The 53,617-nt window shown below is 45.1% G+C and overlaps 1 long non-coding RNA gene across 3 annotated transcripts; it reads left to right on the forward strand.

Moving 5' to 3' along the window:
• The first annotated feature begins 10,487 nt into the window (after window positions 1-10,487).
• LOC121014651 (uncharacterized) lies at window positions 10,488-42,285 on the forward strand. 3 transcript variants are annotated; one of them, XR_005783331.1, is made up of 4 exons: window positions 10,488-10,706; window positions 40,014-40,295; window positions 41,775-41,972; window positions 42,240-42,285. It is a non-coding gene; the product is annotated as an uncharacterized LOC121014651 (long non-coding RNA). The 3 variants fall into 3 exon arrangements; XR_005783332.1 differs by having other exon boundaries at window positions 40,014-40,092; XR_005783333.1 differs by lacking the exons at window positions 10,488-10,706; window positions 40,014-40,295 and adding an exon at window positions 40,981-41,025.
• Window positions 42,286-53,617: the final 11,332 nt, after the last annotated feature.

A 53,617-nucleotide genomic window follows, 5' to 3' on the forward strand; every position in this document is an offset into this window, starting at 1 on the left:
TGTGTGTGTGTGTGTGTGTGTGTGTGTGTGTGTGTGTGTGTTTAAACTGACTAGCACCATTCAGAGAGTCCTTAGGAGGATTTCTGCTCTGAGCTCTGGCTCTCCAGGCAGCACAGCCCCACCACCACATCCTGCCTCTCCACTTCCTCCTCCCCTTTCCCAGCTCCAGAAGCCAAGATGGGAAGTCTCTCACGACCCTGTGGCTTGGCCAGGAGGAAGCCTGAACTTGATACAGCTGGCTTTCCTGGGGCCTGGTAAGAGCATTTATCCCTGAGTCTGTGCTTCTTTGCTCACCTATTTTTAGCCCTGGGCTGCAGAGCTTCCTGAGGCCTCCGCCATCAGTCTCTGTCGTGGCCGGGCCATGCCAGGGATGGGACCCAGGTGCTGCCAGGACTGCCGCGCACCTGAACAGGGACCCGGGCAGCAGTTAAATGTGGTTTGCTTTAACGTCAAAAGGAAGAGAAATAAACACCCTAAACCAACTCCCTCCCTGTCTCCCAAGAACAACGGTCGGAGTTTTCTATTTTAGCAGTAAGCCATGAGGGTGGCTGGACACATGTGAACTGGAAATCTGGTCCCATTAATCTGGCAGGCAGAATGGCAAGAATGTCCTGATCAGGACCAGCCCAAAGCACTCCTCTCCAGCTGCCCTCTTACCGCTTACTCCCTGTCGTGGGGGCATACCCTCTCCAGACCACACCATTCCCCGGTCCCTTGGCACCTGTTGCCTCTGCAGAACTGTCCTTGATGACCGGCTCTGTGTCCTTCAAGACCCGGGCCAAATGCTACTAAAGCCTTCATCACCTTGGGACAATTGATGCATAGCTGTCACCCTCACCTGACTGAGCAACGCCATGGACAGAGACTGTGTCTGTTTGCTTACACGTCGAGTGTGCAAGACGGCGGGTGTGAGCGGTGGGGTGGGGGACATGACAGGGATGCATGGGAGATGGAACAGGAGGTGTAGTTTGGGGCCAGGTGGTCCCACATTAACAGGGCTTTGCTAAAAGCTGAATGAACAAACACATGATACACAACAAAAAGTTAAAGTCAAGATATAGTAAAGAGCCACAACTAGGAAAAATAAAACTAGCAAATTCATGTTCTTGGTTTTGTCGGTACTTACAAAGCTCATTAGTTTAAGTGAGGAGTTATGAATTGACTCTATTTATCAGTTCAAGAGATTTAGGGAGCCTGAACCAGGGTGGGTTGGGCCAAATGTTCCACGTGCAAAATTTAAACGTAATTACAGTGCATGGAATATACTGTCTCCGACTTGTCCCCAATGTCAGCCCCACAAGGCAGAATGTCATATCCATATCAGATCAGACATGACAACAGAGATTAAGACAAACCAGAATTCACCAGCTGGCAATGGCCTTTGCCTGATAAACTCTATTGCCCATCACTCAAAGACAGTATTTTTGTGATGTCTGTGGCTGTCTATGGGTCACCAGAGCTTAGTCCTGCTTAGTCCTGGATAGGCAGAGCGGGAGGGGCCTGGGCTGGGAGCAGGGGGAAGAAGGCAGCCGGGGAGGAGAGGAAGCCTCTCCTCTGCAGTGGCAGGTGGGGCTGTGTCCTTTCTGAGGCCTGCTTTCCGGTCAGGCCTCTATCTGTCCTCTCACACCCCTCCCACACCTGTGGGCACTTGATAAAAAGAACGTGTCCCCTCCCACCCCACCCACATTCGAGCTCTGCCTGTTGCCAGAGCCCACTTTTTCTTGGGGGGTGTCATGCTGAGTTCTTCCTCCCTGTCTAGCCTCTGTGTGGCTGAGTCCTCCTGCCCAACTGCCCCTTTGGGATTTAACACTTTCCTGAGGGCTTCTTTTCTGACTGCTTGGTCAGCTCCATACACCTCAGCCCCCAGGAAAGCAATTGCTCAGTCCAGGTGCCCAAGAGTCTGCCCTCCGTGGCCTGGGTGCCCTGGGTCTCCATTTGACTAATGAGGGAAATTGGACAGGCATGAGAGGTGTAACTGCAAAGTCAGCACCAGAAGACAGGATTTTACAGCCAAGTATAGAGGTCGGGTGCCCAGGAAAGTTCAGCACAGGGGGCCCAAAACAGCCCAGGATCAAGTACAGCAGAGAGGCGTATGGCCAGAGTTGGTTGGGGGCCAGAGTAGGCCTGCCCCTGTGACTGGAAACAACCCTTCAGGAATGGGCAGATTCTCACAGCCACGGGCATGATTTTCTTGTGGTCCAAGTCAGGCACTGGCCGCCTTTGGATAACTCTCTGGTTTGGGTGAAGAACACAAAAGGAGGGGAGTTCTATCGGATTCTGGGGAGATCACTGGAGCCATGCTTCATAATCCAAGGGTGTAATCAGAATTACCCTAGAAGTTTTGTCAAACTCCGCATGCCAGGACCTCACTCAGGACCTAGCAAATCAGAATCTCAGATGCGTCTCGGGTGGGGTGGGCAGGCGCAGACGACAATAGACTCAGATACAACCTGCCACTGCTCACCCCAAGGTGGGCACCACCTCAGTTGTCCAATCTTGGGGCCAGAGACCTTATCCTCTTACTTTGTACTTAGCACAGCTCCCTCCCTCATAATAGACCTAAAATAGTATGTGTTGACTGATCGAATGAATGAATATGGGAAGAAATGAACACACACTTCTGGTTACCGAAAGAATTGTTGATTCTGTCAACAAAGACAGAGAAAGAACGGAGTTTCCCATAATGGATTTTAACTCCAGTTGTAAGTAAGCCTTCCAGTTACCTATTCTTAAGAACAGCTAAATATGACAACACTAATGTGTATTTTATCGACTAGCATGGCTCAGGCATATATGGTCTTACTGAACAAAACAAGGATTTGTATTAACATCATAGATGAGAGTCTAAAATGAAAGTAGGCACTCCACCTAACTTACGATTAATTATATAATCTGAGGCTTAATTCTGGCTTTGGAAACAATGGGAACCGTAATTACATGTCTAAAGCCCAAAATGGAATCCCACAAGTGTTTGACAAGCAGAACATAAGGATGATGGAGTGGTTTACCCATGAGCTTGACCACAGGGCAACCCTGGTGAGTCACGATTTCAGGCTGTGGTAGGATTTCTCATTACCCTCCATTCTTCTATGGTGACTATATTGAGCTCTGGGCCACTTGATGGATGTGACTCTGTTTGTGAATTCAGGCTGGCCTGCTGTCTTTGCGGATCTGACCCGTATATAGAATAGCCATGCAAATTAGCATGGGCCTCTGGCCAGAAAAAATTAATCCAGGCCTAAAAGCAATCAAGTAAAAGGTGTCAAAGGGCACACAAAGAGGGGAAAATGACTGGGAACACTGGCATCCTACTTTTTAGGTTTCCCTAGCTCACTACCTTGTGATTTTTTTTTTTTTTTCCTTTCGTCACTAGAATACTCGCAAATGGAAGAGCTGGTAGAAATCTTTCCAAATACTTCTGGGATGAGAAAATAAGTTCATGCTGAAAGTTGCGTTAGGGATTCAGAGAGGCCTTCCCTGAGTCAGGTCCGCAGGGACCTCCACACCAGCCCTTAGCATTGATCTCAGTGCCCTGTTGTGCCTGGACAGCACCTGCCACACTGGGTGGTTCTAGTCACTTGTTTTATAGTCTGTCCCCCACATTGGACTGGAAGTTCCTCGAGGATAAGAATCATGTCCGTTTTGCCCACCTGATTCCCAGCATGTGGCACAGGCATTGGACAAACAGTCCTCAAATGAATGAATGGGCACTGGAGGATGATCTTGCCCCCACCTTCCTGTAACAAGAGAAGGCTGTACGGTGGCCAGGGCTCCCTGGCCCATGGTTGACAGCCTGCTTGTCCTTCCCAGAATGCCCCGCTGGCCTCGCAGCTCTCATCTTCCCTCCTGCTCTGCTCCAGGACGCTTAGAGCCTCACTAGGCTTTCTTTTGTCCACATTGGCAGGTTGCCTGGTAAAACACCACCCTGAGAAATGGGGACAGAATGTGAAGGGCACAGGCAAACCTGAGAAGGAAAGGCAGGGGCTGAGGTGGAGGGTAGGCTGGATCCAGAGAGTGGACAGTGAAGAGAGAGCCAGGTAAGGAGTCCCAGGCCCAGAGCACAGAGGGTCTAGAGGTGAGCAAAGGCCAAGGGTATGAAGAAGGAGACTGGACGTGGAGGTACCTTGTTTCACAGAAGATGCCATGTACCTGCCTTCCATAGAGACACCGCTGACAGTAATAGCAGTGATAATAACTAATGTTTCCTGAGCCCTAACTATGTGTACCGTGCAGAGTATCCTCCTCATGGGAGTGATTGACCCATACAAGGGACCGGTAATTGTCAGGGGTTAGAGGTCAGAAAGGTGAAGCTTTGATGACCAAGGTCATATTGTCGCTGGAGAACTAGGAATGCCCCCAGGTCTCTGTCAGCCTCTCCTCGTCCCACGAGGTGGGTGTGTAATGACACACAAGGGGTAAGTGTGTAACAGCACACGAGGAACAGTGACAGAATGGCAATCAAAATACCACTTGATGGTTATCTCCCAACTGCCCCCAGCAGAGTGCTCACTGGTTAAGCAGGATCTGTGGTTTAGACTTCAGGCCAAACAGACCTCTTAACCACCCCAATCCCCACCAAAAAAATGAATCGCGGGACTAGCAAATTAAGAATGTCTGTAGAGCACACCCTGACCTAACTGATGACGCCAGCAGTGAGGTCAAGCGGAAGAGAGACGGCCTGAGTGCGCATCTTCAGATGATGGCGGCCTGAGTTCTATTAGCAGCTCTTGTGAAGATGAGAAGGATGTCTCGCGAGGAAGGAGCGAGGCCAGGATTCAGGTGGATAGGGAGAAGCATGAAGGCGTGGAGTGAAAGTATCCCTCCCCTGTAGTAGTAGTAGTAGTAGTAGTAGCAATAATAATAATGGTAATAAATACGTAGAGGCTATCACTTCTAGAGTGCATTGAAGTGTATTGCTCAAGCTTTCTACCTATCATGTTAGGTAACTAGCGTTAGCCTTGGAATAAACAAACCATTTAGGGGATTTCTCTAAGACCACAGACCTAGGAAGTGGCAGAGATAGGACTCAACAGCAAGAGGGCAAAGCCCACCAGCTTTCTGTCTGCCACACGGGTAAGTAAGTTAATCTAGCTGGGGAACATGAGTGGGATGTAAGGGCAGACCCTGGCTGTGTGCCAAGCATCCCAGCCAAGCCTTTTCCTTCCTATCACTGGTTCTTCTAAGTGTCTGCTGAGAGCACACTCTCTCTTCCTTGCTGACTCCCAGCAGAGGAAATTCTCTATCAGACTGTACCATTCCAATTCATATTTATACATAATTTAAAATTTTTCCAGTAATGGATTAATTCCCAAACATAGAGGTTGGTCCCTAATCTAGGATTCATGGCAATAGGTACCGTCTAAATATACTGGTAACTTACTGTAAATAAAAAAGCGTGGTCTGTGAAACAGGCAGAGCAATGAAACAGATCTAAGACTATGGTTATTTGTTACAACAGAAAGAAGTCATTTGAAATTACTGAGAGAAAACATGGATTATGTAATAAATGATGATAAAATAACTGATGAGTTAAATAACAATTTTGCCGGATCTTTATCTTGCCTCTTGCCATCAACACATGGATGCAGCAAATATCTAAGTATAAAAAACGAAGCCACAAATGTATGGCATAAAAACACGGATGGATATTTTTATATCCTTGGACTGAGGAAGGGTTTTTTTTTCACCCCAAGATGATATTGATTCAGCATATAATTTTAAATTTCACGTACCAAAAATTCACAAATAACATTTACAGAGAAAGAGTAAACTGGGAAAAATTAATTGCAAACTGTATAACAGACTAAGAGTTATTATCTTTACTGTACAGGAACTCCTATAAATCAAAGGAAACAGCCCAGTAAAAATGAGAAAGGATACACATAGGCTTTTCACAAAAGAAGAAATACCAAATTTATGAAAATATACTAAACCCTTAATAATAAGTATGGTTACACAAATAAAACACTAATAAAGTGTGTGTGTGTGTGTGTGTGTGTGTGTGTGTGTGTGTGTTTACTCATCAAATACAAAGAATAAAAAGAAAACAGCATTGGTCGTGTGCTGAGAAATGACTATTCTTAAGCACTAGTGGTCGGAATGGAAATTGGCATAATTTCTGGAGAGGAGTTTAGTAATACATACCCCAGTTTAAAATATATACACTAATGTGGTGCCTGGGTGGCTCAGTCGGTTAAGCGTCCGACTTAAGCTCAGGTAATGATCTCACAGCTGTGGGTTAGAGCCCAATGTCGGGCTCTATGCTGACAGCTCTGAGCCTGGAGCCTGCTTCAGATTCTGTGTCTCCCTCTTTCTCTGCCCCTTCCTTGTTCGTGCTCTCTCTCTCTCTCAAAAATAAACATTAAAAACTTATAAAATATATATACTCACTCTTAGCCCAAGATTTCCAATTCAAAGAATCTATTTTTATTGTGTTAAAAGATATGCATTCTAGGGGCGCCTGGGTGGTTCAGTCGGTTGAGTTTCTGACTTCGGCTCAGGTCATGATCTCATGGTTCATGAGTTCAAGCCTGGCGTCGGACTCTGTACTGACAGCTCAGAGCCTGGAGCGTGCTTCAGATTCTGTGTCCCCGTCTCTCTCTGTCCCACCCCTGCTTGTGCTCTCTCTCTTTCAAAAATGAATAAACATAAAAAAAATTTTTTTAAAGATATGCATTCTAATATTTATGATTTTAACCATTTCTAAGTGCACAGTTCAGTGGCATTAAGTACATTCACATTGTTGTACATCCTCTGCAAATTTTTTTGTCTTCCCCAATTGAAACTCTGTATCCATTAAACACTAACTCTCCATTCTCCCTGCCCCTGCCCTTGGCAACTATGATCTACTTTCTGTCGGTAGGAATTTGACTACTCCAAGGATTTAAGAAAAGAATTGTACAAGAAACTACACACACACACACACACACACACACACACACACACACAATGTATTTATTTAAAAAAAATTAAAAAAAATTTTTTTTAACGTTTATTTATTTTTGAGACAGAGAGAGACAGAGCATGAACAGGGGAGGGGCAGAGAGAGAGGGAGACACAGAATCTGAAATAGGCTTCAGGCTCTGAGCTGTCAGCACAGAGCCCGACGCGGGGCTTGAACTCATGGACCGTGAGATCATGACCTGAGCCAAAGTCGGACGCTTAACCGATCAAGCCACCCAGGCGCCCCTAAAAAATTTTTTTAATATTTACTTATTTTTGAGAGAGAGACAGACAGATGGTGAGTGGGGGAGGGGTAGAGAGAGAAGAAAACAAAACCTGAAGCAGGCTCCAGGCTCTCAGCCCAGAGCCCGATGCGGGGCTCGAACTCATGAATGGCGAGATCATGACCTGAGCCAAAGTCGGATGCCTAACGGACGGAGCCACCCAGGCACCCCGAAGACGTATTTATTCAAAAAAATATATGCTTGGTAATAAACAAGACAGACGAAGGTACTTGTCTTATGCACAGTGTGATCTAGATAAGGTAGAACAGTAACAAACATGTAAGCAAGAACAGCATTAGATTGCTGTAAATACTATGAGGAAAAGACACAGATTCATGTGACAGTGATGGTGGAGCGTCCTTCAGATGAGGCAGTAAGGAAAAGGTGTCTCAAGCACTATTTATAATCAAAAACAAATTAGAAACATCTAAACGGCTAAGCAACATGTCTGCTAAGGCTCAGAGTCCACCTGGCCGGATGTCGGCACACGACAGTTCACTGCAGACTGTAAGAGCCTTCCTTAGAAATAACTCCGTTAATTCAGTGAGCCTTCTGTAGAGTATTTTCCCGGAGAGAAAGCATTTCCGAAATTTGGGGGTAGAAAATAATTCGGCAGTGTACAGGCTAATGCTGCTTTATTCTGAGAAGGAATGTGTAGATGACAGTTTCAAGTGCTTGATGTTCAACCCCTCCTAAAACTGTAAAAGAGCAGCAGGGCGATCAGATCAAGAGGCTGATCTACATCTTCTCTCTGTGGTTTTACTTTTGTTCTGGCAGGCTGTGCCACCCTGGAAAAAAATTACAGTGTGTGCACGGGAAACATATTCTTCCCTCTTTCTTGACTAACTGACATGCTGGAGAGCAGGCGTGAGTAAGGGGCAATGGCATTGGTTGTGCTATAGTCCAAATACAGGGAACAATTTAGCCAAGGGCTTGGCCTACTCTTAGCCTAAGGCAGGAAATTCAAGAGTAATATAACACTTTGCCGTTAAGTAATACCGCTGGAATAAAAGCATGTTTGGGATGACTTTGGGCATTACCTTGGAATTTCTGTTTCATTTGCTTCCAGAAAGAACCTTTTTTTCCCGCCTAAAGTTCTTGTATTTCAGAATTTTTTGTAGCTGTATAAAGATGATGCATACAAACTGGCCTTGACTTAAAGCTGTATGTCATAAGAGCAGCTGAAGAAAACACGCAGGATCTCAGTTTTGACCACAAGACCCTAGGGCAGCAGCTTTGTCTACAAGTCACAGGTCAGAGACCTCACTCTACTATTTATTAGCTGTGTGATCTTGGGCGGATTATTTCAGCCCTGATTCTGTAAAAGAGGAGTGATGGTAGTACTTACTCAGAGTGTGTTCGTGAAGGTAAGATGCAGAACGTGTAGGGCCCAGTGCTGGCACACAATACGGCTTTCTCCTTTGTGCCTCGGCTTCATCACGGAGTCTGGCATTACTGACACACAGTCAAAAAAGACTAACATGGAAAACCAAAATTTATTTTTGTTGGAACAACTTGGGACACGGTCGGACCGATTCTCCCTGTTGGGTTTTGAGCCATACTCCTCCCATGCGCCGACTTGCAGCATGAATTGAAGCCCTATCTTCAGCTTCAAAGGGACTTAGATTAACCGGAGCATCACTAGATAACTTGAAACAGACAGTGCAGGAGACTCAGACCCACAGGGGAAACTACGAAAGGATCTGGAGATGTTTTCTCTGGGAGAAGATTGAGGGGACATGAGCCTTGCCTCCAAATATTTGAAGGGTAGCATCATGCGGAAGAGAGACTAGATTTATTCTGCATGACTCTGTTAGTCTCCACGAAGACAGACTCCCGTTTTATATATGGGAAAAGTTTATTAAAAAAAAAAGTTGTCAAGGAAAGATGCTATATTCTTTTTTTTTTTTTTTAATGTTTTTAATCTTTATTTATTTTTGAGAGACAAGAGAGACAGAGCGCAAGCAGGGGGGAGCAGACAGAGAGGGAGACACAGAATCCGAAGCAGGCTCCAGGCTCCGAGTTGTCCGCACGGAGCCTGATGCCGGGCTCAAACTCACGAACAGTGAGATCATGACCTGAGCCTAAGACGCCCAACCGACTGAGCCACCCAGGCGCCCCCGAGAGATGCTATCTTCTAAGGAAGGGAGTTCTACAGAGATTCTATCACAAAATAGCTAATCACTCCCTGGGAATTGTGCACGGAATTCTGTAACAGGCAAGAGCTAGGTGAGGTGCCCTCTAGGGTTCTTTCCCAGGTCAGGGAGGCTGTAATTCAAATAGTTACCTAAGTGCAGCATTTTGCACAGCAACATCAAGAACAGCCATGGCGACGTGTAAGGCACATACAGGCGCACACAGATTGTGCCTATGTGTGAACTGTAACCTTCTGAAACAAAAGAATTTCATGCCACATTGAAAAAAAGGCTTTTTTGAGGGCTAGAAATGAAAATGTTCATCCTTTAGACTAGCGTATCATATTTTATAGGTTCATGCTGTAGACACAGGGGCCAAATGAAATGAACCAAGATCGTAGGCATTAAGTTACACTTTAATTTTATCTTTTTTTCTCCTGTGATTTTGACACGAGTGATTTAAAATGAACCTGGACCTTTGACCTACTCCTTTGGGGTTTCTTCCCCCCGCCCCCCCCCATTCACCTGCAAACCTTTGCTGATCTTTGCATAGAGCTTTGGTCAACTGCTTTTAACAGCTAAACATTAAAGCCACTGAGAGCATAAACAGGAAGCTGGTGTTTAGGTGGGAGTTCCTAGGAATTTTATACTACTGACCACAGAGGCCAAGAGAGAAAGGAAATAGGAAAAACAGTGTAAATACCTGGGTGACTAATGACTTTGCGCAGCTTAGCTGGCTTTTCTGAACATTTAAGTCTCTTCTGGGGGAAACACCCTGAAAAATTTTCAGGACCCTGCGTGACATCGAAGGGGCAGATGTATGAGTGTTTACTGCAGGCGGTTGGTTTTGTTCACCGACTACCGGGCAGAGAGATTTTCTGCCGATCTCTCCAAGCGATGGACTCCATTTGCATGCGTGGTGCAGACATTTTGCCGAGCACCGGGGTTCCCAGGCCTCCGATTGTAAAGGATTGTTAAGGCCACCCCTTCCCTCGTTCACATGGATAGCGCCTAAGAGGATTTAGAATCAAGTGGGCACATTTGCACGGCCTTGTTCTGAAGAGGCAGCTGGAGCGCGGGCCCGCCGGCCTGGCGCAGCCAACCGCGGGTCCCGGGGGACCGCATTGTCCTCCGAGGGGCCGCCACGGGGGCTCCATTGTGCGCGGAGCAGGCCTTTTTCTCCTGCCCTCTGTCTCCCCCGGGCTTCCTCCCCCGCCCCCCCCCCCCACGCAGACTTTTCTCTCAAGCTGCCCGGATCCCCCTGCTGCCGCATTTCCAATGCAGAGGAGCGGGCAGGGCTTCGGGCTGGCCATCTGCACGCGGAGATTGACAGCGGCCCCGGAAGGTCAGTGCCTCAACGATTTCTGTCTGAACAGCAGGCCACCCAGGCCTCCCGAGCAAAACAGGGACATCTGCTCCCCTTAATTTAGAACACTGGTTCCAATTTCACCGGAGCCCCCTGCTTAACGCCTCGCCTCGGCTCCGGGGGAGGGGTCGGGGAGGGGCAGAGCAGACGCGCCGCCCGTCCCCGACTCCCCCCCGCTCCCGGGCAGAGCAGCTGAGCCGGCGGGGGCGGGGGGCGGGGGGCGGTCACTCACGTGATCCGGGTGACGTCGTGCGGGGGTGGGGGCGGGCCGGCGGATAGGCGCGCGCTGCTCCCCCTGAGCGCCCGACGCCCGCTTTCGTCCCGGGTCTGCGGAGGCGCGGGCTGCGCCGCCCGGAGCATTGGAGGTGGGCGGCCTGGAGGGCGGCGATCCCGCTCGGTTACGAAGGGTCGGGCGGCCCCGGGGTCCCTCTCCTCGGGCAGCCGGAGTTTGGGTCGTCTCAGCCTTGCTGGGAGGAACACGTGAAGGGGCAGGAAAGTTTACTGCAACTAGAGTGAGAAATCCAGCTCAGCCCTTCCGTGGGCAGGACTCTGGGCTGGCAGCTTTAAAGGCAGCCTTCAGTGGGCAAGGCCCAGATCCTGCGTGGACAGTTGACATCGGAACTCGTCCTGCCTTTTGTGCTTCACAGTGGGTGAAAGAAAGCAAGCCCTGCATTTCTGAGTTTCCACCACTAAATCATAAGCTCCTGGAACACAGACACTGCATCTTCTGCGTTACTGTGGCTGCAGGTCCTAACACAAATGTTTGGAGACTAAATTAACGTGTGAAGTGGAGGTGGACCTGTGAGCCCTGAGTATAACGGTTTCTCTTTGTGTATGACAAAAAACGAGACTTGGTGGAGAATGAACCTGTGCATACAGCTAGGTTATTATTAGTGAATTACTTTCCTCTTTTCTTCCCTTTCATTCTTTGACAAGCGTCTTACTGTGCTCTGTATTGCGGGATAGCAGGCAACCGGCTGGGGATATGAAGAAACAAGACCCGGGGGTCCTCAGATGTGGCCGCTCTGTGAGGCGGGCCGGGTGCAAGGAAACAGCTAACCAGGACTCTGGGTGTTAAGTGCAATAGTTGGATTCCTCGATCGAACCTCCAGAGAGAGAAGGAGGTCTAAGTTGAGTCTGGAAGGGTGAGCAGAAGCTTCCTAGGAGAAGGGCCCTTTATCCACACAAGTCCCTCTGCGTGGATTTCCCCCTAACCCTGTTTACCTCCTGCCCATTCTTCAGGCCTCAGGTGAAATGTCACTTCCTTGGTGCCTGTACAACCAACATAAGGTTGTCCTATTAAGCGATCCTGTGGCATGTCGCACTTCTCAAGACATGCACAGCTGGACAAAGTTTATCCTCTCTTTCCAACTGTGAGCTTCTTGAGGCTGAAACTGGCCTGTTCATGGGTACAGTCTACATACATATCCAACACAGTGCCTGCCCCCACCACGTTCCCTAAGTATTTGGTGAACCCATGAGTAATCAGGCTTTTTTAAGTTAAGGACAAAGCATTCATGCATTTTCTGTTTTGGAGGTGAGGGCAAACTGTGGGCCCTCCTCCACTCTGAGTCCCACGGGTACAACATGGAAACAGAATGACCTTTTAGAATTTATTATTTTGTGGTATCCCCGCAGTGCAGTGATTTCAAAACTCTCTTCTACAGAATCAGTGTGAGGTTGCTGCCCGCCCCCCGCCCCCCCGCCCCAAGAGAGATACCATCATGAAGCAAGTCTGGGGAAGACAGGGTTGCATAGAGCCTTTAAGGAGCTCCTGCACAGCGTCCTGACCCAGACTGCTGGTTTTCAAGGAGCGTCTAGTAACGTTTAGAAGCTGGCTGATGTGGATGAAGGGTAGTGGTAACTTTGCTGCACCATTTTCCCCGACTTCTCCCAGGCCCTGGAAGGTAGAAGGAGCTGCTGTGGGGAGAGCTAACCAAGATTGATTTGCCAGCATGAAGGCTGTCTCCTTCCGCCTGGTTCCTTTGTTACACCTTGGACAAACTTGTTCCTTGTGTTTTGACCTTATCGAGAGAACAAGGGCGGAGATGGAGAGGCATTGGTGACATAGGACTGTCTGAGCTACAGTGCAGCCCTATGACATCGTAGCTGTGTGATTTTGAGGCAGTCTCTTGCCTCTCTGTACCTCAGACACTTCCGTTTGTGACCAGAAATAGTGGTACCTAATTTACAATGTTGTTAAGGTTTTAAAAGCTCTCATACGCGTTTAGACTTTTCATGATGGATATAAATTTTATTTAACTGCTGATAATTAATACATTAAAAATTAAATATCTAACCTTTACTAGGTTAATTTAACTAATTAAGTCTCCTGTTAGTGGAGCAGGATCACAGAGGACTATGGCCTAAGGGAGGAATTTTTCTCTGCTCGCTGCCTTCTTAGCTCAAGTGAGGCATTCTGGGTGTTCGTTACTTTTCCAGCCAGAAGGATTACAGGTCTTTAACGGCATTTGCTGAGCTCTCCCTCTAAGTAAACTTAAGTTGTGATTTCATTATATTGTATTCTCAGAGAGGAGTGTAGCAGCTGTACATCAAAATTCAAAAGTTTTGCCTACTTTCGATTTTCCAGGACTGACTTCATAGCCAAGTGTTAAGTTCCTCAGCAACAGGATTGTGATCCAGAAGTCCAAATTATTTTGAATAGAAATCTGCTTACAATGAAAGAGTGAATGCATTCCTGTCTTGTTTGCTGGAGCTTACTTTGACCACGGAAAAAATCGATATTGGCGTCTCAGAGAGGAAAAAGTTTCAGGGCCTGTGTGTTAGACCACAGTGTGAAAATTCACATTGTTTTAACATTGCGCTTAATGTTAAACATTGCACTTTCATGCTTTCCCGGCATAAAAGAAAGCTGCTTCTGGAAATTCAAAGGTACTCTGAAAGCGAACGTAGAAATGATTTCTTACCTGTATGTATAATATCGACAGTTTTACTCCAAGTCTTTATTTTCTGTGTAGAACATTGACTTGGGTAGAGTTTGCTAGACTAGATGTTTGGAGTGAATCTGTTTTCAGATATAATCTTTGACGCATTCATGAAAGCTTTATACTTTGAAGCAGGTAACAAAGGACATACTTCTTAAAATGCGTATTTATTTATTTTGAGAGCAAAAGCGTGAGCAGAGGAGGGGCAGAGAGAGAGGGAAAGAGAGAATCCCAAGCAGGCTCCGCACTTTCGGCCCAGAGCCTGATTCAGGACTCAGTCTCACGAACGTCAGGATTATGACCTGAGCGCAAATCAAGAGTCGGCCAACTGAGCCATCCCAGGCATCCCAGGACATACTTCTTAAAGGTTGCCTCTATTCGTGGATCGAATCTCCATGCCCAGAATGGTACTTGGACCAAATATGCTGATATCACTTAAATCTTACAGGGGGTCACTGCTGAGGGATCAGAAATGTGCTGAACATCAAAAGATTCTCTCTAAAAAGAAGCTTTAAAAGCAACATCTAGTTTTAGACGTGAAGTGTGCCCTGTGCACCTCTTGGGTACCACTTCTCACCTTTGGGCACCCCCTGCCCTTTATTCCAGCTGTTGATTCAGGCTCTGAGCAGCTTCCTGTAGGTGCAGCCTGACAGGGCCTTGCCTCTTGCCCAGCCTCACACCTCTGCTGGACATTTGCCACTGGCCCCGGAGGTGCTCTGAGCCACTCGGGGCGTATGTGCTGACTTAAGCCCGAAACACAGTGGCATAAGTTTTCAGGGCAAACCTACGAAGCAGAAGCCCTAATGGATAAATGCTTTCCTTTCTTCCCCCAAGATGGACCGTCCCGAGATGTCTTTCCTGCAACTCAGGCAGGACACACAGAGCCAGCAACCGTTTGCCAGGAGCTGTGACTCGTCTTTGCATTGGTTTTCCATCCGTTTCTGCTTCATTCTTCATGTCCCTTACTCCAACTCTCTGGATCACACTCCACAATCAAGTATTTTCACTTAAGCCATTGTCTCAGGATCTGCCGTCTGAGACCCAGGCTAAGTCATTCTGACATTATGTCTTTTGGGTTTTTTGTTTGTTTGTTTGTTTGTTTGTTTGTTTACCAAAGGAAGTGATAGTGTTTACACTGGTCTTCACGCCCTCTCATCCCACCCCATCCCTCTTCTCACTGTGAGCATCTCGTCCAGTTATTTTGTGAGATGGTTAAAGGGGTTACCTCTCTCCTTCCTTTGGATACGGTGGGACTTAGTGAGAGTGAGGAATCCTGGCTGCCTTTACTTCAGCACAGCAGGACCCAGGGTGAAGTTTGCCGTCTGCATCTGGTAGCTGGTCGGCAGCTTTGGCCCCGTGCTTTCGTCGGCTAACTTTATTTATTTATTTATTTTTTAATTTTTTTTTTTCAACATTTATTTATTTTTGGGACAGAGAGAGACAGAGCATGAACGGGGGAGGGGCAGAGAGAGAGGGAGACACAGAATCAGAAACAGGCTCCAGGCTCTGAGCCATCAGCCCAGAGCCCGACGCGGGGCTCGAACTCACGGACCGCGAGATCGTGACCTGGCTGAAGTCGGACGCTTAACCGACTGCGCCACCCAGGCACCCCTCGTCGGCTAACTTTAACCTGGCTCTGTTTAATTTTTCCAATCTGTATTTTTAACTTCATCCTAAGTTTTTTATTTGTTCATTTTATCTTGCTCTATTTATGGATTTGAGGAGTAAAAATAAGCAAAGATTAGCGTGAGTAGGACTTAAAAAAAAAAAATCACAGGGCTCAAATGGCCCAGAGGCACATATAATACCCTTACCATGTGACAAAGCTTTTTGAAAGTAGCAGTGGAAAAACTTTATTGTCTCCATTTGGAGACCATTTATTGAATTTGTTTCATCACTAATAATAAGCCTCTGGATTCATGTCTGCATCCTGCTGGGCACCTGCCATAGTGGTACAGCTTTTATGGGTGCAGCGGTCAGGGGCATGCCAGGACATCACATCCGAAGTAAGACACCAGGTTTTCCATCTTGCTTCTCCACCATAAGATGGAAGTGTAAAACCTGAAGTGTGCATTCGAGTTCTGGAAGCAGCATTTTCCACCCTTGGGAAAACTGCTCCAACCAGAATACCATCCAGAGGTCAACAGCTTTGAGGAAGGACCAGAAAAGGAAAGAGTTCTGCATTGGGTCTGGGTTGTGGTGCAAGCAGTCCTCCCACTCCGGCTTCTGGTGTTAGAGGCATCAGTGCTGGGAAGAAATGCCATGTGAAGTTATTGGCAAGCCCCAATGGGAAAATCACAATGCAGACCTCCAGGCTTCTGGAGGATGGCTGTACCGTTGGCAGTAGGGAATTCTATACTTTCTCACAATAGTTCTTACATGCTGTGGGGACCCAGTAGAGACAGAGCTCCTAGCCATGGGACACCCCCTGACCATATGGCCAAACGAGCCCATCACAACTGGGCTCTGTCAGAACGACCACATCATGTCATGGGGTAGGCCAAGGAACGATCCAGTGTAAGGCCGGACTGGTACCTCTGGAATTAAGCACAAGCAGGACCAGGGCACACAGCCCAGCTGACATGAGGGTTTCATGTCACCCACTGTTACTGGACCAGCGCCTTCCCATCAGTTCACACCTATGGCCATATGGAGGGTCCTTTATGATCAGTAGACTGAAGAGGAAGGAGCTTAAGCTTGCTGCATGGGTGGACCAGCTCTGTCTGTGGGTGCAAGGTGAAGACAGTGACTGCACTCTAGCCCCAGTCAAGGGTAGTCTTGAACAACAGTGGTGATGGAGAGCTTCAGGTGGTGTCCCTGGTCATTTGCTTTGTGTCGAAAGAGAAGTGGCCTGAGGTTAGACTCATGGGCTATAGCAAATGGCTTGACCAGATGGACAAGGGCCTAGAAGGAGAAAATGGGCAGACTGGCAACCAGGACGTCTGGAGCAGACATGTGGATGGACCTGAGAGGGCATACTGTGGGAGAATCTTTGTACTGCATGTTGGAACTCCAAGAGGGAGGCACTAAGCCTACAAGAAGATGAAATGACTGACCAGTTAATGGCACCCAGCCTCTGTCATCAGCCACTTCTAGTATTGGCACCATAGACACATGAACAGAAGAGCCATGGTGGCAGGGGTAGAGCCTATGCCTGGGCCCACTAGCCTGGACTCCCAATTACCAAAGTTTTTCCAGCTAATGCTGCTGCCAAATGGCTAACATTCCAGTAGCAGAGAGTGATGCTGAGCTCCCAATATAGCCCCGTCCCTTAAGGGGACCAAACTGACACTCTGGCAGACTGCCTACATGGGACATCTCCCAACCTGGAAGAAATGGCAATTCCTTTGAACATGAATGGACACATATACTGGATATGGGTTTATATCTTCCTGCTCTCAGGGCCTCAGCTAGTACCACTATCCAAGGCTTAAACAGTGTTAAATCTACTGTCATGGAATCCGATATGATATCACATCAGACCAAAGAACACATTTTTTAGCATGACTCCACTGGTTCTATCTCATGCTATACATCTAGAAGCTGCCAGCCAGTGAGAGCATAGCATAGACAGACCTGTTGAAAGCTTAACTGATGTGCCAGCTCAAAGGTGATACTTCTTAGGATGGAGTACCATTCTTCAGGAGTCAGAGTAGACCTTAAATCAAAGACCTTTAAATGGCACTGTGTTCGCAATGGGTAGAATGCATGAGTCCAGGAACCAAGGATTCGAAGTGGAAGCAGTCCTTCTGACCATCACTCCCAGTGTCCTACTTGAAGAATTTTGCCTTTTTATCCTCACAAAATGGAGCCCTGTGAATTTTGAGATCCTGGTTCCTAAAGGGGGGATACTTCTGACAGGAGACACAGTGGTTGCCTCTTTGAACTTTAAGTATGGCTGATCCATGGGCAATTCTAGCTCCTTGCACCAAGGAACCAACAGGAAATATGAGAACTCACTGTCTTGGAAGGGATCATTGAACCTGATCACAAGGAAGAGATAGGGAGATATTGTTATGTGCAGGGAAGGGAAGAATAATGTAGAACCTAGGTGATCCGCTTAGGTACCTCATGGTTTCCCTACTCCAACTTTGGAAGAAAATCTACCACAGCTTGAGATAGGCATAATGGTTAGGAGCTCAGACCCTTCAGGAATGAGGGATTGGTCTCAACACTAGGAAAGGCCCCAAGATCAGCAGACATGCCTGTTTGACAGTGAGGAACATCTTTAGTGGATAACAGGTAGGAGAAGATGAGTGTTAGTAGGCACCCTGAAATCAGCTATAGTACCAAATCTATAATTTATTCCACTAACCTTCCTCCATTAAGGTCCCCTTAGGAACAGAAGCCCACTGGTATCTTAGAGGAGCTTTTCTTGGAACCTATATGAAGAAGAAGATCCAAGTGTTGTAAAAGGTGGACTGTAGTGATGCTTTGATGCACTGTACAGATTCCTATTCAGGAATGAAGGTCTTATTCTCCAGCTGCGGGAGTTCTTTGAGAAGGCGGTCCTTACCTGTTAGCCTGTGGGTTTTGCCTCATGTAAAGAAGACTTCCTGGTCATCTGAAGGTCACACTGTCTTCCAGGGACAACCTTCACTGAATGACCTCTTGCCCTAACTTGGGTCAGCTCTCAAAGGCTACCTCACGTGGGTTGGCTGATGCTTTCACCAAGACTGCGTTACGTCTCAACTTCTCCCTCTGTTAATCTGACTTTGCCCCTCCCGCTTCCCAGGTGATCCCAAGAGCACTCAATAAACTGCTTCCTGGGAACACGACCTATAACAGCCATTAAAACTTGGGTTATTACCAGATGAAATAATTTGTATTCAAAGGCTGGTGAGAAAACACTTTGGTTATACGAACTAGTTGATTTTATTAATGCCAGACTACAATTATGAGTCTCTTTTGCTGGTTGCCAATTGATTTGAATCAAATACACATATATGTAGCAAACTGAACTCTTTTTGTGAGAATTCCTAAGTACACTCAATCTGGGCATATCTCACTTCAGAGGCCAGATTTCCAACTCTGATTTCAGTCCTCTGTTGGGATTTTAGCCATTTTGTAAGAGAGAATGCATTTCCACAAAGTAAGTAGTTGCAGACATTCCTCAGAGTTTTGATACATGGACAGAAATTTCAGGAGAACTTGTGGATTCATAGATTCATTTCTAGACTCCTAAGGTTCTGTGCCTCCTTTGCACGCATGGTTTGTTTTTCAGCCTAATCAGCTCTTGCAACTAAACCACACTGATAAAGCAAACGTTTAATAATTCAGATATCTGCTGAGGTACGCATTCCAGGGGCAACTGTAGAAACTTAAAAACATGATTCATTTTTTTTTTTTCAACGTTTATTTATTTTTGGGACAGAGAGAGACAGAGCATGAACGGGGGAGGGGCAGAGAGAGAGGGAGACACAGAATCGGAAACAGGCTCCAGGCTCTGAGCCATCAGCCCAGAGCCCGACGCGGGGCTCGAACTCCCGGACCGCGAGATCGTGACCTGGCTGAAGTCGGACGCTTAACCGACTGCGCCACCCAGGCGCCCCAAAACGTGATTCATTTTTACGAAACTCTGTGAGTCTTTTCCTGAATTAGGAGTTTAGATTCACCCAGTAGCAGCTCTCTACACCCTGCGGAGGTTTTGCAGTGTGTCTCCAGCTCCTGCCTGTTTGCTCCCGTGTTCATTTAACGCCTGGACAAGTGATCGAAGTGAGTTTATTATCTTCTTTGCCACTTTAAGTGCAGGTCTTGTCACATCTTGCTAAACTCGGGGAAAAGAGCAAGGTGCTTCCTCTGAGTGTTTTCATGACCAAGAGTTATTGACCTGAGGAAGTAGTTCAGAAAGCCTCTTCAACAAGTTTACCCAACTTAGAACTCTAACTGTGCCAAGTAGGATAAGCCCACATACCCTCTTCCCCGGAAACTTCTGTACAGTCTATGTATTGAGTGTCAGGAAGGGGACAGGTATAAAGAAAATGCACGTGGGGCCCCCGGGCGGCTCAGTCAGTTAAGCATCTGACTCTTGATTTCGGCTCAGGTCGTGATCTCACAATTCTTGAGTTCAAGCCCCCACATCGGGTTCTGCACTGACAGCGTGGAGCCTGCTTAGGATTCTCTCTCCCTCTCTCTCTCTGCCCCTCCCCTGCTCACGTGCATGCACACTCTCTCTCTCAAAATAAATAAACTAAAAAAAAAAAAAACTTTGAGAAAAAAGAAAAGAAAAGAAAATACACACACGATCATTTGCTGACACTCCTCATGTAATAATGAGCCTGAATGGCCATGTTCACAAGCAGATTTTTCCAATAAACAACGCAGTGGAAGTTGGACACATGTGCCTCTTCTTTTGACTTAAGTAAAGAGCTGACAATGTTTTCCCCTTTTTGTATGATTCTTAGGAGGCGAGTGAACTAGCTTTCCTATTGGTTGTCATGCTTCTCATGCAGGCTAATTCATCATGTGAGGTCATCGCATGCGGTGGGTCCTGTATCCCCCTTTCCTGCCCTCCTTCCTGCCATCCCCAGCTCTTCCCTTCATGGTCTGGATGATCCCATCAGCTCTAAAAGTCCCTGGTTAAAAGGAGTGTAAGCACAAGTCTCCTCATGCTTCCCAGCTTTGAAGCTAGGGCCCACGGGGTCCAGGGGACTGCTGAGGGTGGGAGCAGTGAGGGGACAAGGGGAGCAGGACAGTTGGGGTGAGTGATTCAGAGCTCACATCTTTTGGGTCTGTGTGCTTTCTCAATTAGGTTAGGTCGTCTCCCTCCTGTGGACTTCCCGATTGATTTAGCCAGCACCAGGGGAGCTGGATTATGAGAATACTGAGCCTAGCCCTCCTGTTTGCCTCATCAATGTGCATTTTGATCTCAAAACACTTGGAGCAGTACTTTTCCTCTTCCTTTCGAACACATTTGCACTTTCCCCTGACTTTTCCACTGAAAAAGCTGCTGTTGAAAATAATGGTAAATTTTCTAGTATTGGCAACGTGTTCGGCCCTAGTTGGCCATCTGAAGGGCCATCTTTCCCCAGGGCTTCTCCCTCTCATCATTCCAGATCTAGCTCCTCATACGTTCACACGTGCAATAAGGTGGCGTCCCCCTGATGAAGTTTCTGACTGGAACTCCAGGCTCCTCCCCATACTCGATCCAAAAGAATCTTCCTCAGTTTCTTCAGGTATGCTCGGCAGTAAGAATCTAGAATGGATCTTACTGTGTGTAGAATGTGTGTGTAGAATGATGCCTACTGTGTGTAAGCGCCACATGATCAGGGACACGGTCTTTCTTTATCACCACCGTTTCCTTGACTGCTAGAACAGTGTGGGTTCAGGGCCTACCCTCAGTCTTTGCTGGCTAAGCGAATCCTGCCTCAGGCGTGGCCAGCACTCACCGACAGGCACCGTGGTAGGCTCTGAGCAGACAGTAGACAGAACGAGTGCCTCTTGCCTCACAGGCAAGAGCTGGGGATGTGGAGAAAGCGAAGACTGATGTTTAAACAACATTTCAGTGCAACATTGTACGTGTTGTGAGGTGAGGGGTGGAGATCAGAGAAAGCAATCCAGAGATGAGGTCTGTGCAGAGTCCTGAGGACAGTAGGAATTTACCATCCACCTATACTCCTTAAGCTAACGACGGGACCATTTACCATCTGCTCCCCTTCCTGCCCTTATCTTTTTAATCTAAGTTCTCTTTACTCCCCAGGCTGCCAGCCCTTCTGTTCCAGGGAACTAATCTGCTTTCTGTAACCCCCAAGGACTGGCTGCATGCTGTCTGGCCCCTTTCGTCCATGCTAGCCTTTCTCTGTGAATGTATGTTCATTACATCCTGAAAGGTCCTGCTCAAACCCAAGGGGTCTAGGGCAGCCTTCCCTAATGAATTCTCTTCTGATTCCTTTATTTCCCTCTTACTCACAGCTTAAGCTTTTAGCTTGTACAGTCTGATTCTAAGAATGCAGATAAACCACACTGGCACTGAGCATGATTTGGATGTCTGTAGATAAAAATCACCCAAAGAACAGTGTCAGGATTTTCCTCATCCTTTTATCAAAGCAGGAAATGCAGCACCCGGTGCATTGCATTTCCGTGTGGAAGTCAGCACAGCAGAAGGTACCCACCTCCGTTGCCCAGAAACTCCTGGTCCTCTACTGTCAAAACATAGTTCTCTGTGTAAATCTAGCAGTGTTTATAGATAGGGATATTTGGGGAGAAATCTGGAGAAGAAATGTGTTAAAATGGGCTTTATAACCACTATCAAATTTTTTAAAAAATTGTTAATGTTTATTTATTTTTTGAGAGAGAGAGAGACAGTGTGAGCAGGGGAGGGGCAGAGAGAGAGAGAGGGAGACACAGAATCCAAAGCAGGCTCCAGGCTCCGAGCTGTCAGCACAGAGCCCGATTCGGGGCTTGAACTCACAAGCTGTGGGATCATGACCTGAGCCAAAGTCGGACTCTTAACTGACTGAGCCACACAGGCTCCCCACTATCAAATTTTTATATTCGACTCCCAGCTGAGTTATAGATTCTTTAGGAATTTTCCATCTTTGTATTCCTATAAGAGAGTAGTTAAGGAAATAAAATTATAATAATAACTTTATAATTGTGCATAGCGCTTTACAGTTCACATCTAAAGTAAATGTCACCTCATCTGAGAAGCCATCCTAAATATCCGTGACAGTTGCCCTCACCTTTCTTTGTGCTCCAACACCTCTTGTCAAACCTCTAAGTGTGGCACCCTTGGCCAAGCACCGTGACTTATGTTACGTGCCTGACTCCTTAGCAGATAGATTTTATCGAGCGTGGGGAGCTTAGGGGCGCCTGTGTGGCTCGGTCGGCTAATTGTCTGACTGTTGGTTTCAGCTCAGGTCATGATCTCATGGTTTGTGGGATCGAGCCCCACATCAGGCTCTGTGCTGACAGCGTGGAGCTTGCTTGGGATTCTCTCTCTCTCCCTCTCTCTCTGCACCTTCCTCACTCTCTCTCACGTGCCTTCTCTCTCAAAATAAATAAACTAAAAAAAATAGAAAAGAGTGGGGAGCTGAGCTTTTTCAATCACATGCTTCTATGATCTGGCTCATGATAAAGGTCAGTACACTAAAAATACCTCATAGATAAGTAAGTAAATGAATGAACGGATAAATATATAAATGACTTATTTCCGTATTAAGTATGTGATAAAGGCTTGTTATATTACCCTTCGATTGTGATAGAATAAAGAAAACTAAAAGCACATAAATCTAATAACTGTGGAAAACTTATTTGTGGGAGAAGGTTTGGAGTTGTAGATGAAATTAAGTCTCTAAATTTTCCTAAGAGTTCTTTTATTCCTAGAATAGATACTGATGAGTTAGTTGCGTTCATTTGCAGCAGTATTTCTGCAGAGGCGGGAAATTGATTTAATTGAGTCCTGTCTTTCCCTAAGAGTTAGAAAAGTATTCTAAGAGTGGAAAAAATCATAGAACAAACAGTTACCGTGTAAATTATGGAGTATTAGGTGCTTCTCTGAGTATTTTCTCCTTCATGATTAAATGTTAATCTCTGAGTTATGCACTGTAATAATAGATCCAACTGAAAAAGTGTTTCTCGCACTAATGCATAAAATATGTGCCTGCAGTTTGAAGGCTGAAAAATGGCACATTCTTTGGGGGTGGATGAAGAATGGTCTGAAAGTTACTGCCACTCCAGGGAAACAGAACGCGATTATCTACGTTAGCTGATTTCAAATACTGATTGCCAAACTGTTCAATAAAATATGAATACTTATTACGGCAATCCATATCACATGTTACATATCCTATTTCAGGGGTGGAGTGCACCTTCTTAAAGAAACATGTGCTAACTAGGTAATGTCAAACATTATAAAGTGAGTGAAAATTGAGACTGAAGTTCCCCTCTCTTATTGGTTGCTCAACTGGACTTTAACCTCTAGGAAAAGACTAAAACTATAAACAACACTCAGTATCCATGGTAACATGCATAAGAAGGTAATTATTTTTTCTTTACATTTTTAAATTTTAGAGTTTAATAGCATATTATATGCATTGCCTCAGGCCCACGATTCCTGCAGTTGGTCATTAAGTATCAGGAAATGCCCTCTCTACCAGTCATTATTGCTTAAATAAAATGCCACTTACAAGCCTTGTGAACAAAAGAGCTACAGTGTCTGTTTAAGGCATACCTTGACTATTGTGGTGATTTGGCAATGAGTGCAAGGACCCCAGAGCACCTGGCCCAGAAGCCAGGCTTGTGTCCCGAGAACAGCATTCACAAGGAAGCCTTTTCAGTTATGGTTAATTAGACGCAAGAAACAGCTCCGTCCTTCAGGTGAAACCAGAAGGAAGGCCCCAAACCCATGTTCTCATGCGGTCAAACGGCTGCTGTAGGAATATTGCTGGAGCAAAGGGTTCTGGGTAAGTCCAGCGTGCGTTAATTCCATCATATTGTGAAGGACAACCCTCTGATGTACCATTTTGGAAGTGTAGGTTTTATACTATTTGGGTTTTGTTTTTAATGTTTATTCATGTTTGAGAGGGAGAGCGTGAGCCGGGGAGGGGCAGAGAGAGAGAGGAGGGACAGAGGGTCCCAAGCGGGCTCTACACGGACAGCAGCGAGTGCAGTGCAGGTCTTAAACTCACGAACTGTGAGAACATGACCTGAGCCGAAGTTGGACACTCAACAGACTGAGCCACCCAGGCGCCCCTATACTATTTTTTTTTTTTTTTTAAGGAAGACTCATTGACAACGAATCCAACAGTTGAGAAGGTGTGAGGGGAGAATTTACTTACAAAATCTGTCTGATGTTTGTTCTACACAGGCAGAGTGATGTAATAGTAGACCAGAAAATTCAGTCCAAGTTGAAACCAAAACTCTTTTCTCTGGCTACAGAGGCTCCTTTCCCTTGGCCCCTGTACACCTGGGTGGCTTACACTAGACAGGTGCCAACCTCACGGCTTTGGTTGGCCTGCAGACGTGGCCTCAGTAAACCTGTCCCCAGGTGACTTGTGCAAACAAAAGGAAGAATATGTGCTGAAAACTAATCTAGGGAGCGCTAAATTTAGGTCGGATTTTTCTTCCAAGAGTTTGTTTGTAAATCAGTTTTGGGAACCTGGAACAAACATTTCCCATAAAAACATTGTAATACATGTGGCTATGAAAATTTAACCCCTAATGACAGTGAAATGTTACACATCAGCAAAGAACGTTTTGTAGCAGTTGTCTTTTCTCCGGCTTCCTCCGCTATGTGGTGGATTAAAGGGGCTTTTGTGGGCTGATCTAGGAGGTAGACCACCATGTGCAATGGTGCCTGGGGGAAATCAGTCCCCACTCAGAAAGCTAGATGTGAGAAACTCTCATCCTGCTGCCAGAAATTCACAGAGAAGGGAGAATTCCCTTCAACAGTTCGGATGATGCCACACAGAAGGAAGAGGGAGCAGGCTCTTTTATGTAAGGGACATCCATAAATTTGGTGTTCGTATTCTGAGAACTGCCAGCACTTAATGTAGAAAGTATTACAACTGTACTAGGCAGAAGGTGAACTTGACGGAGTTTAGACCAGGAAGTTGAATACAAAAACATAAACAGTAAAGCAAAATATAGAACCAAGATTTGAACAGAGATAGATGTTGGAGCTAAGAACTTCATAGCAGAGCTATGAGCAAGACCGATGTTTCAGCGCCAAACAAGGCAATGCAAAAATTTCTTTACTAGAGAAAGTAAAGAAATTTAAAAGCGGCAAAGCAACGGGACCCTGATGCTGATTGCTCACATTTTCTGTTCTTTTGTCCCTGCCTGGATTGACTCTAAAAGCTAATAAGTCCTGAACAGTCTAAGCCATCGCAAAGTCACGTGTCCATCCCACTCCACTTCTGTGACCCACAGCCTAGCTGCTTGCCTCACCCCCCAAAAATCTGTGAGCAACAAAAGCTCTCATTCTAGACAATTCCCTAATTGTTTTTGCTCCCAAATAGCAAGAGAGAGAATTTTTTTTTTTCCAGTGAGAACGAGGGCGAGGTGGGATGTGGGGAGGGGAGCAAAGATGGAGCCATGACCCATGAGGAAGAACAGGAATCAGTTTAAGAGATTGTCAGGGTCAAGGATCTTTTTGGAAAAGAGAAAGAGAGAGAGAGGGGGGGAACTATGATTCCTGGGAAAAGGAATTAAAGTAGCGGGCCAGGAGGAAGGCAGAAGAGTGCTGTGTAAGATGCATGAAATGATGCTTGGAATCTTCCAGAAAAAAAAAACACAATAAAAAAACACCACAAATGAAAAATGTATGTGGTGAGATCAAATGTCTTGTGGTACCAAGCAGGAAGCAGAAGGTAAGTTCCCAAGCAAGATCAGCAATCATGGGGCTGACCAAGAACACTCCAGACTGCCAAAATTGGGAGTTTGTGCCTGGTTCACCTAATACCCAAGGTGCAGGGAAGTCTCCAGTGCTTGTCAAGCTCCTCAGGAATAATTTGACTTTCTGTTCTCACAATCCAGTCTGGGCGCCTCTGGAGAATCTTGTGTTTACATGTCCAACTGTAGCTGTGACTCCAAGGAACCACACCAGCTGGGTTGGGGACCAAACCCCCTGTGCTTTTGAGAAGGTAGAGAGGGATTCACACACCGTGGTTTTTGTCATCACACGTGTCCTGTCATTTGGGGCAATTTGTTCCAATTGCCACCACTGGAACAAAATGGCAGATGATGTTTTTCAAAGCTGTTTGGAAGGTGCGTTTCCAAGTCAGTTACAAAAAAGCCCACACTATGTTATTTTCACTGCGCCCAAACAAAAAAGTGGTTGTGTGCAAAGATGCTTTAGGAAGAAAACTCTCAGTCTAATGGTTGGAGTAGACTGAGAGCATAAATTAAGTTACATCAATGGTAGGAGACTTTCCCTGCTTCTCTAGACTTGGAATTTGGGCTCCAGTGTCATTTTTCAGCCCTTAATATAGAGGCTTAACACTTTCAAATATGTTAATTTCAGAAAAAACATTTCTTGCTACTTAGTTCAAATAATCTTTTCCTGGATGAATTAAGTGAAGAGGAATAAAAAAAGTCAACATAAAATATAGATTCATTCCAATCTAATGAGATTGTTGGAAGTCTGACTTGGTGGGAAACCCTCACCTCTGGGAAGTCTGCTGCCACACCAGCCATGTCCTTGTGGCACCGTAACTTCTCAGGTCCGTGATGTTTGGAAAGCGTGGCTTGGACAACACAGATCACAAAAATATATCACTCTCCTGAATGTCCAGCCTGGCAAGTTCATGCTCAGGTTAGCACCATACTTGTGGAAGGGGCACGTTTCTCAGTTGGTTTTTGATGCTCTCACTCAGTTCAAAACAGGCTTTGAATTGGGTAAAAGGGAGGCTTTTACCCTAGGGAGCCTAGAGAGGCTATCATTGTCAGGCATTTCCCCAACTTCATCGTGTTTATTAATGGGTATTATCAGAGGGAGTAATTTTTAACAGTCTCACTGATTTGCATACATTGGAGAAAAGTCTTTCTGAATCACTGAATGTCTGGATTATGAAACTGTTAGAAGCACACGGGAAGTTTGATTGTTTTAAGTAGTTCCACTTGACCAATAGGCTTCCCTAAGTAACAGTCGTTGAGGGAGCTGCTTCAACAAAATAATAGAAGCGATTTATTCTGCATGTAACCTTAGATTGCCCTGGGTGATACTCTCTTTAGCTCCAAGAATCACTGATCATCCCGAGGTGGAGGGGAATAGAGAGATCATCTAGGCCAAGGGCAAACTTTTCTGTAAAGGGCCAGATAGTAACTATTTCAGGCTTTGTGGGCCATGTGGCCTCTGTCATGACTATTCAACTGCCGCTGTAGCATGAAAACAGCTGTAGATGATACCGAAGTAAAAGAGTGTGTCTGTTCTAACACAGCTTTTGATTTACAAAAACAGGTAACAGGCAGGATTCGAGTGGTGGGTTTTAGCTTGTCAGCCCCTGATCTAGTCCAACTTGCTCACTTTACAGATAAGGGAAAAGGAAGCTGAGAAGACTGGGAATTCTCCAGAGTCACTTAATGGTTAGTGGCAAAGCCAGACCCCAAACCTGGAAATTAAATCTAGATTCCGGCTTTATTTCTACCATGACACATTAGTTCTGTCTCATTTCAAGAAGCCGCTTCTGCCCTGCAGATGACAGAGGTTTGAGTCAGCAGCGTTTGAGGAAATTATGCTCCAGCAACAATTCACTTATTTAATAAAAAGCACTTTGAGGAAGTGATTTTATAGGAGATTGTCACTAATTATCGACATTACTCTCAGTGCCGGTGTTTTGTTTAAAGATGGCATCAGGGGAGTGACAAATTGAAAGATTGTTGTTATGTCATAGGGTCTCGTTTTAACAATGTTTTTCACTAGAGTTGATTTGAATAAAACTAGCAAACTAGGGTTTCCAATTTGCCAAAGAACAATCAGCCCCCAGAGCAGAAGTTCTTACCATGAATCGGGGGATTAAGGACTCCCTGAAATTCATACAGAAGTTTCTGTGGATGCACTTTTGTCCCTCGGGACAAGATAAACATCTTTCTTTCTTTCTTTCTTTCTTTCTTTCTTTCTTTCTTTCTTTCTTTCTTCCTTTTTTCTTTCTTTCTTTCTCTTTCTTTTATTCCTTTTTTTAAGCTTATTTATTTTGAGAGAGAGAGAGTGCGCAAGAGGGGAGGGAGCAGAGAGAGGGAGAGACAGAATCCCAAGGAGGGATCCCCTCTGTCAGCGCAGAGCCCAAAGGTGAGACTTGAACTCACGAACCTGTGAGATCATGACCTGAGCCGAGATCAAGAGCTGGACGCTCAACCGATCGAACCACCCAGGTGTCCCAAGATACAGTTTTCTTCAGATCCCTAGAGGGATTTTGTGAGCCCTGCAAAGTTACAGGATTTCACATGATGGAAGATTCTTGTCTAGTCAGGCTGCTCGAACAGTCTGTCTGAAGAGGGAATGAAGAACTTTTGGCCAACCAAGTAAGTCCCTTCCTCACATGTATCCTCTGGGGCTGGCACTCCAGAGGGTAGTTAGCTGGCCACCAGAAGGGTCCATAGGGGAAGGGAAAAGTAGGCATGGTTTGGTTACAAAGAGAGATACAGATCTAATCTGTGAGACAATTTCAGCATCAGAGGGTGAGAGGCAGTGATGCTCGACGTCGATGGGCAGCATCAATGCAGTTTCAGGGTGTTAGCCGGCTCAGAGCAAGACTCAGCGACTGGGTACCTGAGATGAAATTCAACTCCCAGAGGCTTCACTTCTGGCAACACGCTGGACTGAGTTAACTCGGCCAGCCCTTCTGCTAGAGACACAGAGTGATCCTAGAGTTAATAGAATGGAAAAAACAAACAAACAAACAAAACTGTGTCGTTGTCATTTTTTAATGCAAGTTGAATTCAGAAGAAAGAAATGGAAACTCTCGCATGACCGAAGCAACGAGTGAACTAAAATAAGAATGGCCAGCTTCAGCCGAACCGACAGTGACCCAGGAGGTGAAAGGCTAGACTTTTCATTCCCATGCATGGATAAGAAGCGTGGCCTCGAGTCCGATCAAGGAGAGGAGTGAGAAGAGAGGTTTTAGCCTAAAGCCAGAACTCTTGAAGAGCTGTTGGTTTGTGAGACGGGGGTCAAGAAAACTCCATCCCATGGTCCAGATGGGTATTCGGGAAGCTTTCTGCCAGACCTAGGGCTCCAGGCTGGAGAAAATGTCTACAGTGAATAAAATTAAAAGCCACCCTTTGGGGTGCCTGAGTGGCTCAGTCGGTTGGGCGTCCAACTTTGGCTCAGGTCATGGTCTCACAATTCATGGGTTTGAGCCCCGCGTCGGGCTCTGTGCTGGCGGCTCGGGGCCTGGAGCCTGCTTCAGATTCTGTCTGTGTGTCTGTCTCTCTCTCTGTGTCTCTCTGCCTCTCCCCCTCACACTTTATCTCTCAAAAATGAATAAACATTCAAAGAAAAAAATTAAAAGCCAACCTTTTACTTCATGCTCTGGGGTAGGATCTGAATTTACGTTATACACATGGATTGGGACTCCCTGACCAAGGGACAAAATGCTCCAAACTGAAGAGTGCTTGATGTTCCGTGGATGCCTGCACAGAACTAGGGCAGACACCTCACAGCCCGTGGCACATTGGCTGGCCCCCACAGAACGATGCCCTCTACTGAAGATGAGCTTGTACCAGAAAATCTCACCTGCACGCAGAGCCAGATCAGTATGGGAGAAACAAAAACTACACAGATCGAATACTTGGAAGGGACTATAAAATAAACATTTTAAAAATACAGGATAGGATGTAGAAACCATTAGGAAAGAATACATTAAAAACAGCAATTGCAAAGGTTTGCAAAAGCACCACACAGGAACTACAGAAATGAGAATGACAGCCGTTAATTACGGACTCGTAAAACAATATTTGCTACGTGGCTGAGGCGCACGTCACTGAACCAGAAGGCAGATCCGAGGCTGTGACTTGGAATGCTACACAGAACGTTCAAGGCATGGAAATCCATTTTGACTAAGTCCGTGGAAGCCAAGGACGGCTCACGCTACTTGGCTATGGCAGCAAAACCGACTCTAGCCCCACTTACTAGGTTCTGGGGTTCCTCTTGAACCTGGTCAGAAGGGACAGGAGGGACAAGGGCCTGAGCTTGAAAACCCAGAGCCTTGGGAGCCCTTGATGTGTAAAGTTTGGGAAAGGAGGGTTGTCTTCCTGACAGGCCTGACTTCTCTACCTGTCTGGCCTCTCAAGACTGTTCTGTCCTAAGGTTAGCTCTTACCTCGAGAGGAAGAGAGGGAAGTGTCCATCTTCCCTCCAGATTCTTTCCAGGCCTGGGATCCTCGTGCCAGGGCTATAAGAGCTGTGAAGGGTAGTTTTCTAAAGGCCACAGTGACCAGTGCCTCCCTGAGTAAGGACCCACCCCCAAGAGGAGGGGACATATCACAAGCCCTGTGGTACCTGGGAGAAGGCAGCTTCCCTCCCCAAGCAGGATACATAACAAAAGGGTGAACAGCAGGATCAGTGAGCAGACTCCCTCTATAAAATCCTGTGGCCATCAGTGAGTCCCTGATCTATGACCCACTGCTGGCCTGCTCTCTGAAAACTGGCCGCTGCTCCCTCCACATCTGCCTGACCCTTTCTGGATCAGACCTCAGTAAACTGTGAACCTCGTTCTCTTGGCTGCTTCTCCCAGGCCTGGTATCCCCGTCCCACATCCCCACACTCCCCGTGGCTTCTGGTTTGACACAGTCTCGAGCGCTGGCTTGGTCATAGCCTGAGGACGACTTTTCCACAAGCAAGCAGGATCTTTCCAGAAGGCAAACCCTCCCTTTGCTTCAGTGCCCTGGGAATCAATGCTTTTTCTGAGAACCTTGTGACATGTAAGAGAACATCGGGAAAAACACAGTTGCTACAGGGGGCCTGGTACAGTCTGATTTGGAAACTGGAGATAAATTTTCCCAGACCCCTTACTCAGGGGAACCCCAGAGAGCTGCAGTTATTAGCATTTTGCAGTGACGGGCAGCACACACTAATGGCCAAAGAAAATAATGCCATTAACACCATAATGATGGGGCAGACAGGACTCCCATTGACTTCAGAGGGACCTGGGCTCTAGGTGACGTTCAAATGCCCTCTGCCTGCCTTCCGTGTTCAACATGTACGTGTTCCAAAGCTGAATCAGCAGTGCGAGCCAATTCTGCAACAAAATGAAGACCTTTGTTATCTTAAATTACTTGTACCATCTAACTCCTTATATAAAGCAAAATGTCTCTTAATAAAATCACCTTGATTTCCATTAGTATGTAGTACATCATCACAGCGATGATTTTATTAGGCCACTAGACCCTCAGAGGGTGTTAAAAGGCTGGCACAAAGGATGTCAATTTAGTAGGGGAAGCTGAGTGTCCAGTTTTCTACCAGAAACTAAAGTCTTGATTCTGGATATCTGAGCAGACATTCATTTTAAAGGATGTCTCAAGACCAAATTTGTAGTCAAGATATTCTTTATTATAACCCAAAGTAATATATATATATATTACTTGTATATATATTATACAAGTATATATTATACTTGCAAATATTATATAATATATTAATATATTATATATATATATTACTTGTATATATATTATACAAGTATATATTATACTTGCAAATATAATATAATATATATATATTAAATTATATATAATATATAATATATATATTACATAATATATAATATATACGTAGGAAGTTCACCTTTTTCAATTTTCTTTGCTCTGTTCCCCATAACGCAGGCCCCATGCATTTTGGATCTGGCCTGCAGTTCTGATGCATGTACGTGACACATTTTCTGGGGCCTTTTATTACCAGTGTAGCCAGGGGCCCAGGCACTTAGGAAGGTAGGTGGGATGGAAGGAGTGCAAATGCTCTGTTGAGTGCCCTCCAGGGTGGCAGATAATGGCAGTGAGGAAGAGTTGCCTGGGCCTGAGCCCCATTTCTGCCATTAGTCGGCTGTGTGACTTTGGGCATATCACTTTAACCTTCCAGCGCCCTGGTCTCCTCACTGTAATTGGAGATGGTGGGTAACAGCCTGTCTTGAAAGTTGTTTTTGATGATCTATGTATAATACCTGTAAAGCACTTACCTTATGTTACTTACTAGCTAAGTGAACATTCCTTCGTTTCCAGAGCCAGAACATAACATCACACACCCAAGAGAGGAATCCCTCCTGAATTCTGTATCCAGGGGATATCCTTTTATGGCCATGTGGACGCCGAGGAAGACAGAGACATTTCCATTTGGGCATTCTTAACTGAAAGGAAAGATTTTTATTAACCAAAACAGGACTTCGGTAGGCCAAAGATGTAGAGCGGGGACAATTTAGGCTACTCTAAAAGTAGGTTCTTCTGACGAATGAAGGTAGGATTGGCACCTAGCTCACAGAGTGATTGGAGAACGGAATAAAATAACCCATGTGAAGGTGATTAGCACGGTACTTGGCACAAGGGAAGCACTCAAGATATGTTGGCTGTGCCTATGCCAGAAGCTCCTGCACCTGATGTCCTCTCAAAGCTCACCGGACCCCACTGCTGAGGCCCTATTCACAGGTGAGGAATCGGGGAACCTGAGCAATCACACAGGAATTTTTTTTTCTTTTCTAATGTTTATTTAACTTGAGAGAGAGAGAGAGAGAGAGAGAGACAGAGCAAGAGCAGGGGAGGGGGCAGAGAGAGCTGGAGTTACAGAATCCGAAGCAGGCTCCAGGCTCTGAGCTGTCAGCACAGAGCCCGACATGGGGCTCGAACTCACAAACCGTGAGATCATGACCTGAGCTGAAGTTGCACGCTTAACCCACTGAGCCCCCCAGGTGCCTCAACACGAGAATTTTATAGTATGTGCTGGAACCAGGGCTGGAGCCAGGGCAATGGGGCTCCACGGCGAATGCTTTCTAATATGCCTCTCTGTTCCTCATCTGCGTATCCTGAGAGCGTTGAAGTCCTCCTAACCTGCTCACAAGAGTTGAGCCCTTCAGAGTGCGGTATTTCTACAGGGTGCTCCCCTCAGCCAGCAAGGTGGCCAGCACCCCCCTGAGAGACTCCCACCTCCAGCGGTTCTGTGATGCCATACTGGTGGGCTTGTAGATAAGGCAATCGCCGACGAGGAAGAACTATCCCAAGATGCTACCATGTGTCAATTCTCCACATCCCCAGCCCCTGAAAACACCTCATAACTGGTGGGGGTGGGGGACAAGCTACTCTGCAAAATGTTTTTAAACCCTAATTAGTGGTCTAGCCCTCATTATATGATTGAACCCCATATCACCTCCCAGAGCAGCCCTTGTCTAACACCATTGATTCAGGTTTTAACTTGGAGTTTTTTTCTCCTTTTCCTCACTTGCTGCTGATCTATGGGACACAGTAGCCTCTGTTCATTACCGCGTGGGTCTGCAGTGACCTGTGACGTGGTGTTTCACATTTAAAGTTACTCAAAGGCCTCGATGCACACTATGACCCAGCAACCTGGCCTCTTTGTTTTCTAACCGTACAAACCACCCGAAAAACAGAACAAAAGGAGGTAAGGCAGGGAAGTCCCTAAAATATCGATACTCAATCTGCCTTTGGATCTTGGAATTGGAGGGAACAAGATGCTGATGAGCACAAAGTTATGGTTCCACGTGCAGATGGGTTAGTCTTTAAAGGGTCTGACCAGCATGGCCTTGTACTGTCCCATCTATACAGGACTTTTGGATGCATTATTTCATACGACCCTACCCAAACCCTGTGAGGTAGGTAGGACATTTTACAGGTAAGGAAACTGAGCCTGTGAGAGGTTAAGTGACTCGTCCCTGGTTACAGAACACAGCGAGTGCTCGGACTTTTGGCCCAGTGTCCAGCCTGCTCCACCACCCAGCCCCGTCTCCCTGGAGAAAGTGTTACGTGTAGCTGAGCCCGAGTCCTAGCAGCCCCCTCGAGGCGGTGCTTTGAGAGTCTGGGCAGATTATTAGATCAGGATAAGTTGAACAGCTTGATGGGATTTAATTGTTTGGAAGGTAGTCAGCACATTTCCCAACACTAAGGGAGACTGCTGGAGTCTGCTTTTCCCCGATAATGATGCTACCTGATTTTTGGAGAGTGCTTTCACGTTGACACTTTGTTTACTTGATTCCAGTCCGGGATGTGTGTGAAAGGTTTCATCTTCGTTAACATGTGCAGTAACATACTGGGGGAAAAAAAACCCAAGATGATGGGAGATGAACCAAAAGGAGACAGGCAGGACTTCTTTACGCCACCTCCGTCCCCGCTTACCAGTGACCTGCTGGCCAGGTGTGCCCCGTGGGTGCCGCTCCCTCTGCCCATTAGGCACCATCCACTTCCCTGTGTTGCCAGGCGAGCTTTCTGACCTCAGAGGGTGCCTCACGTACTGGCTGCAAAGGTGTTTTACTGACTTAATGTCCACAGAGACTCACTTGAAAGCAAGCTTCTGGGTGAGCCCGAGAGTAGGGGTGGGGCTGCTGGAAACAGGGCTGGGAAGGCACTGCAGGCCTGCAGGGTCCACAGTGGCACGAAGCTTGCATGCCTCCACGGTGGTGGAGATAGGCGGTCCCTGGGAGAAGAGCTAACCTTTTCTTTTTTTAAAATCTGTAGTCAGAGGGGATGCCCTGCCAGGCCCTGGGTCTCCTCTTTTTTGGGTGGTTTTCCCTACAGATGCAGCTGAGGGCTCCACCCCACCAGACTGTGTGGAAGAAGCTGGAAGGGATGAGGCTGCAGCCCTGTGGAGCCAGGGCAGAACCAGCCCTAAGGCCCCCTGAGCGGGAAGAGGCGGGGGGGAGAGGGGGGTATGAAGCCCAAATTACAATGTTCAAAGGAGCACAGGTCTTAATGCTTCCACACTCGCCCTTCCATGGTCTGCCCTGGAACAGCAGCCAGGGAGATTCCTTTGGAACAGATCTGGTCACTCTGCTGCTCCCAGCTGGTTTGACAACACCCCAGCCCTTGGCACTGTCTCCCCTCCTGGCCTCACCTCCTACCTCTCTCGTCTCAAGGGCTCCAGCCACAAGGCCTCCTGCCTCCCCCTCTTCAGCCATGCTCACCCCCCTTTTGCACTAGCTGCACCCTGTGCCCAGCATGCTTGTCCCCCAGAAATTAACATCCACCACCCCTTCAAATCTTGCATCAGACTTTCCCTTCCTAATGCAAACTGTCCTCCCCACCCCCACCCCCCATTTCCTTAACGGACCCTGCTGCCTACTTTTCCAGAGCACCATTCATTTTTCAACCCACAAATATAATCATTGATTATGTTCACTGTCTGACTTCTCCCGCTAGAATGTGAACGTCCCTGGGGGCAGGAACATCTTTATCTTACTGACATGTCCCCAGTGCCCACGTAGTGCCTGGTTATGCTCGGTTGGGTAAACGGATGCAGAAGTGATCATCCTCGGTTACAGACTGTGGCTGCGCCAAGGTACCCAGCACCCCTTTCGTGCTGGAAACTACAAATGCCCACATCAGCATCCAGGCTTCTGGAAGAGGAGCTGTAAATGCTAGGCAGGGAGTCTGGCTCCTGCCAAGACAGCTGAGAGGGTTCTCGTTTCAGCCAAGACCTGCAGCAGAAACCTAGTCCTACAGGCTGTAGGCATGGGGTGTGGTGGGGGGCTCTAGGGCAGGAGACGGCCAACCTCCAGCCTCGGTTGGGAACAGCAAGACTCACTCTAAACCCCTCCACTGCCTGAAAAAGGTGACCTCAAAACTTTCAGCCCTAGGCTTGTTCCAGGTTGAGGCTTGTAGGGCTAGATGGGAAATGGTCAGGGCATGAGTCGGGGAGGGGCAGAGAGAGAGAGGGAGACACAGAGTCTGAAACAGGCTCCAGGCTCCGAGCCGGCAGCACAGAGCCTGACGCGGGGCTCGAACTCAGGAATGATGAGATCGTGACCTAGGCTGAAGTGGGATGCTTAACCAACTGAGCCATCCAGGTGCCCCTAACTTTGTAATGCATTTTAAACAAGTGTCCCCACATCTTCATTTTGGACTTGTCCCTATAAATTCTGTAACAGGTGGCTCAGTGAGCTAGGCATCTGACTTTGGCTCAGGTCATGAGCTCACGGTTCATGAGTTCGAGCCCCACATCTGGAGCCTGCTTTGGATTCTGTGTCTCCTTCTCTCTCTGCCTTCTCCCACTCATGCTCTCTCTCAAAAATAAATAAACATTAAAAAAAAAAAATAGACTTGCCCCATGAGGCCACCTCTGAAGGCCAAGCTTGGAGCCTGCAGACCTTGCCTGTGAGTCCACAGGCCAGGCCTCAACCTAGAAACATGAGCACAGGACCTGCAACTCGGCATAGCATGCGAGAAGCAGAGGATGGCCTGGCCATGGAACTTTGCTGTAGTCCTTTCTTAACGGATCATGGGCGTAGGGGCCCTGCTTCCTAAGTTCTGAGGCCCAAGAGCCTTCAGAAGATAGCCTCCTGATATTTTCTACAAAGGTTTTGATTAGCAAAAATAAAAATAATTTAAAAAAATAAAATGGATTAAGAATTTTAAGATGCTGGCCACAGAGCATTAAACCAAGTGGGCCCTTCTGAGGACTGACAATGCTAATGACATTTCATGGATCCTCCTGCCAGAAAACTCCACAACAAACGTAAATCACTTGTGTCTGAGACGTGTAGCATGTTTCTCCTTGAGGAAAGAGCCCTCGGGTGGAGTGGATGAAGGTACCAAAAATTGTTTCTGCGCCACTAACGAAAGGATCCGCCGTTGCGTTTGCAGGGTGGGGGTGGGATGAGCAGTGGCAGAATGAGGTGACATCAAAGGTGGTGTTGGGCCAGACTGGGTTGATGTCCATGTGAAATGCCTAGCCAAAACTCTGGAACATTCTCCATTCAGAAAAGTGGTCAGTGATCAGTGACAGGTAGGTAAAAAAAAGAACGGGGCACCTGAGTGGCTCAGTGGGTGAAGCGCCTGACTTCGGCTCAGGTCATGATCTCACAGCACGTGGGTTCGAGCCCCGTGTTGAGCTTTCTGCTGTCGGCACAGAACCTGCTTCAGATCCTCTCTCCCCTCTCTCTCTGCCCCTCCCCAACTTGTGCATACGCACGCTCTCTCTCTCTCTCTCAAAAATAAACATTGAAAAATTAAAAAAAAAGAAAAAGAAAAAGAAAAAAAAGAGCAATTAGAAGGAATAAAGCCGAGGTTGAGTCATGATGTTGTGGCTTTTTATGCTGGGAAGCCCAGGGCCTTTCCACATGAATCAGCTTAAAGTCTCATCACTAACAATATTTAAGTAGGCTTCCTTGGATATCAGATGCTGAGGTAGGTGCCATCCCCTCACATTTGGATGGCCCTTTACAGTCTAAAACCTGCTTCTATATATATATAATGCTTTCAGTGGACTCTCTCAATAAGCCTACTAGGTTAGCAGGGTGTTGTTATCGGCAGACAGGCAGACTGACTAGTCTGAGTCCACAGAGTCAGTAAGGGCCCAGAGGGGGCACGAGAACTCAGTTCTGCTAGCTTTGAGTCTAACGCTTTTGTCCGTTCCTCCACGATGCTTCTGTCACAGGTGGTGGCGGCCATCTTTCTAGAGCTCATGGCCTGAGACAGACAGACAAATGCAGCCCAGGGCATCACAAGCATAGAGCAACACGTTGACTAATGGTCTCCAATTACCGATATCCTGGCAGCAAAAGGGCAGTGAGCTGCTAGGGATGCAGAGTATCAGCTCCGCTTTCAGGAAAAACTAGGTGTTCAGAGGGATTGGATGTTTCTTTCCCTGATGCAAATGGTACATGAACTGCTTTTTGGGGGCATCCGATAAACGTGAACTACAGACTAAGTAAAGATGAATAAAGGGATGCTCTCCTGAGTGAGTAAGCATTTTGAAATGGCCCATTAACCTCTTATCAGAAGGATTCTTTCCTTCGAAGCGCATTGGTCACTTCCTGCACTAAAAGGTGTGCAGACGATTTGCCACATCACATTATTATGCACAGCTAACTGCTTTGCAAAAACTTGTACCTGCAGATGCAGTCAGTGGGTTTGAGTTAAATACCTCAATCATTAACTTTTTCTCTAAAAACTAACAAGTGCAATTAGCCCATATTAATGAAATAATCTTGAGTTCTTTTTTTTTTTTTTAAACCGAAGTTCCATTTGAGTCACACAAAAAAGAAAATGCATCTAAAAATCAGTTCCATTTTAGAACAGGCACATGTTCCAAACAGCTGAACTTATTTTTCCTTCTTCAGATTCTGCAAAATTCACTCCCAGGTTTACTCTCTATGCCAAGTTTCAGAGCTGAGCAAATTTTTATGGTCTAGTTATAAACCCTAGAAAAACAAGGTTTATAGGAAATGTTGACACAACCTTAACTAAAGTGGTGTTAGCTGACACCTCTATATTTTCAATTTGGGGATTTCTACTGGGAAAATATAAACGCTAATTCAGCAAAGGAAGCCAACTATAATAAAAATGTTGTAGTCTTCCTGTTCACCCCATGAAGTTCTACTTCAAAAGATGCCAGTGCAACATGGAGGTGAGTTAGAATTAGTATGCTCAGTATGTAGGGCACCTGCAAATAGCTAAGCCTCCTGGTTACTATAAACTTTGCCTGGGAATGCATGACCTCACCATGAGTCATGGCTGCCCACTGCAGTCCAGTCAGAGAGGTGGCGGCGGATTCCAGGCCTTTACGCGAAAGGCGTCTACTAGCCTTGCACCGCGCACCTCCAAATCTACCATAAATAGAGACCAGAGTAGGTTTTTCACGGACCAGGAGAGCGAGCCTCCAAAACACAGAGAAGCCAAAATGTTGAGAGTTGAGTAAAGGCGCACCGCGGACGTTGATCCCGAGCGCGGTCAGCTCAGACTGGGGCCAGTAGCGGTGCCAGGGGGACCCAGGTGTGAGGGCATGCCAAGACATCAGGACAAAGAGCCAACGACAGTTCTCATTTCCCCAATCCCTCTAAACAGCCCAGATGAGAAGCACATGTGTTCCATATTTAGGCTTTGATTTTTTTTTTTTTTTCCTTCTGAAACAAGAGGAGGTGGGAGAAGGGGTGAAGTTTGACTCAGGTCCAGAGATAAAGACTGACATACACAAATGGACCATAATAGGGGGCAAAGTGAGTTAAGCTGAAGTAAATGTTTTAAAATCCTCAGCTAGATAGACTAAACAGTATTGGCCTAGGAGCCAAAAGACCCAGCTGTCTGTCCCGAGGCTCCCACCGGGGAAATGCGACTCCAGGCAGCCTGCGGAGCCTCCCTGGTGTCTCTGCTTGGTCATCTGTAAAATGGAGGCCGGCCTCCATTACGCGACAGCGGCGAGGAGTAAGTAATGGCCCTGGAAGTGCTTGGTGAATTTTAAACTGCAAGACGAATGGGAGTATTATGCCGTGTTGATTGCATTTCTCCATTGGAAAACTGTGTTCAGAAAATGGAAATATTTTCAATCGAGGGACAAATCCATCAGGATAAAGGGGGAAAAAACCCTTCCTAACATATTTGTAATTGCTTTTAGTTCATCCTAGAACTGATTCAGAGGGCCATTTACCGCTGACATCTTTGCTTTTGTGTTAAGTCTAATAGTCTACTAAAAAGGCCATTTGGGTCGCACCCCAATTACCATCACATATGTCTAAACTTCACCAGCTCACAAGGGACCGCTAAGTTACATATCTTCGTGAACAGAAAGTATTTTGGATGATTATTTTCTTCCTCCCAGGTTTCTAAGGCTGTTGGCAGCATTTTCCCAGAGTGTTTTCAAAAGCTTTCACAAGATATCCTCATAACATTGGCAAAAAATATGAAGCATACTTTAAAGGCTAATGCTTAACTTCTGTAGACCCTGATTTTTATTTATTTATTTTTTTTTTCAGGTTGAAAAGGAAGACAGGAGTTTCTGGATGTACCTGTCAAGACTAAATGATTGTTCATTTCCTGTGAATTGGGAATAACGTAATCACATGCAGCTGGGGAGCTAGGCTGTGTTTCTTGCTTTTTCCTCTTCCAGAAGCTGGGTCCCTTACCAGCTGGGAAATATTACTGTATGAACGTGCTGAAAAACTTAAGGGAAATGAAAAGAACAACAACATTCTAGATGTCAGCAATCAGTTTGATGGTCTTACCTGTACCAACCTGAGAGGATTTTAATAGCAAAAGTTTGTAAAGATTAATTTAATTTAAACTGAGTTCTTAGATTAAAAAAAAAAAAAAGCAAGTGTTTACAGAGTCACAAAAATCTTTGTCTAGGATCGAGCTGATTAGAATTAACCCTGTCACAATTACACACGCCACTGACTGGGTAAGTTTGAGAGAAACAATTTAAAATAAAGTATTTTAACCCAAGAGAAATGGATTAGTAGGAATCAAAGTATCCGTCCTTTGCTAATGCAGTCATTACCTGGGGGGAAAAAAAAAAACCCCACATAAATTCAATGCTGAGTTTAAAATTGGATTTCAGCAAAATGTAATCTCGGGCACTTATTTTAAATGCACGCTTCTATCTTTTAGTATAATAAATTTTGTTCGGGGTTTCATTAGCCATTACACTATACATTGTGATTATGTCAGATATTAGATGCTGAGAAATGGAGCCAGCATCTCACTTCAGGTGGCTCCTGTTCCAACTCATCATCAGAATTAATTAAAGAAAGAGGAGGTGGGATGGGGAGCAGGAGAAATGTTTGGATTAGTCAGCTCACTGTTTTTTCCTGGGAAGGTGAGGAATGGAAGGAGAGAGAGGCCAAGGCAGAAGGAAAGTCTCTGTTGGGATGCCTGGGTGGCTCAGTCGGTTAAGTGTCTGACTCTTAATTTCCACTCAGGTCATGATCTTGCGGTTCATGAGTTCGAGCCCTACATGGGGCTCCACGCTGGCAGCAGAGGCTGCTTGTGAGTCTCTCTCTCCTGCTCTCTCTCAAAATAAATAAATAAACTTTAAAAAAGAAGAAGAAGAGGGGCGCCTGGGTGGCTCAGTGCAGTTTAGCATCCGACTTCGGCTCGGGTCACGATCTCACCATCGTGAGTTCACGCCCTGCATCAGGCTCTGTGCTGACAGCTCAGAGCCTGGAGCCTGCTTTGGATTCTCTCTCTCTCTCTCTCTCTCTCTCCCTCTCTCTCTGCCCCGCCCCTGTTTGCACTCTGTCTCTGAATCTGTCTCTCTCTCAAAAATAAATACATTAAAAAAAATAAAAATAAAAAAAAGAAGAAGAAAAATCTCTGCCAATGGAATCTTATGGCATCACTGCCCATCCTACCCAGACTTGTGCTTGGAAGAAATTTGGGGCCTCAGGGGAATGTGAGGGGCTACAGTCGCCCTGGATCACCATGTGCATGTGCATGTGGTTGTCACATTTGGCTAGGCATCAGAATTACTGGGAGAATTTTTAAAAATAGAAAACAACTGGGTCCCATCCAGTCCTGGGATAAAGCTCGTGCATGACATCATTTTTGTGTTTTTTTTTTGTTTGTTTGTTTGTTTTTTTTTAATGTATGTTTTTAACACACCCAAGCCTACAATTGATTCTGAATGCTGAGCCAACATTGAAAACCAGGGGTAGGCGATAGTTGGAAATTAACTAAAAGGTGAATTTGACAATACTGCACCTTATCTAAGTCTCTTTCATATTGTTTGAATCCAGAGAACTGCCTTTTCTGACGTCTACCAAACACAAGATGACGAGGATGACAATAATAAAAAATATCAATGCTGCTGAAGCTCCTTGGGGACTCTTCAGAATGACACAGCACTAACACATCCATTAGGTCATTTCTTTTCCCTCCTCTCTCTCTTAGTGCTTTGAGGCCAGCAGTGAGAGCATTGTCACTCCGTCTCACAGGTATGAAAGCATGCCACATCCTGCTAAATCCCCCACCAGTGCGAGTGGGTGGGCTGACCCTCCCATCAGCCTGGCCTGACAGCTGGTTTTGTGACACACCTGGGACAGAGGGCAGGGAGGGTCCTCTGCCCTGAGTTGATTTTATGCTCCTGTAGTAGAAAAGGCAGAGAATTCAGCGACTTGAATTAGCTCCCAACTTGACTGCAATTGGAAAGAAGCTTTGTGTTTTGTTTTCACCTTTTTTTAAATTAAATGTTTTTTCTTCAGTTCACTTATTTATTTTGAGAGACAGAGAGAGCGAACAAGAGAGGGGCAGAGAGAGAAGGAGAGAAAGAGAGACTCCCAAGCAGGCTCCACACTGTCAGCGCAGAGCCCCATGAAAGGCTCCAACTCAAGAACCGTGAGATCAAGACCGGAGCCGATATCAAGAGTCGGAAGCTTAACCTACTGAGCTACCCAGGTGTCTTGTGTTTTGTTTTCACCTTAAAGAGCCGGCTTATATCCAGCATGTACAATAGATATGATAGATTTTTGCCTTTCTGTTTTACACAAGTCCTTTTCTGAAGCTTACACATGTCTCCCTTGTCCATGTCGTTGCTTCCTGGGATTCAAGAGAGAAGAGATCGTGAGGAGAAAAAGACACAGTGGGACGGTAGACAGCAGGTTGCCCCTGGCAGGCCGGGTGGAGCAGGCAGCTGTGCAGGGCTCCTGCCTGCCAGCTTCTTTCACATCACGAGAAGCAAATGGCCCCCAGGTGAAGGATGGAAGAAGCAGCTGAGAAATCTTCCTGTCATATTTGGGTTTATTTCCCTGCCGCCTGAGTAAGCTTTCAGTAACCTTGGTCTTTCGATTCAACTATTTTGATGGAAAAAAATAACGATCATGGCAACTGTGGCTGATGGATGTTAAGAGCTGGACCTTACCCTTTCAGGGGAAGACTGCTTGAGAATGGACTTGAGGACAAAGGCGTTACAAAGCATGGCACCGGAAGCTGTTTTTGCTGATTCGACTTACCTTATTAACAAAATCATTTCACGTTTTGTGTGAACATAAACAAAACTTCCTAGGTAATCTTTGAAGGTGTTGGATGCTGTGGTAGCTACCACTGTGGCAAAAGGGCAGTGTTGAAGTGTAATCAGTCTCCCAGACAATAATATATTACCGATCAATAACTTATTGTACTTACAGGTTTGCCCCGTCATATAAAAATATATTTATAAAAAGTATCACCCAGACTTTAAATTAGTAGACTGACTGTTGCTTTAATCATCTTTTATCTTCTACATGTGTGAACCTAAAAGATTGATGGTGTTTTAGTTATGTCTACATCACATCTGATTTCACAATAGCCTGTGGAGAAACCTATTTTTGATAGTAATAAAAAAGGATTTCTTATAGAGTTGCATATATGGAACTTAGCTAGTTTTTTAAACCAGGTATGTAGAGCTACTTTCTGGGATAGGAATCACAAATGGGTTTCATCCGAGCACGAACTGGGCAGTTCACAGAAGTGGCATCCTGAGTAAGCTGGTCTGGGCTCAGCAAATGTGTGTGCGAGATGGATTAGTGATGTCTGCCATGGAAGGACAAGGTCCGGGTGCCATCTGTGTGCCATCTCTGCCATGGGAGGAAAGGGAAAATACTGAAATATGTAGCAAATGTGTATTTCACTATGCGCAAAGATGCATAAAGAATTCCTCTGATGACACAGTTTTTGCCAGAGCAAAGACTCAATCGATCACTTCAAATAGTGTTAGATTTCAGAGTATTATTAAAAATACTTAATGCATATCTGGGTGTCTAAAAGAGTAAGGATCATTCATTTTTCTCAACATGTTACAATTGTTTTGTGAAATTCTGGAAATTAAGTCTGTCATCATTATGGTAGTGAATATCAGTCAGAATCTTCCAATTATGTAAGCAACTCACAAATGAGTCTTTTTCCTTGAATTCCATCAGCACTGAGGTACACTGCAGACTGATTATTTTCATTAATGTAGTTTTCATCGCACTCAAAGAAAATGCCATTGTTTGGTGATTATGACGCCCATGGGAAAGTCATAAAGTCTGTCATATTCCTAAGTTCCATCTAACAGTATCAGTGAGGATACAACTCTAGCATAGTCATTTATTTCCTGTTAAAGGTAATATCAATGGAAAAGCAAAGTGGGGTTATCCCCCTGGAGAGACCATGAGTTTAAGATGATTAATGTTGTAAAGAAGTAGCTTTCTTATTGAAGAAATGGCCTTTTCATCAGATCGTTTTAAATTGCAAAATTTAATTTCAGATAGAAGAAAACATTCCTCAATGATACTGCAAATAATGACATATTTACACACTTCTTTTTTTTTTTAATTTTTTTTAACGTTTATTTATTTTTGAGACAGAGAAAGATAGAGCATGAATGGGGGAGGGTCAGAGAGAGAGGGAGACACAGAATCTGAAATAGGCTCCAGGCTCTGAGCTGTCAGCACAGAGCCCGACGCGGGGCTCGAACTCACGGACCACGAGATCATGACCTGAGCCGAAGTCGGCCGCTTAACCGACTGAGCCACCCAGGCGCCCCTTTACACACTTCTTTAGCATGTTTTCTGCCAAAGATTTATCATTTCAGATCCTTTTCGTTGTGTGTTTCTTAGTTGCATATTATTCCTCTTACCTTTCAAATGTATAGACACTTTTCATTATTCATTGATTGAGTTCTTGAAGACATGGGTTGACTACAAAGGGTTTGATTCTGTTTATTTTATATAGCCAGGAAAGTGACCAGTCATGAAAGAAACCCTCCAAGAATTTGTTGTGTTTCCGTACTCCTCCTCCTCTAGCTGTTAGCCAACAAATCCATTTTCAGTCAGCAAATCATAGTTCCATATTTCCAGGTGCCATCTAACCCATTGAGCATCTTGCCACTTTCTCCAAACCAATGTTTGGAAGTTTCTTTTAACACATCTTCTTCTCCTTTTCTTCCTGGGTGTTCTATATACAGGACTTTTTTTACTGGGGAAGAGAGTGACAGTGGAGTCTGCTTTAACTATGAAAGTAGCTTGCTTGAGTTATAGGAGGAAGCAGGACAGGATTTTTCTGAATTCTTACCTTGTCCTTTTAACGGGGCACATTATCTTTTCTGTTCCCAAATATCATTTGCCTTTAAGGATCTCTGGGGAATAACTGCTAAAGCTGGAACTGGGTCCTTCCTGAAGCAACAAGGGAAGTGGGGAGTTTCTCCTTTGGGGTCACTGTTTCCAAGATAGTTGTGTTCACCAAGATGGAAATTTTCTCCAAAATTATGCATATGCCGGACCTCTGGGAAAATAGGTGTAGGCATGATTTGCTTTTATTCAACCCTAGTGGCCAGCACAATAGATACCCAGCCCTCAGACTAGCTTTTATTTTATAGGTAGGTATTCTGAGCTGGATGGGTAGAAAGTGTTTAATTGCCTTAATTTCAGCATTTGACAGAAACTTCTTTTAGAGTTTGTGTCATGAGCGCTGGTTGCCTGTTCAGTGTCTATTCTTGCTTATCACCAGCAACGTGCCCAAAGAAAGATTTCATTTGCCAGACTCTCTTGTAGGTGGGGAGGGCAGGGGGCCACTGAGGGGGAGGCCTATGTTGTTGGGTGGAACTTTTTCCATTAGCCTGGCTGTCAGCTCCCTTATGGGAGAAGTTTCTCCTTTCGCCCTCTCTCAGTGGATTGCTGAGTCCTTAAAACTGGTCTTAGCTCATGTTTGTGCAATTGTGAGGCTTGCCCTTCCAGTGAGTATTTTGACAAAAGTTATTAAGTAATAGGGAAGGAAACATTCTGATCATGTTAATGCAAGCAGGATATAAAACAAAAATGGAAAGACACCGGTGAGGATCTTACCAATTTAGGTCTAATTACAAACACAATGCCTTGGAAAAAATTAGGTATGATAAATCCAAATGGGAAGGTTGTATGCATTAACAAGGATAGATTTGTTATTTTCATTAGAAAACATTAAGTACTGGGGCACATGGGTGGCTCAGTCAGTTGAGCGTCAGACTCTTGGTTTTGGCTCAGGTCATGATCCCACGGTCATGGGATTGAACTGTATCTGGCTTTGTGCTGAGCATGGAGCCTGCTTAAGATTCTCTCTCTCTTTCTCTCTCTCTCTCTCTCTCTCTCTCTCTCTCTCAAATAAATAAATAAATAGGGGCTCCTGAGTGGCTCAGTTGGTTAAGCACGTGACTCCTGATTTCAGCTCAGGTCATGATCTCACAGTTCATGGGATCAAGCCCTGCATCAAGATGCGCGCTGACAGTGTGGAGCCTGCTTGGGTTTCTCTCTCTTCCTCTTTCTCTCTTCCCCTCTTCTCTCCCCCCTCAAAATAAAGAAAGAAAGAAAAAAGAAAAAAAAAGAAAACCTTAAGTACTAATAGTTACTAGTGGGGGGGGGGGGGGGGGGGAATAAAATCACGAGCAAGAAGACATGGTCCAGGACTTTCCGGAGTTGACAATCTAATGGGGAAGACTTATAGTAAAATAAGCAATCAGGGCAGACACGTACAGCCACACAGAGTATGCACTGGACAACTTCAGGGGACATTTGTCACATAGAGTACAGTATAAAGGGTGCCCCACTGCAAGGCATGACCTGTCCAACTACAGAGGTGGCAGCCCTCGAGGCAAGTTTTCTAAAGTGTGCTATGTAAACAGTGATAGAGGTCATACTGTGCCAAGGGAGACATAGTACCAGCCCCTGGCCTAGCCTAGGAGGTGGTTTCTTGGAGTAAATGGCATTATACCTGAGACTCCAAGATCAGCCTGAGTTAGCCAGACCAAGAGGAAGAAGAGTTGCCCAAGTAAGAAGAACAGTGTAGACAGAGGCAGGGACAAGAGGTGGTAGGGCCAAGTTAACCAAGGAGTACATATAAGGAATGCCATGGCGGCTCAGTCCTGCGTGCCATCTGGAAGGCTTCTTTTTCGAGCTTTCCAAATCCAGATCAGCTGCACTCAAACGTGATGGATTGTGAAAGAGAAGAAGCTCCTCACCTCCCACCTCTGTTTTCTGAAGTTCTCAGCAACATTTCCCCATATAGTACAGTTGGTTCAAAAGCTCCAGGAAGATTCCCTGCCTTCAGACAGATGGGTCCCAATGGTGGGCTCCCGTTCCTGCCACCTGTTCAACTATATCAAATGTCAAGCATTTTGATTCAGAGAAACTAAATCAATCTGATTGTGACATTTCTCTTCCTCAAGTCTTTTAAGGATTTGGGGATTAAAAACAAACAAACAAACAAAATACTTTGGAGGATCAAATTCAAAGTTCTTAGCATGGCTTACACGGTATAGTCATCTCTCACAGGGCAGGGAACATTTCTGTCTCGTCACTTAGCATTTGTCACAATAGCTGGCACAGAGTAGCAATGAATGAATGGCCAGGCAGTTTTTTCCTGCCCGCAGTTTCCCCCTCTAGTCTGCTCCAAAAAGAAGCGGACTGGCTTCCAGGCAGGGCAAGCCCTGGTCCACATCCTGGGTTTTCACAAGCGATAACCGCCCCCTGCCACGGCTCGCTGACTCTTCAGGTTCTGGGTCTGCTCTTCCCTGGCACCTCAGGCACAACCAGTCAGGGTGTATCATTTTAATATCCCTGCTACTTGACACTTATCAAAATTTTGGTTTATTGCCCTAAAGAGAAAATCATGCAAGTGTGAAAGATGTATGCACAAGAATATTTGCTGCAGCATTGTTTATCATGGTGAAAAATTGGAGTGACCCAAATGTCCATTAATAGAGGGCTGGTCCCATCAATTATGGAATATAACACCCAGCGGAATAGGAAACAACCTTAAAATGGAAGAAGGAGAGTCTACTGTATTTCATCAAATCTGAGATACCATCATTTTCAAAATGCATCATTATTTTATGATACTAAGAAAAATAAGTGCTGTCAATTAAAAGACAGTGCTCTCCTGTTATCTAGAATTTTTACTTTATACTTATTAGCTCCTTTACACTTTGGCATATTTTTATACATTACTCTTAATGCATTCCTGAAAAAAATATATAAGCATGATAAATTAATATGTTTCTGGAACATCTTCATATTTAGAGTCCAACTCTTCTGAATGCTTATTAACTCAGACGTGTCAATGTCCATGTATGTTTTGAAGCCATCAAGACTGTCTGGATGCTGAGTTTCTTAAGAATGCACGAAAGAGAGAAAGGCATTGGGGTCCTCAGTTGGCTTTGCAGTTACATAGAATTGGCCAGTTTTGGACTTGAGCTTGAGGAATATTGATAAACCACTTCATATTTACTTCCAACAAAACTCCCACACTCCTCCCTCAATGATGTTGCTCCCAACAGTTAAAAGAAAACTCACCTCTTGCTCATGAATTTTCTCCTAATCCATTAACACCCATTCCGAATGTTTTGATGGTTTTGTGAATGTGTCTACAACGGCTGCCTGGCCAGGCATCACGATTTGTTCAGATGCAGCCCCATTCCAGGGGTGCAAATTGTTTTTTAAAAAAAGTGTTTAAGAGGGGTGCCTGGGTGGCTCAGCTGGTTAAGTGTCTGACTTTGGCTCAGGTCATGATCTCACAGTTTGTGAATTCGAGCCCCTTGTTGGGCTGTGTGCTGACAGCTCAGAACCTGGAGCCTGCTTCAGATTCTATGTCTCCCTCTCTCTCTACCCTTCTCCCACTTGCACTCTGTCTCTCTCTCTGTCTCTCAAAAATAAATAAACATTAAAAAGAATTAATAAAAATAAGGCATTTTAGAATCAATTAAATATCTTATATGTCCAAAACATGTTGAGGAGTGACAAAATGTCTAGCGATAAATGTATGTAGTATATATACAAGTATACATGTACATGTATTTATATTAATATGAAATTAACTTGAGGGATGTTAAATAATAACATGAGGATGTTTATCCAATATTATCAATAGTCTCTTCTAAGTAGTGCGATTTAAGATGATTTTACCTTCTTTGTATTTTTCTGTATATTTAACGCTTTTATTTGCAGTAAAGATGTTGCATGTTTTCAAAAGTAGTAAACTTTATTTGTTAAAAAGAGGGATGATATTTATGGAAAATTGCCTAACACATAGGCATTTCCATTTAAAATTTGATTTTATATCCTATGTATATGTTTTAGGAGGTCTGTAAGGCCCCTAAAATTAGAAATAGTCCTTTAATTTACCTGTCACACTTAGCATAAAATCTGAGCTCCTTCCCAGAAACCCCTGCCTCACCCCTGCCTACAGTGCTGATGTGAGCCCTTCCAACTGTTCTGAGCTCTCTCCAGTAGGCACACACGAACCCGTTCAGTCCTTGAACACCCAACCCCTTGTCCCCCATGACTCCGTCACACGGGCCTCCAACATTTAGCTACATGCTTAATAAATGAGGCCACCCTTGACTGCTTGATCTAAAGTAGTCTTCCCTCATTCTTCTTCATCACCTCGCTCTGTTTTGTTTCCTTCAGAGTATTAATTACCATATGAAAACCACTTCAGTTACATGTTTGTCCTCTTGTTTATAGACTGCCTTTTGCCACTACAATGGAAACTCCATGGGAGCAGGATCCCTGGCTATCACAGTAACTCCCCTCTCTGCTGTGCTCAGTCACTGACTGGCATTGGTAGCAGCTCAAGGGGTGACAGTCTTGGTGTGAACGTGGTTGTGGGACCAGAAGGGTGGATGCAGCCCTCTTGACAGCTGATAGAAGAAACATCTTCACAACACTCATTGCCTTGTTCACTTTCAAAGGCAGTGGGAGACTTATCACATATTACTCAGGGCCTTCTTTTTGAAGACCCATGGGGGAAAAAATTCCCTCAAGTATCAATCCCGGGAGGAGTTGTGCTTTACTTGGGCAATTGGTTTGTGTATTTAACTAATTAAATAATTAAGAAAATTAATTAAGTAATTGATGATGTGATCTGAGTTCTCTGTTTTTGTAAATGTGTGCCTGAAACTTGGAACTGGACTTGTAGTCTATTTTTTGGCAAATGCACAGGAACGCCTATAAATATTTATGTATATTACTTGAACACATATTTGTTTTGGATCAACGTTACTCATGGGTTAATCTTATTTTTCCTACCTACCCTAATCCTTTTGCCCCATGCTCACAACTTACTCATTTTTACATTCTCTTCTTGTACTGCACACATTTTAATAGGTCACATTATATGTTTTGAAATACAGTGTGGGTATAAGTGAATTAGTTGTTGTTTTGTTGTTTAATGCTAAGGAGCCATGATTTAGCGTCAACCTTCAGCTTTACACCCACCCCATTCTCCTCTGTCACTCTGCCCTGATGCTCACCGCTTTCTTCTTGATCTTCCACTGGAGTCTACCACATTTTATTACCAAGATTTGCTTGGGAATCTTGCCTGCCTTAGAGAAGAGTATTTTGATGTAGCCCTATCAATTTAGCCATTGCAAAAAAGTAAAATCACTATGAATTACCAAGTGTCATGCTCAGCCAAACTTTCTGCCTTATTCCCTCTCCCACACCCTCTACTGCTAATGGTGGGAAACATTCACCATCCACTTCATTCATTTCCATATGGCTTGTAATTTTTATGGGTATGATTTTTTTATCATTGGAGGGAAAAATAATAAAGAGAGATGAAATTCTGTATATGGGTTATCCTCTAAGAAGTTTTCACCTTTCCCTCTCAACCATCATTATAATGGAGTTTTAGAGTATTAGCTAAGATGTATGCATACAACAGAGAATACAAAAAAAAAAAAAAAAGCTAGTAATTTTTTAGCCTAGAGCTGAGAATAGAGGATCATAGTATGGACAAAATATCCCCCTGCTCTGAGGTCCTATGTACACTAAATCAACGAGGACAACCAAATCAGAAAGAAAACCAAAAAGGCAAGAATGTCCTTCTTGAAAGTGGAGTGAATCCCATTACTAAACAGCAAAATCTGTTAATTACTGGAGAGTAAATGAATTTGACCACTGCAACTTTAAGGGAGAATTAAGAGAATCTGATATGTGGACCATTCAAGATTCATGTGAAATCAAGAGAACGAGCAGACATCTTATTTAGAATGATTGATGGCCCCTGCTGTGATGAGCAAGTGTGAAAAACATATGCCGCCTGGTTTTATGTGTTTTGCCTGCCAGATGGTGCCTAACCCTACCCCACCCCTGAACCTTCCCTTACTCCCACCCATGCCAATCTCTGCCGTATCCCAACCGCTCTCCCTAGTCATCCCCAGTCCCTGTAACCTAATCCCCCCTGCAGAAGTGGGGGTGGGAGAAAGGGCTGCGTGAGGCTCAGGTATGAAGTACAGATGTCTGTTTTGCATATTATTGGACAAAATTAAAAGCTTAAATTAGACTGATTTGTTTCCTAGGCTATATGTCAACAGCATCTAAATGTCACATACCTGTCTGTCTCTCTAGCAGGTAATCTTTCTCTCTTCATTGCCAAGACAGTTCCTAGAACATAGTAGGTATGTAATAAATGTTTACAAATGAATGAATAGCTAAATAAATAAATACAGGATCAACAAAGAAGGGAATGAAGTGAATTTGGCATCATCTGATCTCTGTAAATCCAGGCTTCCTCCCAGTGTTGAGTCCTCTGTGTGGTAGGCTGCTGTAGAATTTGCTAGAGAGTCACATCAACCTTCTCATTTTGTTATTTAGGAATTATATACCATTGTCCCTTCTCAGACAGCTGTGATATCACTGACTTCACTCTAGTCTTCCCGTACTGCTCCTCTTTTTCAAAAGATACCCCAGTGGAATCGGGGTCACATTTGCAATCACTTTCCATTACTCAGATTATAATTCATCTGGTTTTATAGGCCAAGCTCTCTTCAGGCTACATTTTCTTTCACTGGGAATGAGATCCTCTTTTACATATAAATGTATACTTTTACTATGAAAGTAATATAACTACATTACCAAGAAATCCAGAAAACAGGGATGAAGGGAGAAAAAAAAAATCACTCCTAAGACTAACTCTCTAATACAACCACCATTAGGATTTTGGTAAATTTCCAATAATGTTCCCTATATGTTTGTTTTTACATAATTTCATATGGTTTCATTCAGTATACATACAACTATATTTCCTGACTTTTCTAACTGGTCAGGAAAGTCGAAACAACACTAATGCCTTAGCCCAAAGGATTAATATAAGAAACTAGGTAAACAGGTATTGGAGCACTGAAGACACATAAAGGAGACTCTGAAATAAAACAGACATGGTCAGTGCAAGAAGCAGCTACTACCCCTAGGGCTGGAGGAACAAAGAGAAGGGGTCAAGGTAATCAGAACCTAGAAGCTTGGGGGAGGGGCAGCAGAATTGGGACACAAACCTCAGGGAGGGCACCCCACAAGGGCTCCGCTCATAGTTCTGAAGGGAGGGATGATGGGGCGTGGGCAAACAGAAACTAGAGCCAACTACTGGTGAAATCAACTGCCACTGTCCAGAGTGCAGGGCCACTGGTGGGGTAACTGATGAGACAGGAAGCACTAGGGAAGCCTCCTGCCCTTCTCCCCACTCTTGCCTTCATGCTCCCTCTAGGGCCCCCTATTGGGATCCAATAGGGAGCCAGCAGGCATAGCAGAAATGGGTTTGTAAAGTTCCGTCTCCCAGCACCACGGAGCAAAGTGGGTTCCCAGATAGGAGACAGTAGCTTAGTAAGGAACCCATACCTTCAAAGCTTTATTTTGGGTGTGACTACACAGCCTATATGTTAAATGGTTGCACCGTCTTTCACACGGTGGTTGTACCTCATTTACTTAATCATTTCCTTATTCCTGAACATTCTAGTTTCTGGCCAAGATTTTGCTTTCGAAAGTATAAAGATGCAATGGATATGGCCAAGATTTTGCTTTTGAAAGTAAAGATGCAATGGAAATCGTGCATTTGGTTTTCCATTCTCTTAGGATAAGTTCTCAAAAGACTAATACTCTGTGTCAAAGGACAGGATAAAAGCGTTATGACTCTAAGGCACATTGGCAAAATGCTTTTCAAGCCGGTCGTCTCAGTTTGTGCTGCTACCTCCAGAATGTAAAAATACAAGTAGCGGTACAAATAGCTATCGCCTACCACATCCACAGACGGTGCCCTCATTCCATTCAAGACATCGCCTTCGCTCCTGATTTTATGAACAAATAAACAAACGCTTTCTCATGTAGCTTATAGCAATTAAGATCCATGTCAACCCTTTTGCTAACATTCTAAGCTAGAATATATAGTGATTTGATATGCAAACTTTTTGGTATGGCTCAAAGGCTACATTTTTGGTTTAGGCAACTCGGTTGAAGAAGCTCCTTTCTTCCTTCTCTCTTCACCTTTAATTGTTTTTTTGAGCTCCTGCACCCCAGGAGCTTAGCCCTCTATAAGAGCAGAAACTATTAGGAGGAGTCCTACCCACGTCTTGGCCCCATCTCTCTGAAAGCCGTGGGAGTAAGCAGTGAAAGCCGGGATCCATTCAGTTGGTGAGTCCTGAAGACAAAAAATAAAGAGCTTGATGCAAATACAAAACTCATGACAGACTATACGCAAAAGCCACTTTACCTTTTCCAAAGCATTTTGAGTCTTTACAATAATAGTATACGTTGACGACACAATGACGTGTTATTTGATTCTATACCTTTATAATATTCTTGGAATAAATTAACAAGTCAAA

This window comes from Herpailurus yagouaroundi, unplaced genomic scaffold (assembly GCF_014898765.1).
Source record: "Herpailurus yagouaroundi ecotype Mexico unplaced genomic scaffold, PumYag 203, whole genome shotgun sequence".
NCBI classification, from domain to species: Eukaryota; Metazoa; Chordata; class Mammalia; order Carnivora; family Felidae; genus Herpailurus; species Herpailurus yagouaroundi.